The sequence below is a fragment of the Plutella xylostella genome, chromosome 22 (assembly GCF_932276165.1).
Source record: "Plutella xylostella chromosome 22, ilPluXylo3.1, whole genome shotgun sequence".
Classification (NCBI taxonomy): domain Eukaryota; kingdom Metazoa; phylum Arthropoda; class Insecta; order Lepidoptera; family Plutellidae; genus Plutella; species Plutella xylostella.
Window position 1 is genome coordinate 2,051,782 of NC_064002.1, and position 72,089 is coordinate 2,123,870.

General features: G+C 37.9%; 2 protein-coding genes across 2 annotated transcripts in view; one reads left to right on the forward strand and one right to left on the reverse strand.

Moving 5' to 3' along the window:
• Positions 1–6,330: 6,330 nt before the first annotated feature.
• On the reverse strand, positions 6,331–50,197 carry LOC105393833. The gene is made up of 8 exons (XM_038105536.2): positions 49,970–50,197; positions 42,016–42,252; positions 29,227–29,435; positions 26,107–26,242; positions 13,822–13,955; positions 7,767–7,972; positions 7,380–7,576; positions 6,331–6,932 (listed from the first exon to the last, which is right to left on the reverse strand). The coding sequence occupies exons 2-8, from the start codon at positions 42,155–42,157 to the stop codon at positions 6,868–6,870; spliced, it is 1,089 nt and encodes a 362-aa protein (XP_037961464.2). The 5' UTR covers positions 42,158–42,252; positions 49,970–50,197; the 3' UTR covers positions 6,331–6,867.
• A 19,503-nt stretch (positions 50,198–69,700) lies between these two features.
• Positions 69,701–72,089, forward strand: part of LOC105389654 — a 5,932-nt gene continuing 3,543 nt past the window's right edge. Inside the window, exon 1 of the mRNA XM_048629089.1 lies at positions 69,701–70,021. Coding sequence (XP_048485046.1) covers positions 69,979–70,021 — 43 coding nt within the window. The 5' untranslated portion in view covers positions 69,701–69,978. The remainder of the gene's footprint in view (positions 70,022–72,089) is intronic.

Here is a 72,089-nt window from a genome sequence, read left to right on the forward strand (position 1 = left end):
CAAAGAAAAAAAAGGCTATACGGCTCACAAACCTACTATCACGTGAATACAAAATATACAATGAAAAGCGGTTGAATCGCTTGCGATACTGTATATATATATACCTATACATAATAAATACTTACGTAGGTAATCCACAGAGAAGATTTTTTAATGAATTTCTACATTTACCCATATTTTTTGAGCTCCTTTATTCAGAACCTAATCATTGGAGATGCATTGGAGCGAGCAGAACAAGCCTAATACCGTACTTACATAAAATTTAAGTTATGAAAAGTCACGTCTCGAAGGTAAGGAAATGTTACTGATAGAAAATGCTTGTTTTGTTTCAGGTCACGATCCTGCCGCTGTTGACAAAAATATGTTAAATAAAAAAGTACTCAAGCACAAACTGTTTATAATAGAATACACTTTTTTGCACCATGAAATGAAATATAAGAAAATGTAATCTTTTAAATAAAATATAATACCTACAAAAAGGCGGCCTTATTGCTTAAAGCAATCTCTAACATACATCCTTTGGTTGGAAGAGACAATTTTAACATAATTTATGGGAATTGATGTGCAAGGTATATACCCATAAAGTAACGAGTACTATTCTTGTTATTCTATGATATTTCTTAAACAGTAGGTGTACTGTTTAACACACTCACCAATGAAAAAGTTCCATTTACAAACACATGACACATGAAAGACTCCAATTTATTCAAACATTTCATTTGAATCTGATAAAAAGTATCGCGAGTACAAGGAACATAATATTTCTCTATGCGCGAGTGTATCTATGTCTGTATAGTGCCACAAACTTATCTGTTCCGGTGGCAGCTCACGCAAATGTGTAATATTTCTTCATTCTATTAGATTTTAAGTTTGCCAGTAGTTGTAATTCGCTCTTGTGGTTTCAATAAACCCATCTAATCTATATCAATATATAATTCATTAGTAAATAATGAGATATGGATCAATTTAGTTCGCTCTCACCGGAACAGATAAGTTTGTCGCACTATACAGGAAAATGTTGTTAGGTAACCTACTGAAATGACTGAATTGATCGAGTTCCCTGTCAGCCCCTCATCAGCCGTGACATGCACAAGGACCATTAATAATTTAATTTTATATTGGAATATCGCTGGCTGTTGGCTGTTATAAGCTGTTGATTGTGATTGATTGGTATTTTAGAGGTTTAAGTGGTGCATTGATTCCATTTCATTCACAACGCAGGTAGAGATGTAATCAATCAGTTATTTGAATGTAGACTATATACCTGTATACATAATATACAGGTTATAATATTATTACACATATTTAAATACCTTCCGGTCCACTGGACCATGTTGAAGATATTGTGCAACGTATTTAAGTAAGTATACTATAATACACAAATAGTATACATACCTAAAACTAACACTTAGCTATATTTTTCAGGCCAGTGGTAAAAAGGTCACAGTTATTTCAACATTGCCTATGTTGAAATTAACTGGGATTAATTAAATTCCTTTGGAGTTTTTACCACTTTATTTAAGTAATGAAGCCGAGCCGGCCCGGCTTACAATTGCTCCTGTTGATTGACAAGGGTTGACGGCGCACGGACAATATTACTCTAAGTCCTTACAACGTGTGTGTGTGGATGCCCTTATGTGCCGTCCGGATCCGGGAAAAATACCGTTTGCATATTGCCTTGTTAGTGCTTCAGGGTTGTACTTTACATTCCTATGATGTGGGTTAAGTGAGTTCGTTTTAGTTAGAACATTTTGTATGGTTATGATTGGCTTCGCTTTTGATGCGAGTGTATTGCAGTTTTAAACCAAACGCGTTGCGTAACAGACAGACAAAGTTTTATTTATTAATTTAGTTAATATGGCACATCAACAGTACATGTTATTATATAATAGGTAATATACAAGTTTTCATTTGAATTAAATTTTAGGATTTGTTTAACGTCGATTAATAATAACTGTTGTTACTTACTATGTTTAAATAAACCTATGAATTATTTTGAATAATTATTAAAATATGGAATATTCATTCATAATAATATAATCATTAAGAAATTAATTGTTTCGATAAACTCTAACCAGTTAATGTTTCAGAGCTACAACACGTTAAATGATTGTCAACATCAACACAAGGGACTTTGTAAAACACAATCACACTTTTTTAGGTTTAAAAAAACAACGGATATCATATAGAAAAACCGACATCGTTCATGCAACAAAAACTAACCTGGTTTTATTTTTAGCGTCGAGCCGCCATTGTTTTCAAACAGAATACGTAACGCGCATGTCGGCCGATTCTAATTGTCCCTAACGACTGGCTCAATGACACCACTTTCCCTGACATTCCGTTAGAATTTTTAAAAATCTTTCTTGGAAAAAAATATATTCATTTGTGACTTATGAGACGTTTTCAGTCTTAGGGGAACCCGGGGTAAGACGGGGTCGCTAAGGGAAAATGAAAAAAACAACAGGTATTTATAACCACAACGTTATCAATTATTTATGGCTCATTAGGAACTTAATAACGAACACTTCGGCACAGCTTTTTCTAAAAAAGTAATCCTTACTATTGACTTATTTTAAGAAATGTAAAAAATGGGAAAAAAACCATCTTGCCCCGTGTACGGGGTAAGATGGGGTAAGTATACTATGTGGGGCACAAAACATACAAACAACACTTCTTCTGTGTTTTTATCGTCAACACCAGCACCTGCAGTGTGAGCCCAACGCCTGCACCTTTGACAACCAACCCAGTTTTCCTTAGATTTAAAGTAGGACTGTTGATATCCTCACAGCAGAGGTAGACACAGTCATCTTCGTTGTTATTCTTCTTCGTAGGCAGTATCTGCTTTGTGTTTTTAGCCAACTTCCCCGTAGCCCTTTTAGAGCCCTTCTTCAATGTCAAATATCGGGTTGGAGAAAAAAAAAACTTTACCAAGCTTGATCCATACACCATCTTACCCCTCCAAAATTACCCCGTCTTGCCCCACGTTATATTTTTTATTAAAATAATTCATTAAAAAAAACTTTCAATGTTAAAGTGATTTTGCACATATCTAAACAAAGCCTACCAAACCTTAAATAAAAACACACAATTACCAAAAATGCCACTGTTTTACTTAATGTGTTGTGACGTTGTTCCTACCGGTCAAAAATAACATGGACACTACGCAAAAACAAACAATTGCGCTAACATAAAAAACGCACGCGCTCACACCTGCTGTCACTGGCGCACCAAAGGTCAATCAGTTAAGCCTATCTATTGGCTCATTACTCAGATTCCTAAGATGTATAGTTTTGCATATATGTGGGGGGGCCCGTCTTACCCCGCGACCCCGTCTTACCCCGGGTTCCCTACTCTTCTTCATTCGTTTAGGGCTGTCAAATAAAGAAACAAATAATATCATTTATTCAATTCAAAGTTTTATCCCACGCGAAACACATCACGGTGTATTCATCCAGGAATTTTAAGAATAAAAGAACCCATATTACTATAACATGAAATGAAATGAAAAACACCCCCGGTCTGTCTTCCACCTCCGATATTGCTTGACATCCTCCCACCAGCACCGACTGACGCATGAACTGAAACACAACGATGCACGACGTGTTGCGTAGGCACTAATTGAATCTAAAAAGGTCCATCGCATAGAATAATAGACCTAAGAACATATCACAATAGAGGTTTCCATATAAGTCACGCGTTCGTAATTACTTAATGTTTTGTCAAAGGAACAATGGACACAGTGGGATCCATTAGAGAAAGCCGCACGGCCCACAGACCACCCATGCCAATGCAAAGCTTTTAACACCTATTGTTGCTTCTTAACTTGAAATTTTGTTTATAACGGAAATTAATCTTCCCAATTCCTCAGCTTTTAACAATAGCAGACGAAAAAAGCTAACGATTTGAAAGCCCGGCCCATTCTTGTTTTAAGCCATTGAAACAAACTTGTAAGTCTGCGTTGAGGGTCCAAGAGTTCTTGTGAAATTGTGAAAGTTCCCAATTGATTCGAGGCTGAAGTTCCTAGCGACGCTTGCTGAAGGAGCCAAGGGGAGGGGAAAGGGGGTAATGGCGGGGGATAATTACTATTGTACTTGATTGAAACGTGTTGGTTTCTGTGTACTGATACTGTTTTTAGTTTGTTGTCGGCTGATTCACTGCTCCATTTGCTGGGGGTTTCCCTTGACTCCCCTGTGTAGTATCACTTAAATTCTTGAAAGAGGATTTATTACACTTTTGGCTACAGCGTGCTGCGTGCAAGCTCATAAGAATGATTGGTGGACGTTTTCTTTGAACCGTAGTGCGATGTACGTCGGTAGTAATGCAGGCGGCGGCTACATTGGCGTCGAAAAGCCTCCGCCTGTAAAACGTAACAGATTGTTATTGGTTTCTCACGGCCGCAGTGGCGCCGGCAGCCTGCAGCGGCGAATAATGGCAAATAAATAGCTCGCCCGTTCAAAACCAACCTCACTACGGTTGAAATAAGTGCCAAATGTTTATGACTTGTGCCGCAATTTCAATTGTCTGCAATAGACAATTAATTTAACAAAGTTTTAATCAAAGGCCGGTATTAGAGTTGTATCAATATTTGCGCAGTCCTGTCGTAATTTTCTCTGTTTAATAACTTCTCAAGTAATTGTAAGTAATATTCGTATATATCTGGAGGCGCGGCGGTCTGTGGATGTGGTTAACGGCTCAGTCGCTCGGCAGAATTATTACAGTTGGAGAGTTGTTGTATTCTAGCCTGAGTTTACGTCTATTTACTATTATCTTATTACTTATGAAGTTAAAACTAATAGTTATTAGGCTGACTACTAATAATTGATGTAAGTACGTGATTGGTAAATACTACCTGCAAATGTCAGTGATGTTTCAGGTACATACAGAAATATTATATTATAGTTCAAATACAGATTTTATGATTTTAGTTATTTCAGTATGATATGTCAAAACTGTTTCACTTATTGATGGGTTACACACACCACTAGACATTATTTTCGGATTTTACTTAATTTTTTTCCAATAAATGTTTGTACTGGATGAACAAATGAAAAAAAAACCTCCATTTCAACATTATTTATTTTATTTCTAGTCTTTTCGTAATAACTTACAATCAACATTATTCTTAGAGCTATATTATTTACAATAGTTTTATTTATTTTAAAGTTCAAGGAAGATTATTCCATTAATCAAATTCTATTTTGTTCCACTATCGTCGAGGATGTCATCATTAAACAAAAAAAATATTTATAAAATTTGGAACAAAAAATAAATAAATTTAAATTGTAATGTTCATTTATCTAAGTACGAGTTTATTTATACATTTTGAATAGGTAGGTACTTGAGTATTTTCACATGTCTGCTTTTAGTTCGATTAAATTACTAATTAATACTCACGAGCAATGAAATGAGTTCTCGAGTGGAGACCACGAACAGGCAAACGCAGCGTGGGACGCCCTCCTGCCCGCTGGACTGACGACCTTAGGCGGGTGGCGGGTAGTGGTTGGATGAGGAAGGCCGAGGACCGAGTGTTGTGGCGCTCCTTAGGAGAGGCCTATGTCCAGCAGTGGATGATTATTGGCTGATGATGATGATGAGCAATGAAAAGTTTACAAAATATTTACGAATTTAGTTGGTAATTTTCTAATGCAGTGTTAAATGTACGGTGGCCTGCGCCTAAAAGTATACAGGCGGAGTTTTTAAAATAACGATCTCAAGCTCACATGCTTCTCAAGCACATCCACATAAACACCACTGCTACACACATCACACACAACACATCCCCGGATTTATAACAGATGTAGCTGGTCCCTTCATCATCAGGGATTGCTATTTTAAAAACTCCGCCTGTATACTTTTAGGCGCAGGCCACCGTACTTCAATATTGCTGACGCTAGCTTATTCGCTAGCTTAGGAATCACGTTGTGACTGGAACTATTTCATTGCTCGCGAGTGTAGACTTTGTTTGGCAACTGTTTTAGGCGCCGCCGGCCACTGCACTCAGTTTAGTGGCCATAGTTTCGAGTCCTGCATTCCGTCGAAGAATTCGATCCCTGTGTGTAGGATTAAGTTAAGCCACCACATAGGTTACAGCCATTTACTTATATATTCTTATTTGGTTACAGCAGAGAAAACGTACCACAACTCCGAACTCTCGCGTGCAGTGTGGCCGACGCCTCAATGTAAAAACACATTAAATGAGGCAAAAATAGTGACAGATGAAAACGAAAGAGCTTTTACAATATTGAAAACATCAGTCTCTACTAAAATAGATTTTAATTTTTATACATTTTTGGATTCAATTTTAAAACCATTCAGCAATTTATTCTGTTTTAATAACACGCATCGTAGAATTTTTATCTCTAAATAATACAATGTTCAGGGTTTGTAAAGTTCGTCAGTTTGGCTTTTGTCCTGTTATGGGGCAAAAATTGCTATGTAATTTTGACAGGTTTTAAAATCTATACAGGTTTCTTTATTTTTACACTTTTAAAACGGTGAATTAAAAAATAAATCTGTTACAAATTAAAGATATAGTTAAAAATCGTATTTTACATTATTATCTTCTATTTCATATACTTTTTTGGTACTCACCATTTTAAATTGTCATACATAAATCTGTAAGTAGGTATCTCTTCTTTTATCTTGTTATTCCTACTGTGTATTTTATACTCTTTTAACAAGTTTAAAATTCTTTTGAAATTATTTCACAACAATTTTTTATGTATTTTGTAACATATTTTGCAGCGTGAGATATGTTTGACGACGTTTAATGAAATAAAAAAAATATTTTCTCCTAATGTATTAATATCTATTTTTACACTTACAACTCTTTGTACAAAACAATATATTAGAAAGAATATCTAACTACCGGTTGTGGTAAATAAGTGGCACTAGAGAAGGCAGTAGGAGCCAGGCGCCGCAGCCTGCACCTGAAAATAACAAAAAAATAAGTACCTTTGCTTATTTACTTTATAAACTAACCAAAATAAATAATCAATTTCTAAAGTCTACTTTTTAATCTCAGACACTTTTTGCAACGTAGACGTTCATAAATATTTTAAAACCGTATATCCGTCTATGGACAGTAAGCTCCACTTATCGATAATATATTTTCGAGAAAAAATAATCGTGTGCATTTTACTTTTTTCAAAGGTATCGCCCAGTAGATATGTCCTTAAGGTGTTTACCTTAAGGACTATGTTTATAAACCTCTCTAAAACTCTCTATAATGAGGCCATTAAGATCTCTATCAGACTAGACCCTGAGAAAGAACATAGGCTACTTTTTATTCCGGAATTCTCACGGCAAAACTTTTTAAGGCGAAGCGAAGCTTGCGGGAATAGCTAATTACTTTATAACTTCCACCTCCTCCTCACCTATCGCATGATTCCTGACGCCCAGCACGGACGCCACCTCCGGCTGCTCCATGTCGAACACGAGCTCTGCGCGCGCGGCCCACACGTTGTGCACGCGAGCCACGCACGTGAGCCGGAGAGAGCCGCGCACGAACGCGCCGCCGTCCACCACGAACGACACGGCGCCCACGGACGGAAGGCGAGTGTCTGGACCCGTCCTGAAAAGATTAAACTATAGTAAACGCATCGAAGTAGAAAAAAAGGGGGAAGGAATCTCGCTTAATAATAACTGAGACACCTTTTTTTAATTTTATGTGGTTGTTTTGTATATTTATTGTTTTTTTACTCTGTATTTTTTGTTGTTGTTGTTGCTGTCTGTGTGTCAAATAAACGTGTCTTTATCTTTACCTTTCAACCTTCGCAGTCTCCTTAGGAGGCCTCCGGATCTCCTCCTTGTGCACGTTCACATACGACTCGTCCAGATACTGCATGTTGCTGTCATCGTGGAATATGTTGAAGTCTTCTACCGCTTCAGTTGTAGTTGTATCAGGTTTGGGCGGCGGGTCCCATTTGAACCAGTCGGGCAACTCGTTGCCAAACGAGTCCATGTCGATCTGTGGAGGAAAGCTGCGTTAGACAAGATAGTGGGGAGATAAAGTTAGCTGGTAGTGATAGTGATTAATGGAAGGCACGCAGCTGCAGCAAAAACAATGTGGCGTCGAAGCGGCCGCCATTGTTCGCTCGTCCGGCGGAATGAAACGTCCCGAATATGGCATTCCCGCTCCCCGCCGCGTTCCGGTTCCGCCTGACAGTTTGTCAAAACAAATGCTTTTGTCTACTTGACAAAATAAAATGAGGTCACCTAAAACGTTTTCGCCACTGCAGATCTAATATTAGGCTTTATATAACACTAGCAAACTATTGCCATCGTTTATGAATATCCAAGACGTGAAAATAATTTTAATTTGTGAAACCTTCGACACAAGAGTCGCGTTATTAACCACTGCCCCATTTTGAAATGCCTACTCGACGTAAATAAATAATGCAAAATGAGTGCTAATGCTACCGAGATACAAATGAACGCTATAAATCCCGCACAGTTGCTTTAGCACAGGTTCAAAGCATAAATTAATTTCATGAAGACTAAACATTAACGGTCATCATTAGGTCACTCGATGCTCGACCTCAAACCAATTAATATTCTGTTTTGAAACACATTAAACCCAAATAACGAGTATTTTCATGAAATTGAAATGCGGAATAAACATGAAGCGCTGTGTCGCCGGCAGGCATGAATTAGAAAAATTATAATAATTATGACATAAACGGCTTTTAAAATTATCATAAAGATTGTTCTGCGTAAATTCAAGACCGTATGGAGCTTTTTCAGGGCTGTGTAATTATTTCTTCAGATATTATGTTTTCTTGTTGTCTCAGAATTTATTTGTATTTGCATGAGTTCAATCTAAATATTGTGGATGAAAGGATCACCGAGTCTTTTTCGTAGGACTTCAGGTTATTTGCCTAATGGGGTGATTTGGATAGTTAAAATTATCTAGTTCGGAGTTTTACTATAAAGGAGCTCTTACTTAGCTAAACTATACTGGCCGGTTTGTTGATACTTATTTCCATTTATAAAATGTATATACACTTATCCGTTTATTATAGTATCATACACCGCAATTCATATTTTTCTGAGACCACAAAATAAAGCCGTATACAGAAATAAAGCTGGAAATTTCTAAGTGCTTACTTTCCAGAACCAGCGCTGCTAAGCACGGGAAAATGTCCATATAAAGCGCTTATATGTTTCCAGCTTTCTTTCTGTAAACGGCTTAACTAAGCTGCTAAATAAATAATACGTTCCCAAAATGGAATGGAACAGCCTATACGAGTACAGCTGGTGGAGGCTACGAACTCAATAATAATATAAGAATATCAATATCACATACTTACTAATAGAAAATAATGCCAACCTGTTCCTCTACACATTATTTATGTATGTATTCTGAATCTGAATTCTCTGTTACGAGAATAAAGTGTTGACGTTTAGGTAGCTATAACTACATAATTTCAGGCACAATTTTCTTTTCAGTCAGCACCCACAATATTGAACATTCCTAGAATAATTCGTAGACGGTAAACGCAACTTCTGTCAGCTTTATTACTTTCGATCATGGAATCACTTTTATCAGATACTTTCTTTCATATTTTATCCTTATACAGTATTTGTTTTACTTAGAAAATAATTCATTATGATATAGGTATGGTATTTTATCTATGAATTTCCCGTTGGCAGGTGAATTTGTTCGAGAGAATACAACATGCTGTTTTTACTGCAATTTCCGAATTTGTCCGATACTGAAAGCCTGGTAACGCGTGCTTACAGCAAAACAGATAATAATTATGTTAGGCCATAGAATCATTTACTGACGGGTTATAGGTGATATAGGTATGGTGTATATTAGATAGGTATAGGTAAAATATCTATCTTCCACCTATGAGTAGTAGACTCAAACTGTTTGCAATCGGGGTAAGTCTTAATTTTTTTGTTGACTGTACACTTTAGATTCTACCTACGGGTAAGTTCCTCTAGGTACAAAAGCGTCCACCTAGGTAGGTACATGTGAACCATGGGACCGTAGTATGTGCTGCGTCGCAATTCCATTCAGCCTGAGGTTGTTACATTTGTAAAGCAACATTGTGGGACGCACAGTGAACCACAGTACGATACAGTAAGAGCACTGCCACCACAAATTATATCAATATATTATAGTGTAAAAATCGTCTATAATTCGACAGCGCTGACTTTGCAACGGGTAAAAGATTAGAGACGAAGTCGAGTAGAAAGTAACACATCAGGCCGTATACAGAACAGAAAGAACGCTTGTTATGAACGCTGATCAGTTTCATTTATGTAACAAACTTGTGCTGATAAGCGCAGAAAAATAATCCATAAACTTCCGGCGCTAGTAACCGTAGTAGTGTCAGAAATTACAAGGAATACTTTTTTCTGACTGTATTTATGATAATAATAATCTATTCTTGTGTACAAATAAAGAATATTCTATCTATCTATCTAATAGCAATTTATTACTTTATAAACTTAGTAGGTAACTGCTATAAAGTCATTGTAGATCCATCAACTTCAACCGTTCGATGTTCTTTTGTTTAGAATTCCGTGCAACGGGCACTAATGAGTCTGCTAACGGTAGCCTCGATGGCCTCATCTCAGAAAGACTCTAGTTTTGAACTCGATATTTCTACGAGCACCGTGATAGGCTAATGGATGGGATGTGTGACTTCAATGTGGGCTCAAGCCTGCTTTTAATCAGAAACGTATTTTACAGAATGTTGCAAAAGTGGCATAGTTGGCCGAAAGGTCTCAGGGGGTCAAGTCAGAATAACATTTGAAAATTAGTGAAAATTCTTGTGTGGACTGGACGCCCTGCCCTGACTCTTGCGACTTTAATACCTGGTTTAAGGGTCTACCATTTTTTTAACACCCTGTATTGAGTGGTTTCTGATTTCAGGCAATCTTCTCTGTATTATGCTGTGGTGTGGTGTGTGTGTGTGTGTGTGTGTGTGTGTGACACTTTACATAAGTACCTACGCGAATTGTTTAGGTGTGTTTTGTTTGTATGGAATTGTGTGTGTGTGTGTGTGAGTGTGTGTGTTGCAGAACACAAAGACGCATCGGCGATGAGTCGGTGATGCCTTAGAATTATGCGAGCGAATGTTAACTTGTGAGTTCTGTTGCATGTTGAATCTAGAATGAGTAATTACAATATAAGATAAGATAAGATAATTTTATTAAAATTCCACAAAAATCATATAAGGTATAACTATTCTAAATATGTTTTTTAAAGAACTTAAAATAGTATAATCAAACCTGAACTAAGGTACGCTATGTACTTTGTATTTCAGGTAAGCTTAAAGAGCACATCATGCAACTTAAAAATTCCAAAAGAATACAGTCAAATTTAGTTAACTAATCCGAGCTATATAAAACTAACGGTGTAAGAGTTTAAATTTAATGAGGGTCATACATAGATATAAAAACTAGGTTATTAGGTAAATTGGCATAATGAGGTAAACAATACAAAATTATTACAAGACTATTTTAGACTTGTCAGCAAGGTTTTTATGTCAGCATGTGAAAAGTGTTGTAGCATTAAGATTAATAATCAATAAAACGGTGTCATAATAATAACGTAGGTAAATTATCACGTTCTAGACTATTTTAAACAAGAGCGTTTGTTCGGACTTCATAATCAGTAGAGTTTATCATGTTCAATTCGGCAAATTTCCTTGCTGGACAGGCTTCCTCGCCGGTTTTATGGTCACAAGGTTTTTTGAAGCGGAGGCACGTCGCACATACTGGGGGCTCAGTTGTCTGGGGGCATTCTTTGATGGTATGGCCGACTTGTCCGCAGTGACCACAAGTTGACTCGGGCTCTCGGCAAAATTTGGCTGAGTGGCCATATTGCTGACACTTGAAGCACCTCGAGACATATGTATAGTCTCTTACGGGGCATGATGACCAGTGAAGATATACTCGACGCTGTGATATCAATAATTTCCTTACGTCAGCTGGGACTTCCAAAATATAGTTGGAATTTAGGCCTCCTTTCTTTCCTGATAGATGACTCAGTTTAATACTGCTTACTATGGAATCTCGTTCTGAGTTTGGGAAATGGTCAGTAATATTTTGTTCGTATAAGTAATCTATTACCTGAGTATTACTTAAATTATTGGGGACATCAATAATAATAATTCTTGGTTTCCGTTTGCTGACCTCTGAGATAGTTAGGCCAGCAGAGTTGAACTTCTCGCATTGCTTCAGTTTCTGGATGTCTTCTTTTCTTTCAGTGCTAATAATGACGCCACCGTTCTTTGTTTTCCTGACGCTACTCACGTGTAGTTTTAATTCTACAGGACTGATTATTTTTTGCACTAAGTTTTTAGTTTCCTCGCTACTTTTTTCTTTATTTTCTGGGAAAATGGCTATAGAGCTGGAGTTGGAAGGCCTAATGACCTGGCTGTTACCCTTTTTGATAACATCCGCAAAGGAAGGCTGGCTGCTAGCTGGATTTGGCTGCTTCTTGCACACATCTTGGATCGAAGTGTTGAGGGCTTCGAGACATTTTCGTACACCTCCTTGTTCATAAAGATGCTCTATCTTCTCTTGGGCTGAGATCGCGTGCTGCTTTACTGATTGATATTGCACAGCCATTTGTGAGGTCCCAGCACCAATCTTACGGCAGAGGGTGGCTATTCGTAACTTCTGGTCCGAATTAAGTTTTCCTTCAGTAGAGATAATGCAGACCTCATTTAGACAACTTTCTATATGGGCCATCCATTTTTGAATCTCAGGGGTTGAAATAACTTCTATCACTGGCGGTTCCGGTTTTTCTTCATGATGCTGATGGTCTCTCGTGCAGGAAGAGGCAGGAGGCGGGCTCCGGGCAGTCCTGGAGCTGCGGTTGAACGGGCTCGCTTCCGCGTTCGACATGTTGGTACAAAGTTCACTAGTCCATGTTTGTAACTCACTCTTGACACAGTTAGAAGAAATGCTGATACATGAATCAGATAAAATAATTCGTCGTTAATATGTCGTCGGGACTAGCTTCTAATTAGAACCTATGCTGGTATACTCGTGGTGTTTATCTGAGTACGTTGCCATAGTTAGCTGGTACACGAGTGACATTTGACGTAACAAAATTGCCATCAATCAGGGCGACTCTGAATACAAGATGATTCAGTAGACATGAGCAGGGTTAACCATATATTTATTTTATTAACTTTATCTAATATACTTCCTCATGGTAACAATGGAAAACTTTCTCATTCAGTCCGCGCTGGCGCTTAAATCGAGCACTGACTTACGAATCTGCCAAACCCTTTGTAAGACAGTGTATGAAAACGAGGTAGTGTTAAGTTATAATGTTTTCCATAGTTTGCGCGGGTGATATATTATGTCGTAACACTATCCTATACATATAATTATGATATCCAATTCTACTGCCCGCAAGACTTGACCTCGAAGCACGCTTTCCTCCGACCGGGAGGGAGAGCCGAGAGAAGTCAGAAGTCACCTTCTGCTACCCCACGATGGTGAGAGAAGTAAGAAGGCGCGCGCTTCAAGGTAAATTTTCAAGAGTCTATCGAGAGGGGAGCGCTATTAAACGTCATCATCATCATTGGCCACTGCAACTTGGCAGATGGTTGTTACAGCGGCTGTAGGGTTTGAGAGCCACATTTTTTCCTGTGACTGAACAGACCTATACGGGCCTTACACTACTTACCACATCGGTCTATTCCAAGTTAAGAGTAGTAAGTCCCAATTAAGTGAACTACACTCACAGGCAATGAAAAAGTTCCACCTGCCATTGACGTTCCATATTATGTCACTGTAACTTTTTCACTGCTCATGAGTGTATTACTACATTGGAGAACGTACCTGTAGTCCATTAAGCGCGAACGTGAGGTTGGCGGGGGGCGAGGAGGGGGGCGCGGCGCACGTGGCCTGCAGGCTGCTGCCCACGCCGTACCACGAGCGGTCCGACACCAGCTTGGGACCCCACTCTGGAGGCTCTGTGGGCAATGGGAAACGGGGGATGTAGCGAGGCTGGAGAATTCTATTCTATTCCGTTTTATTCTCGGAGGGGGTGTTAGTATCTGCACCTGAATGGCTCTCTCGGGTGGAACCACCACGTTGGTCCACTGCGGGTTGGTTCACATATCATGATGTGCTAAATCTAGATATGCAGGTTTCCTCACGATATTTTCCTTCACCGTGAGAGTGATGGTTTACATTGTATTTAAATTAAAAGAACTTATTGGTACATGTATTGTCAGCTTCTTGCCTTTGCTCCTTGGTAAACACAAGGTCATTAACCCGGCCCCAGGGGGATCAGAGACATCTCCTCTGAGCCCCACTGGGGTAGCTCCTGTTCGGCGCGTCCACGTCGCGGGGGTGGGCACCTCTCTCTTCAGTAGGCCGGAGTGAGCTGGTGGCTGAGTTCGTCCAGGGACCCAGGCCTGCGGGGTATAACGCAGAACCCGTGCCCAGGGTTACGGGTGAAGACCTCAACGGTAGAAAGGGCGGAGACAGTGGGTGTCGGTACGGCTTATCTAGCGGAGGAGGCAGGCCTTGTCACAGGGGCGTGAATTCTGTGGCCTAGTGTCGGGCAGCAGCGGCATTAGTACTGGTGCGAGGACGAAAACTGGAAGTTCTAGGGCTCTCACCAGACACACCTGCGATGACAGAAAGCAACGGGAAACTACTGTCATTAGAACTCCCTTGTTGGTCAGCTCGACCACAGCAATTATGGAAGAAAGCCCAAAAATTACGGCCCCGAGTTCCCGGCGTTCCTTAAATGGAACAGGGGTGCTAAGAATCTCCGGGAGGAAACAGAAACATAAATTTAGAACGGCAACTTGGAATGTAAGAGGCCTGAGAAGGGAAGAGAAAGTGTTTAATCTAGCTATGGAGATGGATCGTTTAGGGATTGAGATATTGGGATTGAGTGAAGTTAAAATGACTGGGACTGATAAATTAAGAATACATAAGGATAAGACGCTGTATTACTCTGGAAACGATGCGTCCTCTGAAACTTACGGTGTGGCTATTATCATCAATAACCATATAAATTCAGCAGTCATTAACGTTATACCACTTTCGAATCGCACCATGATGATTCAACTTGACACTAAGCCTCGTAAGATGAATATCATTCAGGTTTATGCACCAACCGCAGACAAGCCGATATCTGAAGTGGAGGATTTCTACAAAGAAGTAGACGAACTTTACCAGCTAACCAAGAAAGAGGATATCAATATCGTAATGGGAGATCTCAATGCGAAGATCGGGCAAGGAGAGGTACCAGGCGTTGTTGGAAAATGGGGTCTCGGAGCCAGGAACGACAGGGGAGATCTTTTGGTACAGTTTTGCCAAGAAAAGGAACTAATCATCGCAAACACAATGTTCAAGATGCCAATGAGACGACTGTATACGTGGACGTCACCAGCACATACAGATGAGAACATAGTTAGAAACCAAATTGACTTTGTGATGGTTAACAGTAGGTTCAAGAACTGTATATCTAGCGCCAAAACCTATCCAGGTGCAGATATAGGGTCAGACCACAATCCTGTAGTCGTAGATATGGCATGTAGACTAAAATACCATAGAAAAAAAATAACAGCGCCGGTGTTGATATTAAAAAACTATCCCAACCAGATATTAGGCCGAAAGTGCACTCTAGGATCAATGCTTGGGCAGCCGAATATAAAAGAGACGTAACAGCTACGCAACGGAAAAATATTTGGTCCAGCATGAAGTGTTTGGTCTCAGATATTAATGCTACTATTTTACGGCCATCAAAGGAAGCACAGAAGCAGGTGTGGATGACTGAAGACATTCTAGAATTGATTCAGAAACGCCGACTCTACAAAAATTCAGACGAAGATAGGTACAGAAGTCTACAAAAAGAAATTCGCCGTAAATGTCGTAATGCTAGATCGAAATGGTACGAAGAACGATGCGAACATGTGGAGTCCTTGTTAGCGAAGCATGACTCATTTAATCTCCACAAGGAGATAAAGAATATGGCCGGCATTCACAAAAAGCGCCAGCAATCTTTCCTGGCCGATGGTAGTGGCAAAATTATACTGGACGTGCAAGTTAAGAAACAACAATGGGCACTGTACATAAAAGAGCTGTTCAGCGACGATACCCGAAGCTGCACTCAAGACTTAGGTGTTGCTGAAGGTCCTAGTATTCTAAAGTCGGAAGTGCTCAGCGCCTTGCATAAAGCCAAATCGGGAAAGGCAGTTGGTCCAGATAAAGTTAATATAGAAATCCTGAAACTACTAGAATCAGATAACATAGCTGCTCTTGTAGATCTCTACAACTACGTGTACGACTCTGGCGATATACCTGAAGACTGGTTGAAATCTACCTTCATCACTCTACCTAAGAAACAGGGCGCAAAGAAATGCCAAGATTTCCGTACCATAAGCCTCATGAGCCAAGTGTTAAAAGTGTTTTTAAGCATTATATACACAATCGCATCAGAACTAAATGCGAAGATCAGCTCGAGGAAAGTCAGTTTGGTTTCCGCGCTGGCATGGGTACGAGAGAGGCTCAATTCGCACTCAACGTGCTAGTTCAAAAGTGTAGGGAAATGCAGCAAACTGTGTTTCTTTGCTTTATAGACTACGAGAAAGCTTTCGACCGTGTACAACACGAGGTACTTATTAAACAACTCGTAGCTATCGGCCTAGACAGCAAAGACATACGCATCATCAGCAACCTATACTGGAGGCAATCAGCAACGGTATTGGTGGATGGAGAGGAAACAGGTGCCGTTGGTATTCAACGAGGTGTCCGTCAAGGATGCATCTTGTCCCCGTTGCTCTTCAATCTATACTCCGAAACAATCATACGAGAAGCACTGGAAGACGTGGAAGCAGGAGTCGTCGTCAACGGGCGCGTGGTCAACAACCTGCGTTACGCGGACGACACTGTCCTATTAGCATCCACCCAAGAAGGTCTCCAACAGATTGTAGACAGAGTTTACGAGTGCAGCAGAAGAGTTGGGTTGAACATGAATGTGTCCAAGACGAAATTTATGGTAGTCGCGAATGAGCCCAAAACGACGACAGACTTACGCATAGGAGCGAACATCATTGAAAGAGTCGACAAATACAAGTATCTTGGGTCATGGCTGACGGACTCATGGGGGAGTGATACTGAAATACGAGTGCGTATCGAAATTGCCCGAGCGTCATTCATGAATCTGAAAAAAGTTCTGTGTTGTCGACAACTTTCTATAAAACTCCGTACCAAGATTCTGAAGTGCTACGTGTGGCCCATCGTCCTTTATGGGTGCGAGTCATGGACCATAAAGGAAAACTTCAAGAAAAAACTTGAAGCTTTCGAGATGTGGTGTTACCGACGCATGATTCGAATCAGTTGGACCGATAAAGTCACCAATGTCGAAGTTCTGAAACGAATGCATAAGCAAGTGGAACTCGTGCGTACCATTAAGCAGCGCAAAGTAGCCTACTTAGGACACGTTTTGCGTAATAAACGATACCAGCTGCTACATACCATAATAATGGGCAAAGTGGAAGGAAAGAGAAGGCCTGGAAGGAGAAAATTGACGTGGCTGTGCAACATCAAAGAGTGGACCGGTGTAAAAACCGTGGAAGAATTATTTAAAACAGCCAGGAATAGAGAGCGCTGCAAAGAGCTGACTGCCAACCTTCAATGATGGAGAGGCACTATAAGAAGAAGATTGTCAGCTCCGATATTCGATTCTACATCTCTTGCGTGATAAGCGGGCACTCACCCGACTGAGCTACTAGGGAAATAAGCGATCTTGGGCTTGCTAAGAGATCGCTATCATATCGTTTTTCAGAGGTTTCGACAAAGGGTTGTTGTGTTATTCCTCTAGTTCTTCCTTTTTTCATACAAATAAGTTAATACAAGTTTTCGTTTACACTAAAACATTACGAAATAATACCTACGCTTATGCTAGCTCCGTCTTTCATGCATGTAAATAGAGATTCAGGCTTTAAAATTTAAAACATTGTACCTCAATCAATATTGAACAGTAGTACTTACTATTCGTTTTCTGCTATCATAATAATAAGTGACCAAATTAGATTATTTTTAACTTTTTGATAGCGTAGGCGGTTTAATTATTGACATAAATACAAGAGACTCTCATAGTGTATTCTATGGGTATCACTATAGGCACCAAACTATTCCTCAGTTCCTCACCCACGCGTGACATTTACGAAACTATACTGGAAATAGCACCATCTGTAGTATACTGTATAATTTTGAATATTTTGATGATATATTATCATAACTACAACTAGCTAGGATTTAACATAATATGTTTTCATACACAAATTAGCTCTATCCAGCCAACAAGGGTACAAACTTGTTAGAATTTATACCCAGGTCTCTAGAGGTCTTCGACCAAGCACAAAATACGCAGCTTTTCCAAAAATACTGAAGGTAAAACTCGAACTATATCGGAATAAACTGTTATTTTTTTCACGATTTCAAACTTGGTACCGTTAGTGGCTCACTATGTCGATACAATGGCCTGACGACGATGTTGAGTTTAGGTACTGATGCCAATTCACCCTGTATGTTTTATAGTAATCCAAGGGGAACGTAATTATTATAAAAGGATAATTCTATATTTTTTGCTACACAACAGTACGAAAGAGATGTAGGCTAAAACAAAGGATTAGACAGATTAGCATTTTACTCAAATTCTGACTTATAATATTTTAGAAGAAAGCCTCTTATTACTTTAAGGATTAGCTCTAAATTTGAATAAGCATAATCATTGTAGGCTTTAGCTCGCGCGCGTCGGGATTAAAGTTATAATATTAACATTTAATTTAAGACCTCTGTGTACTTTTGTACACCAAACCGCCAGCACACACGTGGCTGGCTAATTACTCACTTCTACATGCATAGTCAGAAAAAGTGCCTAATTAGTACGAGTATGAAGAAACTTTTTATAGTAAAAGAATAACAGTAATTTATCTTCTTTGTGCTGCTGCAATTTTCATGTATTGTGCTACTCTGCTGTGTGAGATCCTTAGAATGAGTGCGAAGTATCAATCGAATATATGGATTTATTACTAGTAAGCTAAGTAAAGATCCCACGTACCATTCCTCAGTATGAAATGTTGACTTTTAATTTTTTAGGCATTATATATGTGCAAATGACGTGTCCCATAGTACCTATATTATTATGCAATTGATTTGCAAAGTTATCGTACTGCTTGCAACAGTTTATCAGCGGCTTTGTCTCTTGGTTTCACGTAGGATTTCGTTGATTAGCGAGTTGAATATTAGTATCAAAGTGGAACCTGCAAAAACGGCCTGCAATTAACAAGGTTTTTCCTGCCTTAATTCGAACCAATTAAGGAAGATTCAGCTTGGCCTTTTCAACGGTATAACAGTTACAAAGAGCGTTTTATGTTTTATATAATTCAGCGAGTTGGCTTCGTTCATGAAATTAACTGGATGAATGAAATTAACTCGACGAATGGTTGAGCGTTCACTCGATTACGCCGGTGCAACAGTTTGTGTTTAGCGAGCTCCAATCATATTTCACGAGTAAACGGTTTATTGACGAGAACCAAAATGTATGCTTACCTATATAAGCTAAATGTATATGTTAGAAGGTTGGTAATAATGCGCATGCCAATAATTTAATTATTCAATGTAATGATTTATGTGTTTTATTTATATGGAGTTTTATTTAGTGTTAAAAGATTGCTGATGATTATATCATACGATAATTTATGCTAATTTAAAAACAATAAAGTAGCTGTTCTGACCTATAACTTGCTCACAGCTCACCATTGTACCATTAGCCCTTTATCGACAACCCAACTTATAAAATCTATTCGAAATTACGACACAGACAAAACCAACATCCACAAATAAAATCACATTTTCCATTTCAGATTGAGCCTTTTAAAGTATCGGAACTTGCAATTAAGTTCTGGTTTTCACTCAGCCCTCCTAATTAGGCGGAAATGTCTTTCGTAGCCACAAAGGCTTTTACGTAACTCGGTAACAGAGAGTCGATAATAGCTAGAATCGAGTGGCACAGCACAGCCATGCATCGGGTGAAGTTGTGCAGTCGGCGCTCGGTTGCAGCTCCCGATGATACATGGCGAGGGAAACTCACAGTGACGTATTCTAGAACACTCTACGGTTTTAAAGTTGTGGTAGATACTTGTGTAGTTGAAAAATCGGCAACAGTCTAGAGCTGTAGTAATTGGCTATGGAAATAAAGATAGAAACGCTTGAGCCAGAGTATGGTTTGCCACCGAAGGATTGGGTAGCCAGATAATCGTCAGTCAATGTATAAGGAAGAGGTGATAAGGCATTCGAAGAGGCGTCTATCGTGCACCAGTGATTTGGATTTATGTTTGTAATAGTAATTAAAAACGCTTTATTGCAAACATACACGTTTGTACATACGAAACTGGTATATTTAAAAGACTGAGTGAATGCATAATAAATGTTGCTATTTCATCGTCAACGTAGCACCTACATATTTTGCAGAAATGTTGAGTACTTTCATAAAACTTTATACCCTCGCTTGCTTCAAAGTTGTAGTAACTTGATATTTTTCATTTTTACTGGAGTACAACGAAGCATTTCTAAAGCTGCAGTGAATCCATGTGTAGCTCTAGAACCGCTGTGATGGCCTGAATACCGCATCTGTTTCTACCACCACGACGTTTAGTCCACGACAATGATATATGCGAGCAATAATAGCTTCTGTAACAAGGCAGTAAAAGCGCAAATGGAACGGGCCAGGTAAACATCTGTAAATGAGTAAAGTTCCGAATAACAAATTGCGTAATGGGCTGCGGTGTTTTGGAGTTTTTCCTACCGTCGAATGTGTTTGGTTAAGTTTGGTTTTGTGCCCGTATATTGGGGTGAGACGCTTTGTAATAAATAATGTTAAAGTTCTGTAACTAGCGAAAGTTTTGGAGAACTTACTTTATTATTGCTTATCATCTTGTCAAATGATATTATTATATTTTGCGCTCTGGCCAAGAACTTGTATTCCTTTCCCAAAATGATTGTTTGTCGTTTTTGCCTCACAGATGTTTTGACCATATAAGGACATAACTCTTCGTACCATTATGTTGGTATAACATTAACTTTATTTATATATGTATATTTCCTGAATATAAATTACCGTTCTTTTATGAATACTTACTAAATATGATTGGATATTTGTTAGCCCCAGAACCTTCAAAGTTATTTGCTTTCATAAAACATATTTAAATATTCAAACCTCAAGTTAAGGCAAGATTACAATTTAATGTTTTATCGAGGAACGAGGCGAGAAATTGTGAGAATCTGAAAAGGGTTAAACTAAAAGACTTGTTAAACATTTTGTTAGGGAAGTTTTTACCGAACATAAACCAAGGGAATTCCGGCTTAGTTAAATCGTTTGTTTTAGGAAGAAAATCGGAAACGTCAATTTTATCAAAAGGAATTCAGTCTTTTGGTCGCCTCTGTCGGCAAAATAGCAGTAAGATCTAACTGGCTAGCTAGGTCGTCTTGAACCACATTTCATTTTGTAATGGTGTGATAAAATAAAAATAAAAACTGTAATTAAGTATATGTTTCAAGATTGAATTAAAATGTATGATGCGTATGCTACGCCACTTTATTGCTACGCAACATTGCTACGACGGTAGCTACGCATTTCGTAGCACCACGCTACGGCGCGGCGGCGTAGCACACTCGTAGCAAAAGCTAAGGATTTTTTAAATTCACTTTAGCTTCGTCGTAAATGCTTTTTTTGTCGCTAGCAACTTTTTAATTTTAATAAATTGTATTCATACAAATAATACTTGTTGGTATAAATGTAGTACCTCTACTAAATGCAAATATTATGCTATTAGATTTTTGATTAACCGAAAGAAATAAAGAATAAAATATTTTGTATTAAAAAACCAAAAAGCCTGTTATATTATGTTCAGTATTGAGCAGGGTAACTTGAAAACTAGACACGGAGCACAAGGCTTCATAAAAGTGACCCTGCAATCGTACAAAGTCTCGACAAACACTGAAAACCACAAATATCGTTGCTGAAACCGGCTTTTTCACTTGAAATTTTCATTCGGCGCCACACTTTTCATATGAATTTCACACTTTTAGGTCGCCGGCTGACCTGAATCGTACGATGTGTGGCGCCGGCCTTTTCGACTTACTGATTATTTCACTCTTTTTGGTTTAAAATGTTTTAACACATCAAGGATTTTGGCTACCATTCACAAAATGGTGAGCAATTGCATTCTGAAACAAGTTATTAAGTTATATTGGACACGTCAGCTCTACACGGGAAAAATATAAGTTGCTCATAATTACAAGTCGTCTGACATACTTTCAGATTAAAATTAACCGTATCCGTATTATGATACCTACATTCACAATTTACTGTGCTTGCAATTGAAATCTCAATTATTCATACAGTATAAATACCCACCGTAAACTCAATAAAACAAGCAATACTGTATTGAAATAAGTAGAATAGCACAAAGGAACTAATCCAATGTTCCATTTGCAGCGAGAGTAAAGAGGTATGCACCAGCAGCTACTGAGTCGCGGCATTTTGCATAAAGAACACTATTTAAATTACAAAACAGTGAGAGAAGACTCGAGGAGGCTTCAAAGGTGATTTTACTGCAGATAAGAAAGCGCAGGGCTGAGCCCCAGTTCCAGTAAACAGCATCATCAAAAACATAATTCAGTAATAAATGTTTAATGACGATGATGATGATGATTCTATCCAACCGGATTCGGTCACGGCGACTGTGGCGGCATTTTTTTCATCTATTATTATGTAATGGTTTTAAACTTATAATTTACCTATCATATACATAAAATAAATTATTATATGAAACATTTAAATCAATATCTTTTGGGTACATATTAGAAACAAATTTACTTTATGTAGTAAAGCTTACTATAGTATAAATGATTATTTAAACGACAAAAACGCGTGGTCTTGTCCACCTCAGCTAAGGCTATTGAAAAAATGAAATGGATATAGGTACTTAAGTAAAATTGTAGGTACTAGATATATGTAAGTAAAAATTGTAATAGATTATAAGGAAAAAGTTGAAAAGATGCTCGAGGAGTTCCTTTCGCCATTTCTTTCCTTCTCAATGACAGGGCCTTTGTGAAATGGTGGTAGATGACTATCGACAAATAATTGTAAAATTTTACGTCGATTAAACCATTTGAATTTGAATTTGAATTTGACTATAATGATCGGTCTCGTTCTGTGACAGGCAAGCAATAAAATTGCTACAATGTATTTGAATTTTATTTAAAGGCCACTATTGTCGGACATGAACGAAGTACTCTGCAAAATACAGCAGCTATGAAAATATGTGCAGTGCACTAAATAAACTATTTTTTTCTTTCTGTCTTGGAAATGAGTACCATTTTCCGCCCTAGACAAAAGGGAAGATGGGCGAAAAATGGCATCGGGTGAGGCCTTATCGGTATTCATTAAGTATGGGTATTTCCATCATCTGTCGTGGAGCTCGAGTTTGGAAAAAACCCAACTGAACCAGCCTTCAGTTAATAAGTATTTAACTGTTTGTAGAAGTAGCAGAATGGGAGCCCTGGCCTATATACGGGGAGTGCTCTGAAAGCATCCGCGGCATCTCAACTGCGATCCGCACTCATAAGTTTGTTTTTCTGACGCGCTCGTATTAGCTTTTCCTTTATTAAAATATGATGAATATGATGATGTTATATTACAGATTTTGAGTGACACATACAGATATTTCAGTCACTTTATCACACTTGTCCGTATTCTGTAAAGGCAAGACTGAAAAATATTTAAGGTAGACCTTCGTGCAACTGGGCGTTAGATAGATAGTGTCACAGTTATAACCACAATTTAAAATATAAGTTTAAAGTACAATTACTAACCTAAACAAATGTTTGTGTAGCAGACTACTCTAGCATGTTTTTGTTCCATAGTTTTGGACTGTTTAACATTAAGATCCACAAGCATGAATTTATAAGAATGTATTAAGTAATAGCAATCTGTTTTTGTAAATTATAAATAAATACTTTCCGTTCGAGTAAAATATTTATGTAGTGGCCACTGACCACGGGAATGTAACAAATTAAGTTAAAGGTGGCCTTTACTCGTAAAAAGTTAACGACTCTACTAAAAAGTTAATGACAAAGATCTAATCTGTTGGTTTATTTCTAAAAGCCTCGGTATTATAAAATTAGGACCTTTTACAATTGTTATTATGTCCGTCTGTAATAACTAGGATATTTAGGTATATTTGATATGAAAGATTTTATTTATTTATTTATTTATTTATTTAACACACACACTTAATACTATTATGACAGTTATTCACCAATGCAATAGTTTAGTGTCACAAAATTATAACATTCTTACTTATTATATGAAGTACTTATATAATAGGTAGTTAAATACATAACAACATAAAAACAACATTTCAAACATGCTTATAACAAATAATATAAAGAGCCGCCTTGGTAAATTCACTCAGGGAGCAGTAAAATATGTCGATATTAGAATCTATGGCATTGAGCAACCGTATGGCCCGGGTCAGGGGAGCCTGCCGGAGGAGGTTCGTCCTGCCATTCGGAACGTCAAAAGTTCGGTTCAGACGTCGCCTCAAATAATCTCTCGGAACCGTTAGATAAATTAATAAACCAATACAATAAAACCATAAGCTATTTTAATTATTTACATCATCATCACATGCATCACGTCATCAAGTAAACACGAAAAACTTAATTTAGCCAATTTTAATGTCCCGAAAATCAAATTTAATGTCCAGAAATCGAATTCGGGTCCTCTGGGAGTTGAAGCAGCTCTAGCATTTGACAACTAAGCAGTTTTCCTCTTAGGTAGCACAGCACCTATACCACCCTTATACGATATGGTGGAACTAATCAAACAGCTGGTTAGTTATTCCAAAGAGGTCAGGGGGGCAACGGGAGTGGTGACGGGTTGAAATAGTTTGAATCAATGTGACTGGTCCCGGCTTAAATCGGTCAACCGGAAAAATGTAAACTACAGGGCGATTTGCCTCCATCGCTGAAAGCTTTAAAAGTTTGCCAATACCACTCTCTTTTTTGGTAAAAAAGACCTATGAATTTTCCTGATTTAAATGCTTCGTTTACGTTATTTTTCTGGGTATTCTAAAATACCTCCAGTAAAAATATGGAGTATTTCCCGGTATGATGGAAATATTGTTTGTTTACAAATGAAACATTTAGAGTAGACAAATAAAAAATTGTATTTCTTGCTAAACACAAAACGTAGAAAAGCATAAAAATTTAAAACTTTTGAATTTAGTACAAAAATCTACTATATTTCTCAAATGAGTATCTGTGAGTGACCCAATTTATAAAACTACTACAATTCGACATCAACGGGGCGGGGGCGGCAAAGACGTCTTAAGTAGTATGACAATGAAAACGTTCTACCATGCTGTGGAAAAAAGGGCCAGCTGAATACCAGCGCTGTGGCCTTATTGACGCTCTGGACAGCAACAAATGGTGTTATTGTTTGTTTTCCATAATTGTCTGTATTTGTTGTTGTTTTCAGTGTCTTAAATACTTAAACGTGTCTTTTTCTTTTATTACAGTATATGTGTGCAATAAATAATTATCCATGTTAAATCCTACCGTCCGTAGAAGCGTCCGTAGTCGAGCGGGCCTCAGTGATCGTAACTGATCGCTGAGGTTATTTATTATTATTATTTATTATTTATTATAGGTAGATACACCAACAGCATACATATTATTACAGGTTAAGCAACAACTGACACGGTCAGCCATTGGATGGGTGACCAATTTCAAGTGGTGCTTTTCTGGACGCTTCCGTGCTTCGGACGGCACGTTAAGCCGTGGGTCCCGGTTGCTGCTTCGGTAGCAGTCGTTAAGCCTAGTCAGAGGCCTTCGGGTGGCTTGAAAACATCTGACAGTCGGGTTGCCCACTTATCCGACAACTCTCTCAGCACAAGCTTGCTTGTGTTGGGGTCCACCAACCCGCACTTGGGCAGCGTGGTGGACTAGGCCTAAACCCTTCCTTCATTGGAAGGAGGCCCGTGCCCCAGCAGTGGGGACGTAATGGGTCATGATGTATGATGTAAATCTTACCGACGACCTCGAGCGGCGCGGACCGCAGCTCGGTGTGGAAGGTGGGCGCGTCGGCGGACACCTCGCAGCGGAAGCGCCCCGCCAGCGCCGGCGTCGCCTGCTGCAGCACCACGCGCCGCGCGCCCGACCGGGAGATCTGGGGGGTGGGAATCACTTAGATTAACAATATAGGAACCAGATGGTGTGTCACGAACGAAACCTAAGCAAAGCACTTTTCAAACTTTTAAATTAAACCTAATCACTACCGTTATACCAATGAATAAGGTCACAAATCTTCTAATCGATATGCAATGCTAAATAAGAGCTCATTGGTAGAATTTGGGTTTCATTTGGAAATTTCTTGTGCACTGACACTCCATCTTGTTTGCATATTGTTAGTCTAAGCCAGAAGGTTATAAATCTATCATCAACATCTTCTAGGTGACATCACATTGATCTAAGGGCGCCAGGGGGGTTACCATCACCGAAAAAATATTAATTAACAATCCTAGGGCAGCGTTGCTGGCCTGTCAAATCTGACGTAACTTGTATGAATCTGACAGATGTTTGACAGACGAGTGACACTGCTTAAGAATTGTTAATTGCTAATCGGTGGTGGTAACGTAGCAGAGGGTTAAAAGCTAACATCATCATCATTTCTAAGTCGTCAGTTGTCAAAGAGCTTTCATGGATTTAAATATGTAGATGCCACTATCCCGGAAACTACATCTCGGTATCAATAAGTTTTATTCTCTTTTATAACCCTTAACTTAACTTCCACTATACACAGCGATTCCAGCCTACAGAGGCTACCACCTACCACTGGCCTTTACACTAAGACTACTCGCGAACAAGACAGTCACACTCATCGTCACTATTATCATGAACCAAAAAACTGATATGGAACATGGGGACACACATCACTCTGTGAGAACAGAGCCTTTAACAAGACAAACATTTCTTTAATAACAAATATTAGATATTTCAAAATGACGAATGTTTGCCAAATAAGATCTGAAGAAACACTAAGTCGGTTCAAAACTATCTTCATTAATCTCGAGAGAAATTTCATTAGCTCTCGAGTCAGATATCAACGCTGCGCTAAGACGACTTTGGGTAACCGCAAATCTACCTCGAGCAATATCCTACTGAAACATCTATTACAGCTTTCGGTTGGGTACATTCGAATATGAAACTGTGGTGCGTATTCAGGGAAGCTAAACTGTGCCGTTGCGATGTTTAAACTTGTCCCAAGGACTTTTGTTTGTTAGCTGTTCGCATTGTTTGCCATGTTGTACTTATATTATTGTAATATTATATATTATTATGTAGGAATTTTACCTATACAGTATACAGGTGACAGGATGACCCACGACAATACCTTATGAAATGAGGCGTTTGTTAAAAAAAAAAAAGTTCCTTTTTGGAGAAATAGATGGCGTTGTCTGGGGTTGTACCAACTTTCAAACCCTCAGAACACACTCAGATCACAATATGTTATTCTGTGAGGCTAACGAAATGTGAAAGTGACGTAGGTAGGTAGAATTGTAGTATTATTTTCTCTATGATGTCGATGTCACTGTTGCTTCAGCGTTCAGTGCGATTGTGCGTACAGCCGTTCTTTTCAAGTTTTCTCAGTTTCCTTGTGTTTCTCCTGTATTAATTGAGTTGTAGTTGAGCTATCTGCTCCTCCTCCCTTGATACTGTAGAGTTAGTGCACATTTCTTTGGGATCTTATTTAGGATCATACAATAAATAAAAATAGAAAATCAGTTCTCGCACGCAGCACCCGTTCAAACGGCGCGCATAGAGAAAAGAACACTACGTGACGGCGCGGGTAGAACTATTCACAGAATACTTAGCACTATCCCAAGCCACATGCAGTCTGAGCCTCGGAAGGATGGCTCGCGCTACCACCCGACATTTAATCACAACTAGTGAGTTCTTATTCTGAGTTTAGTACTCTTTGCTCTCTATGTAATTTTTGACAGTTGGTACACTGCGTTTTCACGCCATCTATGGGCTTACCCAAAAGCTCAACTGACAGCTGTCAAGGAAAACGGCTCATTGATGTTGATTCTGAAGGCAGAAATTCTAATTTTAACGCTGTCAAACTAAAAAATTTGCTAGCATAAAATGACATTTACGGAAACTATCATAGAGTCGAATTTTAAACAAAGAAATTAAGGTTTTGACATCGCTAAATTTAAAATTTCTGCCTTCAGAATCGATATCATTGAATTAATAAAATTATGGAATATAATTAAATATAATATTTGTTGCAAAAAGTAGAATGTATTGCGCTTTCAAAGTTTTCCTTTATTCACAGTTAACAACAGGGTTCAGGGGAAAAGACCCACTAGTTCAATTGTATGATTTGATTAAACTACTGGAAAAATAAATTTTAATTAATTATTTTTTTATTCACTTTTATTGGGTTTGATTTCCGCGTAAGACATGCATATTTGTCATTCAGTAATTTTTCAGCAAAATGTTCTAACTTCAGCAGTATTTTATATAGGTATTCCCTTTTCGTGTGGCATTGCCGTGGAATACCCTGTGTAATATAATTAATTATGTTTTCAGAACCAGTCTCAAAAGCATCAGTGAGATTCTAAGAAGCTTTAATTAATTCATCATGAATCTGGTTCATGTCTATTTACTACATAACAAGCATCAATCCAGGTTACCCGATTATCCCACTGAAAAATATGAATACTCGTAGATTTTCACTAATAAGTTCAGTAATTTCCATTAGGTGATGTACTACGGAAGTAGCCTCTCTGAGTGACGTGTCAACTGTACTTTATATACGCCCGGCGTCTAGCACGGGGTGCAAGACGCGCACGTTAAGGCGTGACCAAAGTTTTGCGTCGTGCTCACATTACGCGGCTTCGAGAGTGAGTTAGACGGAAAACTTTTGTCATGTCTTGACGTGTGCGTCTTGCGCCCCGTACTATGCCATTTGGACAGTGACACGATTTTGACTGCCTAATCCTTTCACCACGGTAACATTCAACAAGATAAGAATAACCCTTTAACAGGCTAACGAAACTAAGCTGTCGAATTACGTTACTCTCTCATAATAGTATTCAGAAAAAACAAAAATCACCCGTAAAATTCCATCAAAACCATACTCACATCGACCTCAATCCCGGGCAGAGGGAAGACCCTCGTGTGCGGGAGTTCCTTCGGTATGTACCTATAGAACTCCTCCCGGCCGCGGTACCACTTGACGCTGTACAGAGCCTCTTCATCCTCCAGCTCCCAGCTGCACTCCAGGGTCACCGTCTCCCCGACGAGGACTGCTGGCGGCACGTTGATCTCGAGGTTGTGGAGGCCGCGGACACCTGCAAGGATTTATCAGGGTTAGGGCTTTAGGTAAGCGTAGCGTGGATAGCCCTCCGGGCCGCTCGACCGACGGCCTTGGACATGTGGTCGGTAGTGGCTGGATGAGGAAGGCCGAGGACAGAGTGTTTATTTATTTATTTTATTTTAACACTTTATTGTACACAAAAAACATAAATATATAACAATTTATAAACACAGTAAAAGCATACAGTGTTGTGGCGCTGCTTGGGAGAGACCTATGTCCAGCAGATAGGATAGGAAAGAGCAGGCCGTGGGAGTTTTGCAAATTCGCATCGGAACTCAGGGCCGCCACACTGCACCAGTGTGGAGACGTATTATTTACAACATTGGCACATCTCGCCTCAGTGGAAATTGCTAAGCAGAGATATTTTATATTTGTATGTAGCGGTGGAGGCGAAGGTAGGTAGTTATATGTGAAATATGCCTTGACAAACCAACTGATGCACTACGACTGAGTGTCATTCTCTCCGTTTATCTGCACAGCTTCGTTGGATTTATCCGAGCTGAAAAACATCTGCCTTTTGGACATTATTTTATTTTAAAATATACAATAGCCAACAGGCGTACACTAAACAAATATTACGAAAAAAAAAATACAACTAAGATTCAGTGTAAACCCAATTACAGGCTATCACAACATGCATGACAACTTAATATATTACATTTATTTCTTAAAATAGTTACAAATAAGTAAGTACTTATACCAAATTTTAAACATATAAGTAAACATTCATAACAATTTATGAACCAACTGGGTGAGATCTTTCTTAAACTATTACCTACCTAGGCATAACCGCATTGGTGTAGGGTGGCGTGAGCCTTAGGGAAGGCAAAATCGCCTAACCCATATCTAGTGTGTTACCATGCTACCATGATACCAGGCAGCGTCGTAAGGAAATTAAAATAGTTATCAATAAAATAAATAACTCATCCAGGGCTGTGCAAAATTTTGTTTGACATCCTGTGTTTTTAATTCAAAGTGTTCGTTTAAACACAACATAGACATCGTCATGCAATTATGGCTCCAGCGTTTAGCAGAATTTCGGCTCTGGTTTGCTGCTCCAATTTTCAGGGGAGTTAGGCTGTCCTGGTTACAAAAGGGAACATGTACAAAGGTTCCAGTCGAAAGAGCCATGTACAAAAGCATTACCCTCTCCCAGAATATACTAGTTCGGGCTTTCGGCTGTTTGTGGGAGTATACAGTGTAAATAATAACTAAACGTGTTCTTTATGAATTCGTACATACTAGTGCTAGTATTTTTTCATGAGTAAAAGTTTAATTTGACGGAGACTACACTAATTGGACCGTCTCGACCGTACATTAATTGTTGCATTGTTACATTAAATTTGGTTGTTCTCGGCGTTAGAAGATATTTTTTTTGTATTAATTACAACTTTTTCATGGTATATAGTCATTTACTTGGGGTTGTAGTTTGTATCCATTCTAAAATCGAAATACAGATGTTTTTTCGTAATCTTTTGTTTATTTACCGAACCCCTTAAATAATAATATGTATAGGTCTTCATACGATCCCAACAGGAGGCTTTGAACAGGTGAAATAATTTTCCAAACTTTTACACTCACCGTCGTAGCATAAGTAGGTTTATACTTTTGTACCTTGTCAAACTAACGACCGTAAATTTTTAAATGAATAGTAGTATTATATATGGTCGTTATGTATTGGATTATAGATAGAATCATTAGTTTAACAAGGTGCAAAAGTATATACCTACTTACGAAGCTGTCTGTACTAGCTTATATTATTATTACCAGTGGATTTGTTAGAACAACTTCAACATTAGGTAATTTAATCGAACCTCGGCCGAAGTTGAGCAATACTCAACAAAGTTCGAAGCGCAAATTAAGATTAATTTAATAATAACTTTTGTTTACTTCAAGTCGCTTGAATCATAAATTAACAACACAAATTTTGACCGATTATCTTAATTACATTTATGTATCTACATTATATTAATTGCGGTATGCATTATGATTTTAGCAGTATTTTCAAACCAATTATTTTCATAAACCAATATCATAATCATGTCAAAAGCTAAACAGAATTAAAAACACTAACACAATACAAACTCTTACTCTAGCCACATGAAAAAGGAAAATTTAAATACAGCCACCAAAGCTTGAAAAACCTTAAACAATTTCTTCAAACATGAAGCAAAATTATTCAAACGGAAAAATTTACTCGAGAGAAACGCAATTTTCTCGAGATAAGTTATCCCGGGGGATTAGGAAGTGCCTGATGAAATATTGAGCAGTCCACCTCTGAGCAAATACCGCCTCCCTTTTATCTTACAGCCTTCAGCTTTCAGGGCTTACGGTGAGATTTTTACAATGAATTGATTCGTATTATCCGCAGGTACTTACTTGATCGTGATTTGGTAACTTTTGCCAGTTTTATATTTTTTAGATTTTCATATATGTTAAATAAATTAATAGGTATGCAATAGGTACCTACATAATCATATTATGTTATTTACTTTACTGTACTACTCTCTGAACGTACAAACTTACCATTATAGTTATAAAGGAAGAATTACTTACATCATCACGCACAGGTGATGGGCCTAGTTTAGGTAACAATGTTAATTATTACCTAATTATCTTGTGCAAACTGATATTTGCTATACATAATTTTCTGTCAATTCATCATTCATAATAATCTAAGATATCTTTAAGGATACTTTAATAATGTCTACCGAGCCGTATGGATAAACATGGATTGAGATAGAAAACTTACCCTCTAAAGTACTCTAAACAAGCTTGAAAAGTTTAGCAAACACAAACAAACTTGCAAGAATGAAAAAACAACATATTTTTAAACTTCATTTCACAGTGACGATTCTGCTATACTTATTACTTAGCGGGTCACTGCATGGCATGTGGTTGAAATAGTCTTTACTACTACGCGCAATCTGTTACGCTGGTTTCATAACATAACTTGCCACAGCTTTTTCACGCATGTTTTTCTGTGATAGGTATAAGCAGTTGTAAATACATTTCTTGCAGTATTAAAACGTGTGAATGGTTTTATGGACATTATATGCTCCACTAACATAAGTACTTAGGGCTCCTACTAGTGTTGCCCAAATGCAAGAACAAGACGAGACTTAGCCAGTCTTGGTCTTGGTCTTGCGCCAATACACCTGGTCTTGGTCTTGCGCTCCCAGTCTTGGTCTTGGTCTTGGTCTTGCAGCAAGAGTCTTGCAAGTCTTGCAATTACCTATTAGTCTATTACTATTTATTAAAGTTTACTTTAAATCTTAGAAAAACGTATTATAATTGGAACATTGTGAGCTTGAATTAACATAGCCATAGTAAAGATCAAGCAGATTAATAAATAACTGAAGATTTGATAAGAAATTCAAAAAATCAACTGACCTATATGTCGTTTTCCATGGAAGTAACTGTTTCTTAATAAACATTTATGATTTATAAGCTTACATTTGCTAAAACATGTAAAAAAACAAATTAATTACAATAACTTGACTGTATTTTAAAGAACAATACTTATTTATTTATTTATTTATTCATTCTTCATCATTCTTCTTATCTGTCTAGAAAGAGATTGAACCCTCAACGTATAAGAAATTTAATAAAATAAATGGTTAAAACATAACTATGCATGCACTCAGTTTGATTTTAATAGATATTTTGGAACACCTGTAGGTACTCTTAAAATTCGAAATTATTTTGCATGAGTATACCTACGCCCTATGGCGGCAATCAAATAGGGTCAAATGTTATGATTTCGGCGTGGCGGCAACGATTGTTTTAGATTTCAAAAGAAGCCGCCGGCGCGTGTATCATAACTAGGGCGTGCAAAACCGGAAGGTTTTCAAAACCGGTTTTGAATTTTCGGTTTTTAGCCTCAAAACCGGGTAACCGGTTTTTTACCGGTTTTGATATTACTTATATATTTTTTGTCATACAGTACTAATTAAACAAGGAACCCATATTCTTAGATAGAGATATCCACAAAACATACGAATAAAACATTTTTTATGATATACTTACCTGTTTTTAATCAACCATATGACAAATTAATAATTTAGTGAACAGGAAAAAAAGTTAAATAAGAATTATCATAGTACCCACTGTTATCACATCTACAAAAAGTGTGTGGCACCTTAATGGTGTTTTTATATCGTTCTGTTATCATCAATAATTGTATATTTTAAACATACAGGCAGATTTTGAAAAAAAAAAAACATTTATCGTCTGATTCTTACGACCACTCTATAGTAGCAGTAAGATGATGAATGTTTTTTTGATGTATTACAGATTTGTTCATATCAACGCAACGAAAGAAAGCCTAACGGCCTAACTCATTGATGGACACGACTGCATTTGATTTGACGTCCTCAACACTTCATGAAAAAAGTCCATAACGTCGAATGCAGTCCCCGCACTTGGCCTAATTATATTTTCAACAACGGTCAATGCAGTCTTGTTTTACCTAGAGTTTGTATGAAGACCACCTTGTTGTGCTTTATTGGGCAAGATTTCAACGTTATAATTATGTGCACCCAGAGTACCTTTTTTCACACAGTAATAAGTTTTCATACAGCAAAAAGTTTGAACTCACACGCACACATCGGTCACTGACGTCGTGTTTGCTTTACTGCGCCTAGGCAGAGTGCCGGCATGTGCACCAGAAAATCGTCACTCAATTTCCATACAATATTTTAGTGCTTTTTTTATGAGTTTCACCATTAATCTAGTGTCCATCAGTGTGCCGACCGATATACAAATTCTTTTATTTTTAGAGTTTATGGGTTCAACTTCTAATGTATGTAAAAAAGTATATAAAAATACGATCAAAACCGGTGAAAACCCGGTTTTCAAAACCGGTTATGAAAAACCGTGAAATATTGTCCGGTTAACCGGTTTTCGGAAAAACCGGTTAACCGGTTTTGCACGCCCTAATCATAACCATGTACTTCCGAAAAGCGGCAAATTTCTTTGAGAAGTAAGTACAAAACCTTTGATGCCGCATTATCAAAGTGCCGATGGTTAAAACATAACTATGCATGCACTCAGTTTGATTTTAATAGATATTTTTTATTCGCTATGTTTATGGTATTAGTCGTAATGCGCATAGGTCCAGTTTTTCATATTCTTTGATAAAGTTTTTTGCGTCTCATAGAATTCCTAAGCGTACCTACCTATACACCGAACTGTTACACCTAACTACTCAGTGAAATAGCGCTAAGTCCTAGCTGCAAGACGCAAGAGTCTTGCAGGCTATGTCTTGTTCTTGCTCAAGCCTTGCACGGTCAGTCTTGGTCTTGGTCTTGCTAAAAATACGCGGTCTTGTTCTTGGTCTTGGTCTTGCAAAAACGCAAGAACAAGACCAAGACTGCAAGACCAAGACTGAATTTGGGCAACACTAGCTCCTACGTATAAATCACTTGAAAAATGGGTGTTATTTGTCGAGACGTTTCTTTTGCACCGACACTCTATCTTGTTATTTTATGTTTATCAAAGTGCACAAGTACTGTACAACGAGCTACAAATGCATTTTTGCCACCTCTTCATTCAGAAATCAATAAAACTAGCTTAGTAGAATAGGGACATAAGTAGAGCATTTTTCACGTGATCGTGTTTGCACTTCACTAGCGCCACGGCACGCCACGCCACGCCACGCTACCGCCTCCTGACAATGTGTATCGTGGGAATTGAGCACCGTGGCTCCTTGGGGACCGCTTATCGTACGGGCACACGCATCTGTGTCACAGAGGAGTTTATTGATGTACTTGAACGCAGGACAATATTCTAAAGATTCTGCTAAATTAAATGTTGGTACATTTTTATTCGTTCAGCCTTGGGGTAGTGAATGTACATTCAATTTAACGTTTCATACTTTTCTTTAGTGGTGAAAATATTAGTTACCTAGTCAGAGTAGTGTTGTCCATTCACCACCACTGAGACAAACTCTATCAAACCAAGCTATAGGTTGTGTTTGTCACCACAGAAGAACTCGTAATTCGTCTTTGTAGCGATAACTTGATTATACCGTACAGTCATAATCATAATGTAGATAGTATTAATTGTATAGTCTTGATATCACCTATTAGAATTCACTCATGCTGATTCAATGATGATAATTGAAAGCCACGTTCGTAAGTAGGGCTCTGTACCTAAGCGCCATGAATAGTATTCTGTATATTATTCTCTTACAAAACATTTAGCTGCTCTGCTGTTTTCTGGGTATAATTAAAGGAAGGTGATTACCCAAACTGTACGACTTCGTAAGCTCGCCTCATTAGTGCGGTACGTAGAGCCACAGCCTCTTGAAACTTTCAGAATTTTATATACATTTACCTATTTGTATTAAGTACCTAATTTCTGTTTTTAGAGTTATATTGTTTGAGTTTTTTAGTTATAGTTTTTTAGTTATACTGTTTTGAGAGTTATATTTTTATTGTAAACTTGTCTATCAAATTGGCTTAGCTGTAAGGGTAGACTAAGTTATTGAAATAAAATAAATAAATAAATTTATGTAGAGACTGATTACATTATTTTTATTTCAAGAGCGGTTGCTGCGCCCGCATCTAATGTGGAGGGTATCGTAATATTATATAATATGTGGGGACATCTCACAACATGTATGATTTTACAAGAAGTAAATTACCTATATAAGTTTTTAAAGTTATTTAATTTTATCAGGGTTTTTAAAATGTTGTTGAATGTAACTACTTAATTACCACCAAATTATTACCCACCCTTAGCCAATTCTGCGTGGAACCCACCTCAAAATTACAAAGCTATTGTAGCATTGACTCGGCTGAAACCTGTCTGCGTCCCCGTATCGGCCAGACCTTTGTATCGTGTTAATAAATTGCCTAAAGAACGCCTCCATATATTAACGTCACACCCTAGCGGTCAACCCGTGGTGTGGAATGTTAAGGCCTGTGCAGACGGATGGGACGGCCTAATGTGTCTGCCTTTATGCCGCGATTACAAATGTTGTTTCATAAATATTCAAAGTGATTTTTATCTCTGTGGACGTGCAATTAAAATGGCACGATAACCTTCGTGCCATCCAAATTCATAACCACTTTTCAGCAGGTTTTTTGGACGCGGTCTAATAGAAATGTGAAATTCTACTATCTGAAAAATACCTTTGGAATTAATCTTATTAATAATCGTTATAATCAAAACATGTAATTTGTTGTATCTTACTACAATATGAATATCCCATCAAAAACAATACTTGTCAAAAAAACCAAGTCTCGTAACTCAGTTTGACGACCGAATGGCGTAGTGGTTAGTGACCCTGACTACTGAGCCGATGGTCCCGGGTTCGATTCCCGGCTGGGGCAGATATTTGTTTAAACACAGATATTTGTTCTCAGGTCTTGGATGTGCCCGTAAAATGGCAATAGGCCCGCCCCCTATTACATTGAGACTTACATAACACTCTGGCGAAAAGTGGGTGCAGCAATGCACCTCTGCCTACCCCGCAGGGGAGTACATTTAGTACAAGGCGTGAGTGCGTGTGTGCGTAACTCAGTTGTTCTACGGTAAAAAGTTGTGAGATCCATGTAATACCAAGTCTTATCCACGCACGCATCTCAATCTTAAAAATCTTTAATGGTTTATATAAATATATTGACTCAGCCATCGCATGGAAACACTTGTTAATTAAATTATTTAGTGCGATGACCAAGTCAATATATTTATATACTGCCGTGCCCCCAGATATGTGATTATGAAATTATTTAAGAAGTTATGTTATCTAGAAAACTGGACCTAAATTGAAAAAAATTACTCGAGTTGGTGGGGGCAACTACCGTGCCCCCAAATATTTTAGTTTTCCCTTGATTCATACACCAAAAACTACTTATATTCCAAATTTGAAGCTTCTAGGTCTGCTAGAAGTGCCTTAGAATTTTTATGATCGGTGAGTGAGTGAGTGAGTGAGTGAGTGAGTGAGTCAGTGACAAAATTAAGTAACTTTGACCCGTTATAATTCTTAAACTTCTGGTTCAAATTGAATGAAATTTTAAATATACCGTGTCTTTACAATGCCTACCATGGTTAGTGAAAATTCAGTCTTCTAGTGTTTTCCACAACGAAGTTACAGGGGGGCGAAAATGGCCTGAATTGCTTCGAGAAAAGGATGGTACGACGTGCCGCTTTTTTGCTTGACACACTGCCGTGCCCCCAGATTTATCAATTGAATGAAACAGTACCTAGTTAGAGACAATAATAATAATTCACACTATGTATGGGTATGTTGGTTCGTTGGACGCCTCTCCTACAAAATCCTGATCCTGTCCCTTATTGAAATTCCCTTAAAATTTAAAGAAATTTCCCTCCTTTTAAAAAATATTGTAGGTTAAGTATTTTTCGAAGTAATCCCATGGAAAATTATATGTCTATGGTGTATGGATACAGTTGTATTGTAATATAGCTGTTGGTTCATGCATGTCGATCATAATCCTAATTAATGCTAATTGAGATATCGCATATTAATGTTATAGGTAATCAAAGCCGTTATAAGACCTGAATGATGTTATGTAAATACATAATATCATGTCATATCAAATTTAGTAATGGTCATCTCTAATATAGGTCATATTTGACCCATGCATAATATAGCAACCCGTAAACTCAGTTCACTAGAATGAAAACGAATTTGGTATCCTTCAGATGTATGAAAACGTGTTTCGAACCCACACAAGCGTCTCATTATGTGATTATGAATACTGTAATTAGTAAATTTACACTCACGAGCAATTAAAAATTTCCATCTGCCCTCGTCGTTCAATGTGTCACTGGACCTTTTTCATTGCTCGTAAGCTCGTGACTACTCGTGAGTGTCAGGTATTATAAAAAAAATAAGATAGGTATATTTATTTTCAGTTGTGAAAGAAGCAAAAAATACATAGTCGATGCCATAGGGGTTCTCGCAGGTTATCGAAGTTATCAGATACTTCTAGTTACGCCAACAAACAAATTCTACATCCTAACTTCACTCGTCTCCCCACTTGGTCGTTTGAACTTAAGGTGTACAATATTTATGGGAAACTTCACATAACTTTATTGAACTATTTTACGTTTGTTTATGTTCTACAAATCTACACAACTGACAACGGAGTAGCACTTACTGCATGCGAAAATAAGTCACTATGGAATTGGATATTTCCTGTATTCAAGTGAAACAAATACACAGTACAGTGTCAACTATCCAATTTGATGTTTGCACGAGGAATGGTATCGTTGAAGCAATTGTCTCGTTGAAACGAAACCTCATCCCATATCTCCCCAAGGACGACTCTATTCTCAAGTATCTATTCTATTGCCTCGAATATCGACTGTTTAGTCTATAGTCTATTGTGATGTCAATCAGTATACAAACGTGTCTAGTATTCAGGCTATTTCAAGTCTGGGCGCGATTGATGTTATTTAAAGGAACATTTACGGTGCTGATATAGAGCCGATACCTACTCGGTCTAAAACTCTAAACATAAATTATAAAGAAGGGTGCAATGTGAAATTAAATATGTCGGTATTATTAGCAAATAGCGGCGAAAGTCCAGTAATGTTTAAACACAGGACAAAGTTGTAATACATATTTTTTTCGAATGGTCTGTACCATTCGAAATAATGACGATAATCTTCTTCTCATTCTTTCTCATGACCCCAGTGGAGCTACGGGCAGACACATAATTTCTCGAGTAAAACAATATTATTTGAAATAACAAACGTTAAATTTTTATCTTTAATATCACTTTAGACGCCACTGTATTTTAGTAGTAACAAAGTAAATAAAGAGAAAACTGAAATAAAAATAAGGTTTGCCATTACCAATTAATCACTACGTGGTGCTTAAAACCACACTACTTAGTTCCATTCCAGTCTAGAACTATGTAGGTACAGTTAATAGTTTTTGAACAAAGGAGCAACATGTATTTTGCGGCCGTACACTGAAAATAAACACTTAGCTGTAATCCGAAAGAGTGCATTTTAGCTTGCAGCTGGAACTGCTGCTTTGTTTTGTATAAAATGGGTTTCTAGATTTATTACCAGTGAGATTCAGTGGGTATTGTTTGGAAGTTTCGAAAGGATTTCTAGTTTACGTCGATACTCTTAGCAGGTACGCCGGCTGCCGTGGAAAGTGTAATTAATATTGTTTTCATTGTTTAGGTACATGACCTAAAACTGCTAATTACAGGTTTCCAAATTAAGTATTGATATGGACCAATAATTTATTAAACATTTAAAACATAAGGTAGAAAAAAATTTACTCATTCAAAAACGGCGATACCGCTCGCAACCTATGACGTGACTACAAATGTAGGTTCAGCGAAAAGCGGGTGAGTCCTCTGACTACCCGGGATTACAGTCGTGAGCATATGTATGTAAATACGTTTATTATTTAAAAAATATAAGATTATGTAGGTACCTAATCTAGAAACTGAAATTTTGATTTAAGTATTTTATTTTTGTTCTAAGTGTTGTGTGTAGTAGTAATGTTTTGCGTTTGAGATGTCTATTTATTAGCAATTTACAACATTTACAAAAATATTTTTAACATACATTTGTAAGCATCTTATAAAAGTTCATTTAAGCACCATCCTAAATATTATTTTTGTTATTATATTTTATCATCACTGGGTGATGTATGTAACTAAGTATGCTACTTTTTATCCCGAATTCTGCCTTGAAACTCTTTAATGGGGACATTACTACTATTTGTAGAAAACACAATAATATAGGTACTTATACATTTCAACTCTTGAATTGATTTTAAACTAAAATGCGTTTTTTTTCTTTATTTTTTTTTAATAAATAATGTATCGATCGGCTAGCTAATTCCTACGAGTTTGTAACTTGATAATAATATATTCATTAAATTGATTATGTTATGATCTATCTGTAGGCACTGTATTTTAATAACGGAGATCCGTCCGTTCATTTAATATTCCTCGAATCATGAGAATACCTACCTACCTGTATGCCTATTACGTAAATTGAGAACATCCAAGTCACGGTTTCATATTTTGCGTGAGTTACATACTACATCGCGCTCGAGACATGAACTGAAGATGACAGCACCGAATTGGGATTTGGCAGTTTCTGCAAGTCACCCTCAATCACGTAATAGAACCTCAACATCGCTGACTGAAATGCTTGTAAGCAGGTGCTTATTACTTATTCATATGTGAGTATTTGTTTCGCAGTGTTGTTTGAAGGGAGGTTACTAATGATGGTCGTGGAGTGAACTTCGGAATTTGTTCCTTTCCTTAATATATTAAATATAATGATGCTAATTATAGGATGCGGACGATGGAATGGTTTTAATACAACTAGATAGAGTCGTGGCTCGTGTAGCAGCGCTCTGAGACTTAGTTTTTCGGCATATAGAGAGACCCCCCTGAAGCGGATTAACAGACAAATGACATAATGTAAAAAGGCAGAGCCAAGTCGGGACTCTCTGAAATCTTTTTAGGCTTTTGCGACATTAAACAGACTGAGATAAAGCACTTTAACCGTTCCCGGGAACGTATTAGCATACCTTTAACCTCCCGCATACAGATGTGGGGGCACACAATACTGAGAACGGAACGCCACAGACATACGAGTACATTTGCTTAGACAGAGACACCGCAAGTGCGTGTTGGTGCTTCGCGAGAAAAAAAATAGGAAAAAGGGAATAGAATTAGTGTACTTAATATAATTTAATTCAGTACGTCTATTACAAGTATGATAGTACAAAAGTTTACGTTTACCCGCATACAAAAATGGCGTCTCTAGAGGAAACTATAATGTAGGTAACTTTTGAAAAAGAATGTGCATATGCAGATGACAGAGGAAAACTTTTTTTCAAAACTCGTACTAGAGGTTCAGACGTCCAACAAAATAAAAAAAAAAACTTATTTAAACAGAAATAATATTATTCTATAATGAAACGGTTTTCTTTCATCGGTAATTCATTTTGTTATTACATGTGCGTAAAAAAATGACAGGCTTGGCTTATACACAACGAATCGAATGAAAGACTTGCCACATCTAGTCAGATCTAAGTCTGTGGTCTCCACTACATCCCTGCCCCTGTCTACCGGGAATCAAGATAACGCATCGTCGGCCCGTGAAAACCGAAAACAAAAGACTAACATGCTTAGTGTTCAATTTGAGTTTATGGCGATACGGTTTGCGACACACTCGAGAATGAATGGGTCTCACCTCTGACTAGTACATTACTAGTTTATATTCGTATAAAATAGTTTTTTTTTCTTCGGTATCGCATTTTCTACAAATTGATACTAATAGATTCGGGGACCAAAAAAACTAAATGTTATCGTATACATATTTTTTTTAAATATTAGGTATAAACATTAAAGTGGCAGTCCATTGCAAATGCTTGGTTTTATCTTATGGAGGAGATAGTACGAGTATTACACCTGTTATGACCCATGAAACAAGTACTTAGTCCGCTGTTAACAATTTTAGGATTGAGGTTAGCTTTGTAAATTAAAATATTTATAAACTAAACAGGATAAATATATACTTAGGTACAAAACACTTACCCATGCCCCAAAAGGCGGTTGCGAAGAATACCACACAAATGCGACTTCCCACCGGAACGCCCATCTTAGACTCACTCACTCGCAAACTGCGTCTCATATAAAGCACTAGGTCTAGCTCACGGTCTAGATCTCTACCACTCATCTAGCTCTTTTAGGTCACTAAACACACTATGCGTCCGCAAAGTTTGATCCGAGTTGACTTTCATTGTTGCGCGTGGGATGTGACGTCGCGCATATCTGTGGAAGAATAAGTAAAATATTATATTTAATTTAACTAGGTAGTGTGACAGTGAGTTTATAACTCTAGTATCGCATCAAATAGATTGACACAAATTTACATAACTTGGGCAATGGCAATAAGGTGAACGAGCTTAGGCCCGGGTCTCCTATTTACGGCGCAGGTCGCGTCCAGCGTCACGCCGTAGGCCGCGTCACGATGCTCACTATAGAAATGTACTGATGCGGTCTCCCTCACACGTCGACGTTGGCGCGTAGATGTAGTGAGCATCGTGACGCGGCTTACGGCGTGACGCTGGACGCGACCTACGGCGCGTAATAGGAGACCCAGGCCTTATGTGACTTACGTAAAAAAATACTATCAGTTACGTTTCGTACGATGTCGAAAGGTGAACGCGAAAAGGTTTTTGGATCAACCCGCAGTTGTGTAAAAAATTTTAGAGCTGTAAACAACTTATAATGAATTCCGTATATACCATAATTATACATCTAAGTATCTACCTGTACATATTTTAACAAAGAAGTTTAGAACAATAGTCGACGAAAAACGGCATTCTATGGCCTCTTGTGCAAAAAAGATTAGTCCCTGAATATAGTCCAGGAGGTTCTTTGTCGGGGCCCTACGATGTCGGTTCGTATAAATTTTCCCTAAAGAAAACTTTTTCCTCCCTTTTTGTGAGAAACTTCTTGGCAATATGGCTTCACCGTGTTGTTGCTTTTTAAATGGAAATTGGGGAACGTCTTTCTTTATAGTATCGGATGTACTGGTGGATAGGTATGATATAGGGTTTTTCTATGTGAGTATCTGATATGGTTTGCTAGTCTTTCATAGGTAATAAATTATGTAACCTTTATGAACTAAATAAAATGTGAGGCAAAAAGTGGATAGTTCGCATGTGGCTTGTGACTTATAGACTACCTACCCCTTAACTAAGCACTGTTAAAAATAACATTTGAATACCAGTTCAGAGTCGGGTTTGAACACCCACGCGGTATATATGTCGCAGGCATCTGGTTGAATCTCCTTTTTGGTTGAATCACTAGCCCGTTCATTGGATGGCGCTACTCAATTGTATGACTAGGCCGAACGTTGATTGTACAAGCGTCACAAAACGTCCAACTAGTTAGCTGACTTAAAATCAGTCAGGTGGTGATTAAAACAAATATGGCGTCTAACAGCTAACAGCTGACACAAAAAGCACCTATATTGTTCGTTTTTTTTCAAATAAATTAGCTTTAAAGTGCGTTATTTGTGTTAAAATAGTGTAACAACATGGATTTACCTATTATTACGCCGCGGGCGGATAGTTTCAAAGAAAAAATTGTGGCGAAACTGGATAATTATGAACAACAATATGAAGGTACGTATATTGTTATTGTTTAGTTAATTTGTGAGATAAGAGCTTTGTAACATAGTCTTTTTCTTGACTCTTGTCTGGTGATGTTCACCGTAACCAGACATTACAAAGTTGCTATACTATATCCCATTCAACGACTTCGCTGAATGACGTTCAGTCAAGACGTCGAACGTTACAATCAACGACTTGACGAGTTGTCTTTTAGTCATACAAATGAATAGCGCCATCTAATGAACGGGCTAGTGGTTCAATCAAAAAGGAGATAAAAAAAGATGCCTGCGACATATATAAATTTAAAGAGTTACAGGAGGAAATCGTTTGATATCCAAAACTCAAATATCCACAATATGACTGTGAAAAAGTAAATAACTAAAAAGAGACTATGAATTGACAAAATCAAACTTTCTCGTTTTATTAAAGCTTGTCGCGCATTCAACCCATTTCCCCGATTTATAAATAAATCATTCATAAAAAATATGTTGAAGTACAACTTCCCGCAAAAACACTACAGAATTCAAAGCATTTCCGAGAATCCAATCAGTCAGAAGATTTCCTTTTTTATGCGAAATTCTGATTTAATTTATTGATAAAATCGCACCGGGATCGCGAGCCCTGATCCCGCGGTGTTCCGGGGAATCCCCGCGCGCCTTGTGTCAGTTGTTCGGAGGGAAATTTACGACTTCGCCGATAATGCGATGTGTGCACATTGCTCGGGGGTCACTCTAGCTACGAAAAACGAAGTTTCAGCACGAATATTGTCTATACATATATGTATATATTAGTTACCGACAGGGAGGGGCGCTGATCAAGATGTTAATACAAATTTCGGTGAAACGCCTATCGAAGCACCTGTCGAATATAGTCGACATAATTCGTCATTGGCACATAGAGCGCTGCTGCGCTAACCACGACTCTGCTTCGTTGGATGAAACGCTATTTAATATTGCTCCTACAAAGATATTAACCCTTCGCCACTGATGTCAGTTCTTGTTCGTATTTTTTGTAAAGCTAGAGTAAGCCGCTTGTTTTACTATCCAACGCACCCCGCGCTCTTTACCCCGAGACTTGGGGGGTCACTCTCTAAGACAAAAACTATCATTCGGATCGCAGCGAGCCACGAACCTATCATCATCACGACCCATTACGTCCCCACTGCTGGGGCACGGGTCTCCTTCCAATGAAGGAAGGGTTTAGGCCTAGTCCACCACGCTGGCCAAGTGCGGGTTGGTGGACCCCAACACAAGCAAGTTTGTGCTGAGAGAGTTGTCGGGTAAGTGGGCAACCCGACTGTCAGATGTTTTCAAGCCGCCCGAAGGCCTCTGACTAGGCTAAACGACTGCTGCCGAAGCAGCACGAACCTATCTCGTTGTATTAAACGTGCCGATTGCACGACAGCTCTTGTTCTTTAGTTTTTCGTCAGTATAGAGTAACCTTCCTGCGTCGTGATTGGTGCAGAGATTTTGGGCTTGATGAAGTCATCAAATGATGGGGACTCGGTCCTCTTCTTGAAGTCCTTTACGACAAAAGATAACGTTACGTAAACTAAGTTAATTAAAATGACTGGTCTTTCTGTCAGGGATAACATAACATGTCATATTGTGTCCCGTATACGATTTAGTATGATGGATGCAGGAATACATGCGATATAATTAAATTGTTGAGAGTATTATACATATATAATAAAACTATGGGTAGAAGTAACCAAGTTCTACAAACATTTAAAACACTCTCAGATAAGTATGTTCAGGCGTTAATCTTTTCCTTTAAATTTTCCTCAAACATTAATAAGTATTTTTCATAATTTTCCAGAACTGCTTTGTACTACAACCTACTGAGAAACTTCCAACATGCTAATATAAATCTGCGAAAGCTTAATATTTTATTACGCAACAATTTCTATGAGATATTCTTTCTCGGGCTCAAATATTGTTACAAATATGAAATTTTCATGAAAATATTTAATAATATCATTTCAAAGGGAAACTGTAATTTACTGTATTCTATTTCAGTTCTTGTGGGAAATTTAAGAGAATGAACGATTTTTTTTTTCTTGTACTAAAGTTTGCTTTAGTCCATATTAGGTACTAGTAGGTTTTACTAGATAATTTTTCAAACCTTAGTTAATCGAGTATTACGCGTCTATACTAAACTAATGTACAGTACTATTTATAAGTATTCCCCGAATAAAAAAGACACGACTATATAGTATAAGAGAATTATGTAAGTAAGTACGTTATATAATTACGTTTGTGATCTCTACCGAGTCTGCAATTTCGACTCATTCACCAAACATTTCTAACGTAGCCTAAATATTATGTTAAATTCCGTTACGCTTGAAAAATAGAATGTAACAATTCAATAATAACAGTGCACCGCACTCCCCGGCCGGGGGCGAATCCAGAAACAGAGAGAAAGAGAATGAGAAAGAAAGAAAACAAAATTAATGCAGCACAAACGCCCAATGAGGTCCGCGGAGTGTTCCTCAAATGGCACAGTTCTTTGTTCGAATTTTCGCAACATAATTGCTTGGTCCAGTCCTGGAGACTGCAGTTTATTAATTCACTGTTCACCGCTTTTGTCGTGCCCTGGGCAGTGCTGTTGATGTTGGTCCATTGTCACAGAGTGGAATATGAAAGGAGACGTCACTGTGTGTACTGTGTGTGTCGTGGGTGTGTCGTGTGTGTGTTGTGTTGTGTACTTTTGTCTGTGAATCTGTGACGAGTAGCCGGCGGCGACTTGCCCGACAGTCATGTTAGTTCCAATGTAATAGGGGATCCTATTGCCGTTACTGGACTAAATGTTTGTGAGTTGTTCCTGTAAGCTGGAGTAGAAGCAACATTAGAAAATGTTCTTAGTAGATTTCCATTAAAAAAATACTATGTTTGTTTTATGAAAGTTGCGGTGATAGTTTACATTTGGGTATCCTTTAGGGTGGCCCATCATTAAATTCCTAAGGAAATTAATAAATAATTGATCTTATCATACGAGGTATATTGAATTATTATTTTATTGGCAAACTGTAATCAATTGTTATTTTAGATATTTTTTTTCATTCATTCATTCATTTCATCAATGTCTTAAAAGGAAATAAGGATATTACGAAGTTACCCACAGAATACGAGGCCTCAATATTTCTCATTATTCCTGTACTTTTGTACCCAGTATTTCTAAATTGTATTTTACTGTAGATTTCATAATAATGGAGACTGATAAATGCCCGAGTTCACAAAATACAAATTTGGTAATTTCGTGGTTAGAGTAGAGCTCACTGGAGTGAGAATATTTAACTGTAAATTATTTAATTAAGTATTCCGAAAGACTTTTATTTAGGCTTCTATTGTTAAAGCTGTGACTTATTGATTAAATACATATCAAACCGTTAAACCAATAACAATTAGAAATACCTACTGTACATGTGTAATTTATGTCATTGACTAATCAATGACATAAATTACCAGTCTAAACTGGTAGAAAATACACTCACGGCCAATGAAAAAGTTCCAAGTAAGAAAAGCTCCAAGTTACTCCTAAGCAGAAAAGGCTAGCTTAATGACGACGTATGCCATAATCACCATATAATCACTTAAACCTTTGAAAGCTTATTGAGAGTAGCTTTCAATCTCCACTGCAACCATCACCTATACGTTTTGAATATCATATTCTCAGTCATAAATACACAGATCTAAATTTTCTACAAACTTCACCTCAAAAGGTTTTGTAATTGTCTGATTCTGGTGAAACGGAAAAGTCTGGAATACCTCATTTAATTCCGTCGTGATAATAGAATTTAAGTGTACCTTTGTAAAGCGTTTTATACATCAAACTAACCAAACCAAAAACACCTCCCAATTAACACTTTACACTTAAAAAAGCCTACACGAAATAAGTCATAGTTTTCCGAAGTAGCGCGCTATTCCCGAGTGTATCTGGAGGGTTACTCTATACTGACGAAAAACGAACGAACGAGAGCTGTCTTGCAATTGGCACGTTTAGTACGAGATAGAGTGTCTCGTGCGCGCGAATTTTCGTTATATAGAGTGACCCCCCTGCTGCTTCGTCCCTGGTTTGAGGCGAAGAGCCGAGGCGTGCGATAGGCGCGTTCCATATTTCTTAACGAGATGATTCGACAGCATTTTCTGCCATTCTTTGTTCGGCGCTAGAGAGCGGCTCACAAGCGTTATTATGCACCGTCTTTTGTTCTAGGAATGCGCATCCTTGTACTTTGAAATGGTTTTCATCGTTGCGATGCTCTGCTGTAACTACTTGTAACCATGTACGGGATAATAAATAAAGGTTTTGTTTTTTAAGGTTGAATTGTACTCTGGTTCTGTCTGTGTAATTGTAGCTCGGATGTTAATCATCATGTTAAGTAAATAATACACTCACTGGCAATGAAAAAGTTCCAGTCAGAAAAGCATCAAGTTATTCCTAAGCTCAATAGGCAAGCTTAATGACGCCGTCTGTAATATTAAAGTAGATATAAAAGCTCACCACAATATTACCAACTTCTTCTTCTTGTCGTGTCGATGGCAACTGTCACACTTCCGCGGGCCAGTGGGCCGCCACTTTATTGCCAACTAAAACCTAAATCATTTTACAAAAAAAATTGTAACTGGAACTGTTTCTTTGCACGTGAGTGTAGTACGGTATTTTTTTATTAGTAGTTCTTTTTTAAAAGATCATTTCTACGCGAACGGACAAGCAGAAGCAGAAATGGCGAATATCAAGGATTATTTTTGTTAAGAATTCCAAAAACTCTTCATTGAAGACTATGAATTTTTCGTATACTAAAATGACTTACTACTTAATAGTTGGTCCTAATACGTAGACATATAATTTTTACATAATAATTTTGCCTATCCCTACGTCTTGTAACATCAGTTCTAATCTAATTACCGTAATTAGAAATGTGATAAAGGTCAAATCCACTTAAAAATTGCAATGTCTAGAACTAGACACTAGTTACAGAACATATCCACAAATAGATAACTCCTGACAATGTTGTTTTTATAAACAAACGACCTGAATAACAATTTTCGAATATGGAACAATTTGTTTTTGTTTTTGGAACGGGTGTTTTGGGATAGGATGTTTTGGGAAATAGATAGGCATGATCCGAAAGGGTGACACTGTAAGTACCTATAGGTATGGGTTCTACGTTATGCGGTCAAAGCTTCGCTTTAGCATTGCCATAAGTACTCCCATGAATGAATAATAACAATAATTATTATTTTATTCTTTGACCCACACATTTCACAAGTACAATCAACGTGAAATTAGCATTCGGACATTCACTTATCAAAGGACTCTGATGTCTCTGTAACATGCAAAGTCCACCGGATTAAGCCAATTTGTCTAATGACCTAATAAAAAATCTTGTCCTTTACTGCTTTGAGTGTAGAGAAAAATAAACCAAAAAGTAAAATTTATTATTGATGTTATCAAACAATTTTTTTTTCATTTAAACGAATTTTATTATTAAATAAAACAGGTAGCAGTAATGAATAATTAATAATTATCAGTATGTTTTGTTTATAAATTCAACAACAAGTACTGTAAGTATACCTAAGTTATTATTGGTTTCTAATAACCGGTATTTGACCTTTACACCCACACTAAGTGCCAATTTCTCCATAGTCGGTTATCTAACCGTCCAGGGATTGGTTAATTAATTATAGGTACGTCATCTCCATATAAAATTCTTGACAGATGTGTCAAAAGTCAACCACTAATACCTGGTTATGCTCTAACCGACTATGGAGAAATTTGCACTAAGCCGTCGTTAGCGGCGTGTATTTATCATTAAACGAAATATGTACAGAAAATTAAATTGAATAGATAATTTTGATTCGACCGATTGTGACGAGCCCTTCACGTGCTAGATTTTTATTGGTCAAAGCTTACAACGAATGTTTATTAAAAACTAACTGAAACAGTTTGAGCCTGCTCGCCGCTCACTTTGTGCTAGAAATTGTTATGCAAATTGAACGCTTGTCGAATATTTTTAACAAGTTTAGCTCACTGAACAGTGTATATTTGTGCAAAAAATGCTATATGTTTATCGCAAGTATTAATAAAGTGCCTACCGAAATCTGAATAAAAATAAAATTATTAAAGTGAAAATTTGAAAAGAGTTGACCAAGTTAAAAACTAATAAGACGTTTTAATTTCAATGTAAATGAAGATAATAATTGAAATCTATTACTCAAATAAAATTATAAAAGCATTTTTCGTAGCCCATTAACATTTAAATGAAAAGCCGCAATCCCAGCCTTTCATTAGCCACCCAAAGAAAAGAAAGTTACAAATTAAATTAATTACTCAGAAAACTCAATTAGAAGTATTAGGACATAATTTACCGGCGAGCGCTAAGGTCCAATTCCAACCCGGCTCCGACACTGAAGCACTATGAACTTGTGTTTTTTAATTAACTTGAACTTTTCCGAAGAACCTGTCACGTTATTGGGTCGGCACTCATTTGTTTCTTTCACAGAGTTTGTCGGTGAACGACGCGCGGTGCGGCGAGTGACGACGGTCGTCGCGCGCCCGCCCTCGTCTGTAGTCGTCGCGACACTGCCGCCGCCGCCGCCCGCCCAGGCCTCCTACTCCAGCTTCACGGATCCACACGGCCACCATCCGCCCAAACCACGACTCTATCGCCTTGCATTACAGAAGCGGCGTATCATCTCCGAAATCTCAAATACCTTAAACCAGAGTACACTAGACCCCAAGCTCAGCCAAAGCTCCCTAGATCGTGTGGCCTTAGACGAACGTTAATTACACCCAACTCAGTCTGATTAAACCATGAGGTATTATCCGGATTGACGAAATTAACTTTTAACTTGGATTTATGTCGGTGTGCGCGGAAAAGCGACGAAGAATCGCTAAGTGGCCGGCAACTAGATAATGAGGGCACTCCAGCTTGACTTCAATTACTGCTCTAGAGCCCGCCGCCGCCGCCGCCGCCGCGTCGCAACACTTCAGTCCAGCTCAAGTAATTTAATTTGACGTTATATTAGTTGTTGCATATACATATTATTAAACACTGCCGGGCATTGAAAAAGTTCCACTCTCAAAATGCCGACACCAATCCATCCCATTTTTTTAAATATTTACTTTAAAATTTGAACAAAATACGAATGTTTTTAGTTAGTAATATCCTGATGCTCTGTTAAATGTACTTCAATGATACAGAAGACGGCATTAAGCAAGCCTTTTCCGTTTAAAAATACTTTTCTCAGTGGAACCTTTTCATTGCCCGTGAGTATAATTCTGCAATCAACTGAACCCCTGAGTGTTTACATCTTTCTACGTTCAAAATACAAATACGTATACAATTGAAATCCTACTTTTTAAATAAATAAAAAAACATAATTACTTAACAAATATTGATTCATTTCTTTCACTCATGTAATTTTGTGATGAATTAATAAAAATCATAACTTATTTACCTAGATAATTTCTGATTCGTTAAATGAAAAAAGGACGCAGTGTAGTAAAACAGTTGCCCCACATACATATATGCACATTGCACAATATATTAAATAATTATTGTGTAGTGTATTATTTACCCTGCAAAACTACATTTAGTATTTAATCAAGCACAGAGCAAGCAGAAACTAATAAGAAAGCGATGCATAAACAAAAGACGGAAGGCGGAAATCCTCTTTTGTTTTATTAGCTGCTTAATAACAAGTGAATGGCACGAGGTTCGCTCGCCTAATAGTTTGGCAAGATATATAGGTAATATGGGGTCACACTTTGTCGAGTTCTTGTTGAAGAATAATAAACTAAACACAAAAAACTAAGTTCATTAAATAAACCAATACAGATACAGTTTTGGTAATGAAACTTTACGTGTGATAATATTTAGATAGATTATCACTTAAATATTATTAAAACAGCAAATTAATCACAAAACTAAATAACAACAAGCGCCGCCGCGTCCTACCTAACCTAAGCCTACCTATAATAACTTTTCTATTGATAACATCAATATTTCCCCTAATACCTATCACAGCTCAATAGAAACATCGTTTGCTTCCCTTTATGTACGGACAAACAACAGGACTCGACCACATAAATATACTCGTAAATAACCGATTTATCTTACGTTGGATAAGAAAAAGAAGTAAGTATACACTAATTCTTATACATATATACAGGTTATTTTTGAATAGACAAAATTGATATATATCAATAAACAGCAACATGAGCAGACACTACAGTATAACAATGCAGCTATTTCATTCGACATTTTTGATAATTTAAACGAATATACAGTTTACTTAATCAAAAATCATATTTTGTTTCCAATTTTAAACAACACCAGACAAGTAATTTACTGTCTACCCTATTATTATTTATCGATTTTCTAGTATTCAACGAACCTAGGCCTAGGCCCAACCAAACATAGATACCTACTTGCAATATACGTAATAAGACGTAGTGTATCTTACAAATAAGGGTAGGTGAACTTAGCTTATGTAAAACTTTTTTTCACTATCATATATAACCACTGTCTCGTAGTATAAAACGTTACAATCACATGGCAGCTCTCGTTCGTTCGTATTTTGTCAAGCTAGGGTAAACCTTCTGCTTTAAACTTTTTCAGTCGGTATTTGGCAGTTGTACAAGGTATTCGATGTAACGACAGCGCTAAACTATTTTTCTACTCGTTTTTTTTTACTGTAACGCAAGTTTTAACAAGACGGAAAGGACATAATAAGTCTACGTCAACCATGTGGGAGCACTTCCGTGAGACTTAAAAGCTTTTTTATTCTTTTTAAGAAACTCTAAATAGAAATAGTAAAGGGTTTAGTTTAGATTAGATGTGACACTTCCCTGAAATCACACTTATGAATCATAAGTTCATAAGTTTATTTTTTGTTTATTGAAGATTTGTAGGATATGTTTTAATGGGAATTTCCTTAAGAAAATTCCACTGAACAAAAGAGTTCCGCGTCTCAAAAAGATTAAGGATTAACTCCTAAAGGATACATTTTTGGACATATGCCTATGAGCTGTATTTTGAGCAGCTTACGAAGGAAGTTCAGACCTTGGGTATACGCACAAATTTCTCGACAAGTACTTACATCCCCGTAGATAATGGAGTAGACTGTAGATAATGTGACTACGCTTAAAGGTGTAACACATTCTAAACACTATTAAACCGACTAGTGAAACATGCCATTATGACTACCTAAAAAACACTCGTTGAGTCACGCTTCCATCTATTTTTTTCTTTCATTGTTTCCTCAATATTATTTTGAAACACTTTTTAGTTAACCAACTGCTGCTGAAGTTTAATAGTATTAACTCAGGTCAGGTGCAAAGATCAAAAGTACTTCTCTAATGAGAAGCTCAGATGATTAATACATTCGCGAGCAATGAAATAGTTCCACCCAATTTTTTAGAAATATTCTAATTCTCTTCAATATTGCAGACGGCGTCATTAATCAAGTATTTTTTTTTAGTTTATGAGTAATTTGGCGCTATGTCATTGAAACTTTCTCATAGCTCGCGAGTGCATTATTATTATTTTTTATATTCAAGACATGTCTCAAAGTACTTGCATGTATACTTCAATAACCTTTAGGTCGAAAGGTAGACACAACCTTCGCCCGCCCTTGCCAAAGTGTTACTTTCCAACCTTTTTTATTTAGATTATGATAATGTAACTTTGTGACCCCGAGAACTTGTCAGTAAACATTTTCTGTGTTCGTGTATTGCCTAGGCGTATATATTATGTAATATAGGGCCTTTTTCTGAAGTTTCGTATCTAAATTAAGATTTGCGCATCGGTTAATTATATTCTAATAGCAATACACTTTATTTGCACCGAGAACAAAAAATTCAAAACAAATAAATAAAAATAAAACAGTACAAATTGGCGGTCTTATTGCTTATACCAATCTCTACCGGACAACATTTTGATAGAAAAGATTAAAATCGACTATAAACAAGCAACAATAATCGCCATCCTCTTTAAAAAAATAAGTTTAGATGGAACTGTCTGTTTTCAAGGGGATTACAACGGTTCATATTTTCAGAATAACGTTATTATCTTTGCTACAGCTAAAATCCATTGTGAATGATTTACGGGCAGCGTCACCTATTACCATAAAATACCAGGTATTTTTTGGATCAGTGATTTTAAAATCCTGCGGCGGTTTGCAATAAAGTTTGTAAGAATTTTTTGTTTTATACTGTAATAATAGGGTAAGTTACAGGCTGGCGTTGTGCGGTTAAATTATAAGCTTTTTACATCAATAGGTATCCATTTCTTGGTGATATTTATAGCGCAATTTACTTATTGTTGACACAAACCTTCCTTTCAGATAAAATCGTACTTCAATAAAGTGTTTCTACTTATAAAAGGGCACGTCGCCGTCGCCTCGGCCGCCGTCGCACAAAGGATGCGCAAAGGTTTAAATCTTGAGTATTATGACGATGCTGAGCCGAATGCCCTCGTGTTTATAATAAAGTTGAGATTAATGGGTAAGAGCCGGCGGTCCGACCGATGTCATACATCCTTGTTACGTTTTTTTTTAACTTCATGAACAAAGTTGTCCTTTTACTGAGCCCACCCGCTTCATGTTTTATTGCGCGCTTCCTCTCTCGTCTTAATGACGCTTTGAGCAGCTGTAAATAAATATACGATCTCTTTGGTCGGCAGATGATTTCCTACTTAATACCAACGAGCTACATTCAGGCTACATTGCACTAGTAACGGAAAGCCTTTTACGTTAAATATCCTTTATAAGTTCACTAAAAGCCGCACTAATGAATTCCCCGCTCTGCTTGCCAAGAGATAAGAAATTTAACAAATCACATTGTCTCCGCCGTCGCCGCGCCGGCTATCTGATCCGAACATCCGCAGTCAAACACTGGAGTGGGAACATCGCGAGGACTCACTGAGCTTTAAAACGTCATTATATCCGGCCGGGTGAAGCCGCGACAAACGGCTAGTTTTATCGTCTGTCAGTAATAGAGTTGACGATAAAATTTACAGCGTCTTCGTCGATTTGGAGACGTCCCGAGCTGTCACCGCCCGCGCTCGCACGCGTGACCCCTCCCCCCGCGTCTCCCCTCCCCTATACTTCTCACGCAACTCCCCACATAAACAACGGCAACGGGAAGTCATTCTGAGACCAAAGATACCATCGACTTATTACTGATCCAACTTCGCCAAACTATTCAATGACAAAGACCGTCAACTACATCCATTCCGTCCAATTTATTTCTTTCATTCTCTCTTTTTATTATTCATCTCCATAAAGATACTGTGTTGTTAGGAGAGATCAATTTATCAAAGGAGGGATCGGTGGGTAAGTCGTATCAGCCGGGAATAATCAATGGATATTGCTAAATTAGATTTTGGAAGTTATACTCACCTGTAAGTGTATCTTGTCGACTGTTTGTAATAATGGCTTTAATTTTGTGTCGAGATAGATTCACGATGGTTTGGGTTGTAAAGCTTGCCGCAAAGCTTTAGCTAGCTGTTTTCCACGAGTTTTATCCCTATTTCTTGCTTTTAACATTTACGTTAATGACAATTCTATTCGCATCAAACAATGTTATAATTAAGTTCAGTAAATACCACAGCGCAGTACGGTAGAGAGGCATTTCAAATTTTCCTCTCATAAATTTCCCTGAACCGTGTACCGCAATATTCTTTATTTGTTTTTTTTTTCATTGCCTCCGATATCCATATCGACAATAAAGACATCAATCACATGCATGATATGCCGAGTAAAATTTACGATCCGCTGCGCCTATTAAAAACAGGTAAAAAGTATTGGCAATATTTAGACATGACGGGGCTGGAGGATCGTTCAAATATAATCAAAATCGGATTACTTCGTTCAGTTTACGATACGTAAGGTAATTCATTCTAAATGATACATAATACTGTACAACAAATTTCATCTCGATGGACAGATTTTATAATGCTATTAATGCGATCATAATGAGGAGAGTTCAGATTTCCATAATATTTCCATGAAATTTTCCGATCGAGTAACTGCGTCAATAACTAAAGCAAACAAAGTAACAAACGATTCAATGTACGCTGGCAGAGCTATACTCTGCCTGGCATTACCTAATACCGAAATCTATTTGCCAAGTTTCACCTAGGTACGACTTTCAAGACTACAGAATTACAGATGGGCAAATACAGACATTAGGAATTTAGGAATCTAATCGGGTTTCCAATTTTACAATTCGGCTACGGAGACCTTAAAAATCGGCGACTTTGCCAGGTCGACCTCAAGCCAACCGTTGAAGGTGAAGCACAGAATAGCTTATCTGCTCCACAGTGAAATAAGAACTCTCTTAAATCACCAAATCCGAGGCAACACTGTCTGTATGGGAATGGCCTCATCTGAGCTGCTGAATTAAGTGAATCTTTCCCCCCCACTTCAAAACCTGTTGAAATATACGATCCACTTTTACGGCGTCGAAACGTAGTAAAGGACGGAACAGTAGGTAATTTATTTTCTTATTTTTACATCTATAGCGATCACTTTGAATTTGGCAGAAGCGAAAAACTAAACAGTTACCTTGCGTTTTGGACCTAGCATGCGCGCTATGAAATGTTTTGTTACGGGCAGCCTTGGTAACGTAAACCTATATCCTGTTGTCATTGTCACTTCTTGTAGAGTTCAAGCAAGCTATGCCAACAGCGGGGTTACATTAGCTTGATAAAAAACGAACGGGCGAGAGCTGTGTATGTATACCTATTATGCAATAGGCAAACGATTTTTTTTTATTTTATAATTGGTACACCAACAATAATTAGGTAGTTCAGTGTAAATTTATCAACATTCTTAGACTTAAATTTTGCCTACGTAAGCTAGAGTGAACTATTCAGTAAATCTAAAACATTTTAACATTAAATAATAAGTCCCCAGAGATATCTAGGTTTATAGCCTTTTCAAGCATGAAAGGCTAATATTTCACAGATTCGTGACTAAAATTATGGTTTTTATGCTCGATAACAATATTGTGAGTACTAACTTCGAGGGCGAAATTAGGCAAAAGGTTTTCAATTGAATCGGTACATTACCTTACAATATTGTTTATATATTTGCTTTCTCTTTACGCGTTAGCTTTGTCTAAACAATTAATGTCTGTAGATTAATACTGTTTAATCTATGAAATACTTTACAAAATGGGTACTCCCCTATATTACCTATATTGGAGATAAACCTATAAAGTAAAAAATGCGGGTTAAGCAAAGCCTTGCCTTCAAGTAAGTGTAGTAGTCATGTATGTATTAGATCTGATTGGAGACAAGACAAACCCTGGTTTAGTGCCACTTATTACCTAACTTAAAACCCATGTATAAAAAATATATTAAACAAGGCAAATCCGTTGACTAAGTTAAAACATTGTAACTTAGCTAAAAAATATTTAATAAATTTGGAGTTTTGCATTTACTAATAAATTATTTCTGAAGTCATTAAAACCACTTCTTATCTGAATGCAGTTAACTTCGTTTAATCTTTATTAACAAACTTGACTTCAACTTTATTATCACAGGATGAGGTTTCTGCCCCACTGCTGTCGATAATCGCCGGGATATATTTTTTCACTAGCCTGTTATTGTTTTTTTGTATTTTAGTCGATATTACGGCCATCAAAATATAATCCAATTAATGCACTTATACACATATGATCTTTTCTCGATGAAATTACTCGTAGAATCCACCCTTTAAGTTTGTCGGATCCGAAAAACAACACACTGTATAGAAATTCACCCAAGTTCGTCCACTACATCGGCATTGCCGTTTCTCCATACATTTATGACAATCCGTTTGGTGCGATACGTACGATACCGGCAGGTGGGCGCTAACCTTAAGATTGCAGCAACGACGCAAACCAATGTCAATAACCTGTGGGATTGTGAAATGTCTAGTTTGATTACTTTTCTAATAAATCAGTGTTTTCTAGAAAATAATTAGTGATTCCGTCCACAGCTGTTTGTAAACTACGTGCTAGGATTTAGATTTAGCCTGAGGTTATAGAGGAGACACCGTCTGTGTATAAATTTAGATTAATGAACCAAAACAAGCTTTCGCAGGATCACAGTGAGCTTCATAAGTAGCTATAGCTATACACACCTATTCATACCTTCAAACATTAACGGTTCGTTAGAGTCGTTAGTTTGACAAGGCATAGCTCTAAACTCTGTTTTTTAATCTCAGATACAAAATTGACAGATTCTGAACGATCAACAGTCGACTGTCCCGTTATTGGCGGGATAATCGACTGTTGATGAACCGTCCTGTATCTGTCAGTTTAGTACCTATCTGAGCTAAAACACAAACTTTAGTAGCTCCACAGCACACTTATTATGAAGCCCACTGTACAGAAAATAGCACATACATAAGGGCGTGTTCTTAATTAAATAACTCACAGGGTTGGCCTAGTCGAATTGGACTCAGTATAGTATCAAGTCTGCCCGGGATTCAAACCTGGGCCCCTCGGTACTAGAGTCACTACAGCGCACCGTCCAACTACACTGCCGGGTCGTAAAGCAGTCACATAAAACATTTTCATCCCATAAATAAATGTTATTTTCATAAATAACATTCTGTATCACATCACCTTTCCCTTTAGCTATTTACATATTAAGTTAGCAATTTTCCTTTAGATACAATCGGTAAATAGCTATCTTGAACTATGTAAATAGGGTGTTTCCGTATCGATAATATATTTTATACTTCAAACTGCATACATTCTCTTAAGGATGCCATCACATCGATGTAGGAATCAGTTAGTAGATAAATGCTTACATAATACTGTAATACTTTACACTGGATTAGTTTAAAGTTTTAGGTACTATAGCGTACTTCTGAATTGTAAAGTTTATAGAGCATGTAGGTAGTTTAGAGTAAAGTAGAGAGTTATTGAAGACCATAACTAGGAAACCGTGGACCTGGACTGACGACTCTTTATATGTGGATAGTAGGTATCCCATGGATTCTATGAGGATATAAAATGCATGAATGACGATATTAACTCCTGACATCAATATCTCTGGCAATGACTTCACCGCTCTCTTCACTCTATTCGCAAAACAACAACAATATTAATTCCACAATTCCGGCCGCGTTATCAATACTGACGTCCGCCTCCATTTTAGTATCCACTCGGTGTTTCACACTTTAATGACATGAGAAGTATGATGCATGCCCGCGCGGCACCTGTGCGGGCCCCGGCGGGGGGAGGCGCGGGGCGCGGGGGCGGGAGGGACGCGGTGACAGTTTATTTCGAGCATATCCGGCCAGGGTGACCTGTCGTCGGCGAATTTACCCGTTTTAGGGGTAAATTTGGAGCAAATTTGGAGTAGGTTTGGGATTTTTATTTAAGTATTGTAAGCCGAAAGCATAGTTGTCTCTATAGAGCGGCTTGTAGCTTTCAGTCAGTGGACTGGTCCAACTGCTAGTGCGTTTCAAGTTCAACGCCATACGGCCTATATTCTACAGCATTCACTGCAATCCTAACATAATTACCAACATAACAATATAAAAAAACACACACTTACGCCTTGTACTAATGTACATTAGTACCCTTGCGGGATAGGCAGAGATGCATTGCTGCACCCACTTTTCGCCAGAGTGTTATGTTAGTCCCAATGTAATAGGGGGCGGGGCTATTGCCATTTTACGGGCACATCCAAGACCCGGGAACAAATTTAATATCTGTGTTGAAACAAATATCTGCCCCAGCCGGGAATCGAACCCGGGACCTTCGGCTCAGTAGTCGGGTCACTAACCACTACGCCATTCGGTCGTCAATATAACATAACAATATACATACATACAATTAATAACAAAAAAGCAAAAACGTAGTACAAAAAATTCGAATATTAATTCATATTTCGGTGGCTTCAAATGGCATCACCGGTCGAGCGCCCAGCTGTCCTCCTCTCAACGTTAATATGAGGACTGCCGTCGCCCGACACCTCAACCCCGACACTGCATGTATCACTCCTAATGAATACTACTAACTCATACTGCAGGGTTACGCTAGCTTCACAAAAAAACGGACCAACGAGAGATGAAGATATCGTGCGATCGGTTTGTTTAAAACAGCGAGATAATATATAGTACTGGGGGGGTCACTCTCTAAGGCGGATCCTAGACCTACAATAATATTGTGCAATATGTTGATTGTGCAATAAGATTGAATGGCGTTTTGAATCCAAATGACGTTTGCGCAATCTACAATATTCTATGGGGCGCCTAAATCGACAAACAAACGAACAAGAATTATCACGCAATCAGCAGTACAGTTTTGTTTTTCCGAAGCTTCAAAACGCGTCTCTATCTCGTAGTTTGAAGCGTACCGATTCCGTGAAAATTCTTGTTCGTTTGTTCATTGTTCGAATTAGATAGTGATCCCTTGATCAGTGCAGTAGTGGTCCGAAATTTCATATTCCTTAAGCTAGACTGACCTCCCTGATGCACCATACTCTATCTGAAAGCTGAAAGGTTTCCCGGGATCAATGAACTTGTGAAGCGAGTGACCCAGTCGCAATATTTGTTGCGTGACTGTTGCTGAGTTATAGTCTAAACGTTATTGCCATTTTACGAGTATTCCCTGTTGTTAGGATTTGTACACCCAAGGGCACGCCATAGAAATGCACTAATATTAAAAGACTTTGTTAATACCAGCGTAAACCTATGTTCCTTAAGTTTTTTTTATTTTTATTTAAAATGTTTTAGGATGTATTTAACTCTAGGCATATAATTTGAATATAGTCAAGTCCGCGGGGAAGCACTGGATGCGGGCCGCCTCCGATCGGACAAGGTTGAAATCATTGGGGGAGGCCTATGTTCAGCAGTGGACGTCCTATGGCTGAGATGATGATGATGATGATATAATTTGAAAGTGCACCGTGTATAATTTGATAGATTCGATGCAGCTACTTATAAAAAATACATTAATGATATTATCACGAAATAGGTCTGTACCCACTATAACTCTCAATTCGGTTCTACTAAAGTATTCCACAGCAGTAGCAACGTTTTATTAGGGTCCGCCTCTAATGCTGAAATTTTCAGTTTGCTCTATTTTAATTTTCTATCTAATTAAATTATGAGTTGAGTGGTTCACCTGAGCATCTATCAAAGGTGCTTCAGGAATTTCATGTTCACACTCAGTCTTTTAGTTTTCTAAATCCTTCATTTAGTCTAGAGCTCATTATAATGTACCATAATATCATAATATTTGTTCAGATTTTCTTTAAAACACTGCAAATTAAATATTTTTTACATAACAGATTGTACATACATTTTTATATGGGATTTAAAAATAAGTAATACTGAATCCGTAGACGACCGAATGGCGTAGTGGTTAGTGACCCTGACTACTGAGCCGATGGTCCCGGGTTCGATTCCCGGCTGGGGCAGATATTTGTTTAAACACAGATATTTGTTCTCAGGTCTTGGATGTGCCCGTAAAATGGCAATAGGCCCGCCCCCTATTACATTGGGACTAACATAACACTCTGGCGAAAAGTGGGTGCAGCAATGCACCTCTGCCTATCCCGCAAGGGAGTACATTAGTACAAGGCGTGAGTGCGTGTGTGTATAATACTGAATCCATTATAAATTCGTGATGTTCTTTTGTCATCAATGTCGGATAAGCCGTCGTACAGCCGATCTCATTTTTAATTAACCTGGTTTTTAAATTTGGTCAGGTTATCCCTAATGTATCTATAAATCTCAAATCCATTGTTTTATTATCATAAATTCTACTGAACGTTTTTTATGAACGTTACGGGTTTAACCATGACCAATGTATCATAATAAAATTCTTTTCGTTACACCTTTCTGTCTCGGTTAGAAAATTGCTGGTTAAAATATATAAATTCTAACTTAATTGCTACAATGTTTGAGAATATCAATAAAAATAATAAATGAGTTATAGTTATAAAGTACATAAATAAAGGCTGACATATATTTCCGATAAAAACTAGGTTTCTACTACAGCTAGTCACGGAATCGGTAATTAAGCATTTTTCAGTCATTTAACGCTTTGTGCAACTAGCACACGAAGTTATTCCGGTAAGTACTTAAGTTAGTTATATTATTCATAATATCAAGCTTCAATTATCTTTATGGTATCTCTTGTGCTACCGGAAAAAATGTAAACACCTAGGGTATGTTTCTAAGTAAAGTTGTACAGTTTGGTCAGTAACTCAGTGTGGTTAAATTATTCAGGCGCTTTTATTTACAGCCTGAAAAAAAAAACTGAAAAGTTCGATTGGTTCTGAGGTACCAAGTAAGAACATAATCATGAAACGTTAATGATCTCTTAAACGTAGAGGCATAAATAAATTCATTCATTAAGTAGATAAAGCGAACTGTATTGCCAGATTAAATGGTAAGGCAGTAATATTTATTATGGCCAATATTACTGAAACGAAAAGGCTAAAGCCGGATTGTTCTGCCCCATTTTGTGTTAACCGTTTCACTGGTAATACGGGTTTTATTTAAAGGCATAAGACTACCTCGGCGGTGTTATTGTTATAACTTATTTATACTTAGAAGAAAAAGTTGCTGCAATAAGGAGATATAACTATTATGTTAGTTTGTCGACCATCAAAATAATACATACAATGAATTTTCACTATTCAAGGGTCGGTCATATGAAGACAATGGCTTTTCAACTTTTAAGTTATAAATATTTAAATAATTACATATTTTTTTTCAACTTCCCCCTTCAGGTACTATAGGTACATGAAGTACGCAACGCAATTTTTTTTTGCAACACCCTGTTTAGGAAACAAAGATCTCGCGAGAGCATGACTGCGTCGCGGATAAAAGGTTAAAATTATTATTTTAAACTAGCTGCACTTGCTTTGCCGTAAAAATAAAGTGTGTATCTTTATCCAGACTTTCGGTACTAATAAATGGAATCATGGCACTGAGCCAGTTGTACAAAACGAAGTATTTAATAGTAAATACCGGCATTTGGCGTCCGCGCTCCTCCGCCATGACTAATGCCGGAAGGGTCACATCCTTTAGATAGCGGTCCTAGGAATATTTATACTTCGATGTTTCCTATGTTTCAGTTTATTTTGTTTAGATTGTGAATATTACAGGTAAGCTAGCGTGGCCAGTCGAGTCAAATAACATAAGTAGAGCACTAGAGATAAGCGTTTAACTTTCCCACGAGTTTTCATGAAACATAGAGTTTACCTATTATGTTTTACCCGACTGCCGAAGGAGGAGGGTAATGTTTTTCGATTGTATGTATGGGTCAAAATCAGAGAGGTGAGCATTATGCTTCCGACAAAGTTTTTCCTCATTTTATTACATGATATTACTAAAATACTTATTTCAAAATAAAGGTTCTTTGCATATAATTACAGCGCACTCAGCATATTTATTTCGCTATAGTAAGTTTTATTTGATTTTAAACAAAAAAGGTCTAAATCGTCATTCCGGGAATGCGTCCTTATACCATGTTTCATAGTTCAGACAAGACATTTTTTTTTTTAATTACCACTTAAAACTGTCATATTTTATTATTAGCTTTTAGTATAATTAAATTAAGAATATACGTATAAATTACATTATTACAAGTAAAACTTCTTCATATTTTGGCTATTCAAATGCTGTCCGTCGTTTATCAAATCATTCCGTGAACGTGGTGGATATCGGTCGATGTAAATAAAACAACACACGCCAGGTGGCGTTAGCGAGCAGCAGTGTGAAGTTCACAATTCAAAGCAAAGGGCGGGTGTTGTGTTTTCGAAAAAAAATAATTAGATTTTGGTGGTAAGTACCTTTTAATTTCATATGTGTGAAGCGTACTTTAATACCCTGTCACTACGGGAACGCTCTTTAGTAAGTAGTTTTTAGAAAATTTGCGTACTTTTACCAAAATTCTTATAAATATTGTTGCTCACTTCTTCATAATCTCTAAAACCAATATTTAACATGGCAGCGTCAAGCGAGACATGAAAATATTTAACGAATAATCATTTCGGGAACGGTCATTTAGGGAACGTTCTGGTATATGACAGATGTTCCCGAAATGACGCCTACGTTGCTGAATTGCCATTTTTTTGGGCAAATGATGCTTTATTAATGCTTATAAAACTATAAAAATGCAAAATTTTGGTTTTGGGTATCCATTTAGTACGAGTAAGATGGAGAACGATGAAAATGAAGAGAAAAGGAAGTCAAAAAAGGCGTCCGAAAAAACCTTAGCGTTGGTAGCTCGGTCGGGTAAGCGCCCGCTTCTCACGCAAGAGATGCGGGTTCAAATCTCGGCGCTGACATGTACCAATAAGTTATTTTAACTTAAGTACAATGTATACCATCGCTCTTACGGTGAAGGAAAACATCGTGAGGAAACCTGCATATCTAGATTTAGCACATCTAGATATATGAACCCACCAACCCGCAGTGGACCAGCGTGGTGGGAAATGGTCCAAGCTTAGGAAGGCAGTTTAGACCTTGGGGATATCCCCAAGGTCTATGCGCATATGCGCAAAGGATCCACTCGAGAGAGCCAGGTGCAGGTACTTGCACCCCCACAGAGAATAGAATAGAACCTTAGCGTTTGTGGACTATCAGAAGGCCTTTGATTCGATCGAGACGTGGGCGGTGCTAAACACCTTACAACGGGGTCACATTGACTACGGGTATATCGAAGTGTTGAAGTGATTGTATAGAAACGCCACCATGTCAGTTTGAGTACCAGTGGCGGCTGCACCTTAAGTGCGCCCGTGCAACGCACTACCATTTAAAAATCTTCTAAATATGTACCTTCCTTCTTCCTATACCATTCTACTAGGTAGGTACTAGGTACGTCTAAAGAAAACTTCACAAAAATACCAATATAACAACCGTAATACCTACCCTAAACAGAAATTACATAAATCATTCGAACGTTACGAGTTAAATTAAATCGAGCTGGTCTATTTTGATTTCTACTGCGAAAAAATTAGATCTTATTTTTGCTTGAACAAAAACGGCCTCGTGCGCTCGGATTATCGCACGGGGCGAGCTCCTACATGTAGTATGAAACAGGATGGAAATCGCCCGGCGCGTGAGACGGAAGATGCTCAGTACAAACTGTATGCAGTTCTAGGATAAATTCGTGCGCCGCACGCGACCGGAAATTGCCGAAATCATACGAATGACGCCACGGGAGGCGCGCGGGCGGCGGCCTTGACCGGTGGCGTGACCTACGAACGATGCACTTGTCATGTCATTGTCGCAGTTTCACCTTTCGCGCGCGAATACGTCATTAATTTGTTACTCTAATTACTTATTAACTAAGAAAGTAGTAAATATTTCGTTCGTGAGTGTGTATGTGTGTGTGTGAGTGAAAATGAGTGCAAAATACAATATGGACTTCATAAAAAGCAATAGGACATTTCAAAATAGACTGGACATTAAATCTGCTGGGCCGCCTCGGCCTTTTCTTTCTCATCTTAAAACAGGAGTGCAAAACAAAAAATTAAACTTATACCTACCTGAATTTTCAAAAGTGAAATGTACAATTAAAAGAAATGGTTATGTGGATGTGGGAGACTGAATGCTTCATTTTGCTTTCCGTGTGTTGTTTTCGTTTCGGCGGAGAAGCAATTTCGCGTCAAAAAAGGAACGCAGAATGGATTTAAAATATAAATAAGGTAAAATATACTTATATTTTTTTTTACTTCCAATTGTAATAGGTACCTAATCTATTTTGCTTCCAAAATTTACTAAACCCATAAAGTGCACCACCGGGTATCTGAGGCACCAGCCGCCACTGTTGAGTACAGGACCAGACTACGGAAGCAATTCCATTGCAGAGAGGTGTGAGACAAGGAGATGTTATAAGACGATATCGTGGTTATGGCAGAATCGTTGGAAGACCTCAGCAAAATGCTGACCTCAATCGGATTTCCCAACAGGTAGGCCTCAAGATGAATATGGACAAGTTGAAAGTCATGGCCAATTCTCAGGTAGCGCCCACATCAATATCTATAGGGAACTCGATTCTTGAAGTGGTGGAAAATTACGTCTACCTTGGACAAACAGTCCAACTAGGAAGATCCAATTTCGAGAAAGAGGTCACTCGGCGAATCCAACTTGGCTGGGCAGCGTTTGGGAAGTTACGAAGCGTCTTCACGTCTGAAATTCCCCAGTGCCTCAAAACGAAAGTCTTCGAACAGTACGTGTTGCCAGTGATGACCTACGGTTCCGAGACGTGGTCTCTAACTTTAGGCCTCTTGAATAGGCTTGGAGTCACCCAGCGAGCTATGGAAAGGGCTATGCTCGGCGTGTCTCTACGTGATGGAATCAGAAATGAAGAGATCCGTAGATGAACCAAAGTAACCGATATAGCTTATCGAGTCAGTAAGCTGAAATGGCAGTGGGCCGGACACATTGCTCGAAGGACTGATGGTCGGTGGAGCAGAAGAGTCCTCGAGTGGAGACCACGTACTGGCAAGCGCACCGTTGGGCGGCCCCCCGCGATATGAACGGTCGATATAGTCAAGTCCGCGGGGAAGCACTGGATGAGGGCCGCCTCCGATCGAACAAGGTGGAAATCATTGGGGAAGGCCTATGTTCAGCAGTGCACGTCCTATGGCTGAGATGATGATGATTATATTATTTTCATACACCAAATGTACCAAAAACCTAGCTTTGCGTTCATTTAGGGAAGGTCCACTTCATTTAGGGAACTTCGTTGTCATTTTGGGAACACTCCCATCATTTTCGGGAACATCACAAAAACGGCAAATAAGTCACTATTATGTAATGCTATAATTAAATCTTGCATATTCAGCATTAAATTACCTTGAAACCTTTGTATTTATATTATTAATATATAACGCAGTGCAAAAATGTATACAATAAATTGAAATTATGGAACGAAATTTGCACAAATTGGAAATTTATGGAGAGTAATTTGAAAAATAAGGGTTTTCATTATGAAAAAAATCAAAATAATAATATTTTCTGATTTAGGAAAAGGTTAATTACAATTTCTTGAAGGGGATTCTTAAACGTGTTCGTTATATTATTATTTAAAAAATAATTAAAAGTGTTCCCGAAATGACTGTTGACCCTGTCATTATTCTTGTTAACAGGTATAATTTCTAAAATATATAATTTTGTGCGTGCCTCATCACAGGATAGGTTCATGACAAATGCCACAACAGACTCCACTTGTTAGTTTTCTTCAAAATAAAACTTAATTTCTCAGATATTTGAAAACCTAAAATGCTCACCTCTCTGAATTTGACCCGTATGTATGTATGTATGTATGTTTGTCTGTTTCTTTGTTCCCTCCTGTAGCATAAACGGCTTGATAGATTTTGATGTATGAGGTATTGTTAGAAGCGTATTAATTGCGCGATGGTTTTAGGCTATATTAAAATGTACATAGCGCCCTCTAGAGGACATAAAGACATGATCGAAAAAAAAATATTTTTTCAACTATGCCGTGTGGGGTATGAAATTAAAGGGCTTGATTAGCACATTACAAAAATATGCATATTGTAGGTAAGTGGTGAACCCTCTGCTGGTCCCCGCCTGCGATACTTTCCATTAACATTGGGGCTTGTTTTCATCTTTTTAGCGTGCAGTCGGGTTTTTTGTTTGTTTATAATTATATTTTTTTATCAAAAGTGAACGCCCTCGATCTAGCGAAATAAAGTATTTTGTACAGTGCTCCAAAATTGATAATGCGCATAGAAATCTTTGACAGATCGGTTGTTTTCGATTATGTGACACATGATATTGACTCCTATTTCTCTCGAACAAGGTGCAAAATGCAATTGTTTTTTTAAGGCTCTTGCGATTTAATGATTCGGGTGTGAAGATCTGCATGTGCATTATTAATTTTGGACTAGTGTACTCTCTTTATACCAGTCAATACCAGATAGGTTGCATATTATAATAGGCATTGCATTGACATTCCTTTTTATGATGTTTACTCATAAATATACCTTTTCAACGTTTTCTTTCATTATTGCACGGGAAAACCTAATTTACCTTAGCGTAATTGTAGAAGAACTAAATTAACCTTTTAATTATGATGAAGCAATAATTCGGATAAGATAAACAATTTGATTGATTTAAGACCAAACTAAATTAAATAATGACTTGCTTACGTAGTTGACTTTAAAATTCACGACTAATTTTGATATCAGGGGAAAAGCAGTAAAAAAAATGGTTCGGTTCACAGCCCCAAAAGCCACGGTACCTATGTCACGTTGAAACAATCAAAACGGCTATTTCGTGTAACGCCTACGCCAATCAAAAGCAACTCCATTCCACTGTAACTTGAATAGGCATTTCAGACTAATCCAGCACACTACACTTGCCAACACAATGTGAGCCGGGGCGCAGTCAATACCCATTTACCCATAAACATCCATTAACAAGGCCCATATTAACCCACCTTTCCCTCATGATAAATCCGAGCCGCCCCTTTGTTAGCCATCTCGTTATGGGCACATAACACGGCCCGTTATCTTCGTTGCTGATCAATATCCGTTCCGTTATTCGCAACTAGCAACCTGGAGCTCGTGAAATACGAACGGTGATGCCGCAGACTGCATTACAAGTTCTGCGGACGAGTGCCCGGATTCTGGTGGTGGGAGCGATTTGATTTCCACACTGTCGAAACTCACCCTTTACCTACTTATGTAAATCGTGGTTTTTAATTAATATGTTCGAAAACGCCACTGTCTGGGTAGGCTTGGACCGAAAATAACGTTTTTCCGCTTATTGACTGATTTTACGTGTTATTTAATTACTGATTTTTCACAAATGTACTGAAAAGCGTCATGTGAAACTAGTGCAGGTAGTTATTACAGCCTCGTAGCACAGAAAATACTACGCTAACTCGAATGTAAAGGCCAACTTTCCACACTCGTATTATTGTACTACAGAATAGTGCGCCGGCATATTGCAGGGATTTATGGTTCCGATTTGTAATTGCGTGAAGGAAACGTGGAAAATCTGACCAGCGGACGTACAGACAGATACATCTGTATGCATTTGGATTATCAGAGATAAGATTTTCATCAAGATCTTCCAACTCTATGTACCTACTCAAAGTGTTGTTGTACTGCTATTGAATTGTGATTTGAGTAAGGCATTGTACAATTTTTACGATACATTTTAAGTTGGGCTATCTTATACTAACGTCCTTAATAGATAATAAATGATTTCCTTTGACTGTATAAATTAATGTATATTTCTGAGTAGTCGTTTGATGAGTTTATTCCTAAATAAATTTGATATAAGTAATGTTCAATACAAAACGGTAAAGCCACACTTCTATTATGTTAAAAATTATTGGTAAAAATCTAATGCAATCGATGTGAATCCAACAAGTTAAATCAGCCAAAACTCACAAAAGTCCATAATTCAATTGTAAGCCTTTCTACCTGGACAGGGGACCCTCAATCGGCTGATGCATCGCCGAAGATATATTGCGTATACGTAATGTAATAGAATTAGGAGAGATACCGACCCTTTCCAATCCGATATCCGAAAATATGGCGAAGGGACGCCAACCACTTTCACCAAATGGTAATGTGAATAACGAGAAAAGGGAAGTGGGTAAAGAACAAGCAATTTCACCACCTGTAACTTGAAAATAGAAATAGGCAATATGAGGAATAGACCTATTTTGACGTAGTCAATACTGTTGGCTAGCAACATTAATTGTCTATGATTATCATCTATATTTCATATCATTGTCTATGTTCAACTTCCTCTTCCGTTTCTGCTCTTCACACGAAAATACACGGATCAATCACAATTCCCGTTTATTATTACTCCCACGAGCTTCAAGCACCCCCAGGGCCTACAAACCAATCACATACAGTCCACTCCGCTCCATGGTCCTTCTCGGATCGAGGGGTAAGCTGGGAAGTACGACAAACGCAAAATCCGTGCGAACTATTTTCGAGCATCGCGCCATACAAGTTCAAAAAGGGCGCCATCTTGCAGCTCCACGCAAATTATCCATCGTGGTGTGCAACAAGAACGCAGCGGAAGGTGCAATTTCGATCGTCGAGGTTGGCAAGATTGCGCTGAGATCAGCGCCACCAACAACCAATCAGCGAGCGCGAATCAGCGAGTCTGCGCTAAGAACGGTGCCATCGACCAATCGGCGCGCGCGATTCTGCGGGCCGAGAGCATCCGGCGCACGAAGATACCGCCGACTGTCAGCCGAGCCGCCGCAGCCGTCAAAGTCGCAAACAAAAGTGCAAAGCAGAAAAAATTCAACTCACGCCGCCATTTTTCGGTTCACATCGAACAATATTTTAGTATTAGTGACTATAAGTGCTAAAAGTTAAGTGGTGCAATTGTATTTACAACCAAAAATGGATTTAAAAAAGCTAAAATCCGCAAGGGGCTTCGTAAAAGGTACCATTACACGTTTATATAGCTTCGTTAGAAATGAGTTGTCACAGTTGCCGCTAGAAACTTTGAAACTTAAATTAGATAAAGTAAATAGTGCATTTCTGGAGTACGAATCCCTCAGCAAAGAAATCTTGTGCATAGATCACGAAGATTCTGAGGATTTCGCAAGTGTAGAAGACCAGTTTTATACGATTGCCACCATTTTAAACAAAGAGATAAATTCACGGTCACCACCTCAGATTCCAGCGGCAACTGTACCTTCAACTCCAGCTACAAGTGCAATAAAGTTACCTCCTATAGATATACAAACTTTCACAGGTAAATTCATAGATTATGTACCATTTATAAACATATTCATGTCACTAATTGACAACAACAATAGTCTAGATAACATCCAAAAACTGTATTATCTCAGATCATTTGTGAGAGAAGAGCCTTTTGATCTCATCAAGAACCTGCCATTGGTAGGTGAAAGCTATCAGGAAGCTCTTAAACTCCTTAAAAATAGATATGAGAATAAGAACAGAATTGTCAATGAACATATCGACGGTGGAAAGGCAAAATGGTTTAAGCGCCATGACATAAAATGTTCACCAGAGCGATTTAAAGTTTGAAATTTTCGAAAAAAAATCATATCTCTGTAATTATTCTAGCTATGGCTTTGAAAATTAAAATACGTTAAATTGAAATAGTTTTCTATGTTATTCTGTATATAAAATTAATGTACATATTCTATTTACTGAAATAAGGGACATAAGACATAGGCATCTGAAATTTCAGTCAGGTAAAATTGGCTTAAACGACATTAACATTTTAATTAAATACAAGTAAAAACAATTTAAACACCAAGGAGATTTAACCATCACACCAGGATAATGTTTTATAATAATTTATGTTACTTTAAACATTCCATAAGAATGAATTAACCGCCAGACTAAGGCAATTTATATCTAAGATGAATGACTTAAAGAATAAATGAACTTATAATTGGACCTCAGAACTCGAGAACGGTTGAACCGATTTTGGTCTAGAAACATTTGTGGAAGTCCAGGGAAGGTATAAAAGGTAAGAAGGGTAGGGTAGGGTAGGGTAGGGTAGGGTAGGGTAGGGTAGGGTAGGGTAGGGTAGGGTAGGATAGGGTAGGGTAGGGTAAGAAGCGGTACCTGCGGGCCAGCTAGATTGAAAACAAAAAAATCATAATATCTCACCAACTCGAGCAAAGAAGAGGATTTAGGATTTAGGATTGTTAATGGCTAAGTTTTAGTGGTGGTAACCCCAAAGGACTATCACAATGTGAGTTGGGTCTCAGCCGGACCGAGAACCAAATCGACCGACGATTAGTCGAAAATGGAGACACTTCTGGATGTTAGGAATAAGAGGGTTGCTGATGTCAATAGTGATCACCACTTAGTCGATGGAAAAATGTGCTTGAAGATAGCGGGAGTTTAGGAGCAGGCCACAAGATCTGCCAAAGGTGTCGTGTAAATAAGCTGCAGGACCCACAAGTTAGAAGAAAACTTAGTATCCAGATCGGCAACAACTGGCATCAAAGACGTGTTGTTAAAAATTTGCGAAGAAATAATAAGGCACAAGGAACACTTAAAGAATGAATGGATGTCTAAAGAAACATGGGATATGATCAACCATCAAGGAAGACTTAACGTCGAACAAGACGACCATTCTAAAGAAGCACTTGCGTACGAGTATTTTCTTTGTGAACTTAATCCTATCAAACGAAATTTATAAAAGGACAAACGCTGCTAGGGGTAACCCTATATCCAGCGATGGTCTCATCGGCTGCCATAGGAAACATGAAGGATCTATACAAAGCATCTTGAAGAACATTGCAACAAAACCCAGGATATCTCCTTGTTACTATGAAAGATTGACTTTCAAGATGGTATGGCCACATTGCCGAAGTTTTTAATGATCCTAACCACCACCTGGGGAGTTGGATGCAGATGCAAATATACCAGGAGCATCTTGTATCTTGATGCATAATCGTAATCATTATGATTAATAAAATCGGCAGGTCTTACAGGCTAGTCAGAGGCCTTCGGGTGGCTTGAAA

What these genes read in the sequence shown, in the direction of transcription:
- LOC105393833 (XM_038105536.2), bottom strand. Translation starts at nt 42,157, where the DNA reads ATGAGTGGTAGAGATCTAGACCGTGAGCTAGACCTAGTGCTTTATATG. An exon ending in CGCGCCGCTCGAGGTCGTCG is followed by an intron (nt 13,956 to 26,106) that starts GTAAGATTTACA and finishes CATTGCCCACAG; the next exon opens with AGCCTCCAGAGTGGGGTCCC. An exon ending in GAGACTGCGAAGGTTGAAAG is followed by an intron (nt 7,577 to 7,766) that starts GTAAAGATAAAG and finishes TAATCTTTTCAG; the next exon opens with GACGGGTCCAGACACTCGCC.